Raw genomic sequence first — 61,738 nt, 5'->3', positions numbered from 1 at the left:
GCACTGAAATTCTACCATACTCCATTCATAATATTTATCATTAAAAAAAAACACAAATAACCACAAACTCCAGTGGAGATGTGGGTAAAAGGGAATTCTTAGGCACTGCTGATAAAACTGTAAAACTCGTGCAGCTACTATGGAAATCAGTAAGGATGTTCCTAATAAAATACTAAAAATAAAGCTAACACGTGTTCCAGCTATACCATTCCTGGGTGTGGACTTCAAAGGACTCATAAGTGAACATGCCACAAAAACACCAATGCTTCATGTTCACTGGAGCAGTATTCAAAACAGCTCATTGATGGATAGCCTTGATATCTACTGACGGAATAATACAGGAAATGTAGCATGTATATATACACATACAACTTCATCATACATATATACACACACATTTATACAGCCACGAAGAACAAAATTATGCCATTTTCAGGGAAACAGGTGGAACTGGAAATCATCACATGAAGCAAATAAGCCAGGCTCAGAAAGACAAAATCACACTTCCTTGCATGTGTGGAATCTAGATTTTTTTAAAGGAAGCAGGGAAGGACAGCGGGTGCTACTTAGGGAGTGAGAGGACAGTGGGAAGGGAACAAGAGTGCATGGGAAAGAGTATAATCAAAGTACATTCATGAGAGCAGGCCCCACAAGTCACGGTGACCTTCTCTCGAGTCTGCCTACCTTTTGGGTGCAGTTTTTCCTTCTCCTCCTTTGTCTCTTTCCTTTGGATGCTGCCCAGAACCTGCATTTGCATTTTCCAGAGCTTTGGGCTTCCCTTATTCTCCTCCATGCCATGTGGCCGGCCTCCATGAGGGCTTAACTCAAACAACACGGCTTTGTTTTCTCCTTTGCTCCGTTCTTTGCTAGGCAACAACCAGGATTTATAGGTTGCCTGCCCCGAAGTTTTTCTTTTAAATTCTTAATACAATTTCCCTCGGGTTTCAAAAATCTCTACAGATAGAGTAGCTAGCTTAAGAGATATGCACTCTAAATGCTTTATACAAAATGACAAATTCTGGAAACAGAGTACAAATCCCACAGCATCCTAAACTCAGTGATACTTTTTTTAATGTTTTTATTGAAATGGAATCATATCACTTTCCCCTTATCTTTCCTCCATTCCAGTTATGTTTTGAACTCCTCTTTGTAGCCCAACTCTTGAGTTGACATCTTCTTTTTCTTTGATTATTATTACATCCATACTTGTATGTATTATGTATGTATGTATAGGCACAATTATATGTAAATGCAACCTGCAGAATTCATTTTAGTTCTTTGCATGTTCATAAATTCAATGCTGACCACCCCATATTGGACAACCAATGAGGGACTGATTACTGGCAAAGGTTAATTCTCCTTCTCCCAACAGTCATTAGCTGCTTATATAGTTCCTTCTCGAAGGGTGGGTCCCCTTGAAATTTTGCCCCTTCCATGTTAACATGTCCATTGATGTTGCCTTTGTTCTGATTTTATTTATGCCGCTGTTTTAGGAGAGATTGTTTCATAGCAGAGTTTCTGGTATTCTGGCTCTTTCCATGTCCCCCTCTATCACCTTCCATGATGTTTCCTGAGGCATAGATGAGAAGTAAAGAAGATGTATCCATTGGAGCTGGAGACTGTACAATCAACCGATTTCTTCATTGTGTCCAGTTATGGCTTTCTATTTACAATAAGGACTGTTTTCTTTTATGAGGGGTAGTCGGCACACTTATCTGTGTGTTTAATGCTAAGATTTAGAATGTAGTAAGGAATTATGCTACTCGGCTAAAGTGGAGGTAGCAGGTTATTTTCTAAGGTCCATGTCCTCACTAGGCCCGGGAAGCTGGTTAGGTTTCTGGTCCCAGGAATGAATTCTCTTCTGTTGGGTGGGCCTTAAGTCCAATTAGGCAGCCACCAAGACATGGGAGCCACTTACTGTACTTTTATGCATATCTTGCTGTCTTGGTTAGGTTTTCTATTGCTGTGAAGAGACACCACGACCACAGTAATTTTATAAAGCAAAACATTTCATCGGGGCTGGCTTACACTTTCAGAGGTTTAGACCATTGTCATCACAGCAGAAAGCATGGTAGCATGCATACAGGCAGACATGGTGTTAGAGAAAGAACTGAGAGTTCTACACCTAAAACAACAGGCACCCGGAAGAGAGAACAACACTGGGCCTCATTTGAGCATCTGAAAGCATCTGAAACCTCAAAGCCCAGGCCCAGTGATACACTTCCTCCCACGAAACCGCCCCTCCTACAACAAGGCCACACCTCCAATAACTCCATTCTCTGAGTCTCTGAGGGCCATCTTCATTCAAACCACCACACTTGCCGTGCTATTAATTTAGTTGTTCATAAGTGTCTCAGTGGGGTAGGGTGGTTTAATTGCTTTCCTCCCTTGGCAACCTGCATGGGATTTTCTGGAACCTTGGAAGCAAGACTGCAGGAAAGAAGCTTTCAGATTATTTCCATCTCACCCCAGTCAGAATGGCAGAGATCAGCAAGACAACTAACTGAGGTTATGGAGAAAGGAACCTTCATTCACTGTTGGTGGGGATGCCAATTGATGCAACCACCGTGCAAATCACATGTAGAATCCTCAAGAAAACGAAACACAAATCTACCATATAACCCACTGTGGTCGTGTGAATGAAAATGGCCCCCCATAGGCCCACAGGAAGTAGTACTATTAAGAGGTGTGGCCTTGTTGGAGGAAGTGTGTCACTGGGAGGTGGGCTTTGAGCTTTCAGAGCTCCACCCTCCTGGAGCTCCAGCCTGGCCTGGTGGCTCACTGTCTTTGCCTGCTGCCTGCAGATCCAGATGTAGAATTCTCAACTACCTCTCCAACACCGTGTTTGCCTGCATGCCACCATGCTTCCCACCACGTAGCCCACAATGCAATAATGGACTAAACCTCTGAACTATAAGCCAGCCCAAATTATATGTTCCGTTATAAGAGCTGTGTTGGTCATGGTTTTTCTTCACAGCAATAGAAACCAAGACACTCACCTATACCACTCTTGGGCAAAAATCCCAACGAATTCATCCTATTCCATGGATTCTTGCTCATGAATATTCATTACCTCCCTATTCACAACAACCAGGAAACTAGAAAAATCTTAATGTTCTTCAACAGAAAAATGAATAATGAAAATGTGGTACAATATATTATCCAGTTATAGGGAAAAATGAAATGATGACTTTTTTACATAAATGGAGAGACCTAAATATATATATAATATATATATATATATATATATATATATATTTAGTGAAGTAACCCAAAACCAAAAAGACAAAGGCCACAAGTACATCTGTGGTTCCTAGCTCCAAGTCCTCAGATATAAGTATACAACAAGAAGTAACCACAGAAACCAGTAAATTATAAAGTGGGGACATTTTGAGGGGAATATCAGAGTATATGATATGAATATATATCTACATATATTATTCCAGTCACAAACATATACACATATTCTGTCTCTTGTCATCAAATTCTATCATAAAGTTTTGATTGCTGTCATAAAACACCATGACCAAAAGCACCTTGGGGAGGAAAGGGTTTATTTAAGTTTATAACTCTCAGGTCAAAATCCTTCACTGGAGGAAGTCAGAAAAGGAACTGGAGACAGGAACAGAAGCAGACGCCATGGAAGAGTCATGAAGTAAGACTGGCTTATTCTTTTATACAACTCAGAATTGTTCTTTTATACAACTCAGAACCACCTGCCCAGGATTTGTACTGCCTACAGTGGGCTAGGCCATCACACAATAATCCTTAATCAAGAAAGTCTCTGACCGACTTGCCTATAGGCCAATGTTGTGACGTCCTTTTCTCAACTGACAGTCCCTCTTTCCTAATGACTCTAGCTTGTGTGGTTGATAGACTCAGCCAACAAGAAGCCCACTGACACATGAAGCAAGCCCAGAGACCTTGAACTTCAAGACTCATAAGCCAAAATATGGTACTTCATTAGTATAAAAATCTCATTTATGAATTCCAGGATAGCCAGGGATATGATGAGACACCTTCTCTCAAAAGATAAAATAATATAATGGGATGATTATTAGATAGCTACTAAATTCCCCCATACATTTTATAGGTACTTTATGTTAATACAAGCTCCTCAATCTCAAGTGAAAACATTGTGAATAAAGAAATGAAAACAGGGACTAAAAAGTGACTCAGTAGTTAAGAGCACTGGCTGCTCTTCCAGAGGATGTGGGTTCAGTTCCCAGCACCCACAAAGCAGCTTATAACCATCAGTAACTCCAAATCTAGAGGATTTGAGACCTTCATCTCGCCTCTGTGAGCACAGGTATAAAAATGGTAAACAGACATGTGCAGGCAAAACACATGTACACATAAAATAATTTTTTTATTTTTAAAAAGTTTTTAGGAAACTAAAATAACAAAATCTTAATTATCCATATAAAGTGTAAGAAAAAACCCATTAAATAGATTTTTATCAGTAAATAAAACAGATGTCATAAATTGTTGAGAAACATAACACATACCACAGATCTTTCACAAAAACATTAAATGTCTTTAACAGAAATGTATTCTAATATTTTGTATGTTTAGATTTTTAATAACTATGCTTTTATTCTCATCTTGAGACTCAACGTGTATTAAAAAAAATGGTCTTGTCCGAGTGTGGTGATACATACCTTTAATCCCAGATGATGGAAGAGGGTCTTCTAGCTATCTGTTGTTTCATTGATTAATTAATAAAGAAACTGCTTGGCCTGATAGGTCGGAACATAGATGGGTGGAACAGACAGAACAGAATTGTGGGAGAAAGAAAGCAGAGGCAGGCAGTCCCATGACTCTCCTCTCCGAGACAGACGCAGGTTAGGATCTTTCCTGGTAAGCCACCACCTCGTGGTGCTACACAGATTACTAAATATGGGTTAAAGCAAGATGTGAAAATTAGCCAATAAGAAGCTGAAAATAATGGGCCAGGCAGTGTTTAAAAGAATACAATTTCTGTGTAATTATTTCAGGTAAAGCTAGCCGGGCAGGCAGTGGGAAGTGGCCCACCACTCCTCCTTTTACACCAGAATTAAAGAAAGAGGTAGGAAGGAGGGAGGGAAGGAGGAGGGAGGAAGGGAAGGAGGAAGGGAGGGAGGGAAAGAAGGAGAGACATCTGAAGAAGACTTCCAGTGGATCATAACACAGTAAAGGGTACAATATTAGTAAGAGAAAAAAAAACACTTTGATTTACAGAGTTTTACTATCTTCTTTATGGGGGGGGGGAGATCTCTCTGTGTCCTGTGGCTCCAAGGTAGGATAATGTACCCCTAGAATTAGTGACTACAGTCTTACCGCAGTTGAGGAGAGCCAGGGTTGAGAATAAACTTGGAGGAAAACGAGGCTGAAAGACGAAATATCACTGCCAGTCTCTGCCCACTTGACGTCAGTGGGATCGAGACCATAACTCTGCAGCTTTCATCTGTTACAGAAACAAAAAAGACATTTTTTTGCCTAAGCAAAATTGAGTTGTTCTGTCATAACACTTAAAAAAAATACAAGTAGCCTGAATGACAGAACTCAGAAATAACATTTATTCTACACAAATATTTAGAAAACTAAAACAAATTCGCAGAGTATCGGTAGGAAAGCAAATGATGGCTTCAAAGATATTCCTGAACTAATTCCTAGAACTACAGAATATGGTATGTTACATAAAGAGACCTGGGAGATATCATTATATTAAGGGTTTTGAGGTGGTTTTCCTAGCTTCTCCAGTTTGGTGCAATCTAACCCCAAGGGTCTTTTTCAAAGAAAAGCAAGAATTTACGTCAGAAGTGAAAGTCAGTTGGTAGAACTAAGAGATTATAATACTTTGAACCACATACAACTCGTCATTTGTTACAGCAACAACAGCAAAACTAACACAGTTGTATACATCATGAAAATATTTTTGTTACCCCAAATCCTCTACATGATTAAGAGAAATTATGTCCTTTGTGAAAAGGACAAGGCAGGTTTTCTCAACACCCCGGGTTTCCTCCCAATGATTGAGGACAACAGGGTGACAGTCTGATACACTCTAACAACAGTTTGAGGACAACAGGGTGACAGTCTGATACACTCTAACAACAGTTTGAGAACAACAGGGTGACAGTCTGATACACTCTAACAACAGCTAGAGGACAACAGGGTGACAGTTTGATACACCCTAACAACAGCCTGAGAACAACAGGGTGACAGTCTGATACACTCTAACAACAGCTAGAGGACAACAGGGTGACAGCCTGATACACTAACAACAGCTTGAGGACAACAGGGTGACTGATACATTCTAACAGCTTTGCTATTAGGTTGATGGTATTGATTTGAGCTCAAATTTATTTCCTCTGCCTATAACTAATGATGCTACTGAGGAACACAGATTCTCCAATAAAAAGTAACACATCTAATACAGAAGTCTAAAAGTCACATTTTAAAATGTGAGGCTCATAAGGGAAATGTCTGAAGCTAAAGCAGGAGTATTATGAGTTCAAAGCCAGCCTAGGCTGAACAATAAAATCCAGTATATTTTTTTTCATGTAAATATATCTGATGTGTACAAAATCCTTCAATAAATAAATTAAAAACATACGATATCATCTGAAATAACATTGATAACTTGTTGACATATATATAAATAAATATAATATATATGATATAAATTGTCTAGTATAACTAAGAAGCAAAGAGCTTTTTGTTTGGTTCACTTTTTTCTCTTTAATTAATTTTATTCACAATATGCAAAATATGATGGGATGTGGTTATATAGCCAACTTGTTAATTGCTTTCTAAGCTAACTCTGATTAAGTTGCCGCTATCTAAATAATGAACAATTATGCATGTGGCCTCCACATAAAACAACATACCATTGGCTTTTATGCCTAGAGAACTATCATGTCATTTCAATTGCTTCCAGTCAGATGTGACATGTTTTGCATGTCGACAAATATGCTGTCCATGTGCACAGTCTTGATATGACAAACTATTTCTTTCTCCTTTGATTCACTTAATACAAAGTGAATTATCACATTGTAACAGCTAGTCTCCCAACTGTCAGTTTCATAACCATCTGGACCCTCATTTACCCTAGCGTTTCAGTTTTTAAAAGCAAAGTCCAGAGAATACAAGCATGTTCCAATCTTTGCAAGGCCAAACCCTCCTCATCTAGCAGATGTAACTTCCTACCCTCCCAACATGGAGTTCTATGGCTGTTACTGTTCTCCTTGTTTACATCTGCTAACAGCAGCTTTCCTATGAAGAACATCCACCAGGCATTCTCAATAGCTCCTACGCCAATGAGCAGGAACTCGCAAAGGTTGCACATCTACCGATGATGAGGTTATTGTGTTAGTATTACAAAGTTTTCCAAAAATTTAATCTGGTCATTTGGATGCTAATTCACTTCTGAAGTCTTAGTTAAATTCTAAAGCTCCATGCCTGGAGAGATGGCTCAGAGATTAAGAGCACTAGCTGCTCTTTCAGAAGATCCAGGTTCAATTCCCAGCACCCACATGGCAGCTCACAACTGTTTATAACTCTGGTTCCAGGGGATTTGGCACCCTCACATAGACCTACATGTAAGCAAAACACCAATGCACATAAAACTTAAAAAAAGAATAATTAAAAAATTCTTAAGCTACACTATATCTTCATCTAATTCTATTGACAATAATTCATCCAGTTGATATTTTTAAGCACCTGCTATAACCCACGTAAACCAAGTACACCAAGAATCGCCTTTGCGAGTTAGATGACTATATTTCAGATACAGGAGAAATAACCAGCTATCGTAAACATTTAAAGCATTGTGACAGATGAGTCCAACACTCAATGGCTTTAAAGAAAGAGCATCACTTATTTCATAGTTTCTGTAAGTCAGAGATTTTGGAGCTACCCCTACTGGGTGGTTCTGCCAGGTCTTTTATTAAATTGAGCCATTGTTGTTTATTGCTAAAGTCATCAAAGTTTGCCTGTGACTTTAAGAACTACTTCCAAGGTGGATCGCTTACCTACCTGGCAGGTGAGTGGCGGCTTTAGGCCTTAGCCTCAGTTTCCACGTGAACTTCCTCCCGGGGCTGCCTTGAGACTACTCGGGGTGGCTCTTTTCCAGAATGAGTCAGCCTCTTCAGTGCCCCTTGCAAGCTAGGCTTTGTCCTGAGAAGCCACCACTGCTGCAATTCTCTGCTAGTCCCAGAGGCCAGACCTGCCCTGAGTTGACGTGAAAGGAAACAGACGACGGAGACAGATTCGAGACAAGGATCGTCAGGTGCCATCTGTCACAATGCCATGTGCACCCCGCCACTTGAAATGCCTGTTACTTACGAATGAGCTGACCCCACCACATCTAATACACAGTTTCTGTGATACAGATAATAATAGATGGATTCTGAAAAACCACGAATTAAGGTTTCCATCATGTTTAATAGGGCCTATAATCTCTGAATTGGGCAAGAATAATGTATAGGGGGCAACATCCCAGATATCTCCTGAAGACTTCTGGGTAGATGTGAACAGACACAGACTAGGTATTTCCCCCTCAGCAGCAACTACACTTTCTTGAGACCCAATACCTTCTGCACAAATAGAAGCTCCAATTTTTCATCAATATAGGTAGCAACTATTATTTAGACATTATACTTATAAAAAATAGAAATTACATAACATTGGCTTACATCTAGATCTTACTTTTGCTGCAATTTCTATCTGTAATTAAATTTCACTGTAATTAAATATTCAAAATGTTTAGTGTCAGAGAAAACATAAGTAGTGACAGAACATTGTGTTATAATGGATACAAAAGTTAAGTGTGAGACATAAGGTCATAAAGATGCTTAGAAAACTTTAATAGACTAGGGAGGCAAAGGCAGGCAGATCTCTGAGAGGTCGAGGTCAGTCTGGTCTACAAAGCAAGTTCCAGGCCAGTCAGGGCTATACAAAGAAACCCTGTCTCAAAAAAGGGGGGGTGGAGAATTGGAAAATTAAAAAATAGAAATTTTAAAATAAAACAAATGCCAACAAATCCTGGCAAGCATGCAGAGAAAGAGGAAATCTAGACTGCTGGTGGAAATCTGAGCTAGTACCACCAGCATGGAAATCCATATGAACGTTCCTCAAGACACTGAAAATAAGCCTACTATATAACCTGAATATGTCACACCTATGTATATATCTGTGGGAAAGCAGTGATAATACAACAGAGATGTTTGCACATCCATGAGTCTATCACTTAGCATTTCACCAAGATTGGAATCGGCCTAGCCTATATATCTGACAACAGACAAATGGTTAAAGGAATGTGGCATAGCACATACTGGAGTTTTATTCAGCCATAAAGAATGAAATCATATCATTTTCCAGAAAATTGTAAAATAGGTTATTTTGTTAAGCACAATAAGCCAGGTAAGTACAATTATATGTTTTTCTCCTATGTAGACATGATATATATACAAATATATGTGTGTATATATCTGTGTGTATTGTGAATATATATACATATATGTGTGTATGTATGTGTGACATGTATGTGTGTATATATACACACACACACATACACACTTAGACATGATATGTAAGTAAAGGAAGACTATATGGAGTTTGGGAGGAGCCTAAGGGAAAGGAGTGAAGAACAAGAAAAAGTGTCACAGTGAAACCCCTGATTTCATACATCAAGAAAAGAACATATAAAAGGTAAGGAAGTGAATATAATAAAAACGCATGATACACATATATTAAATTCTCAAAAACCAAAAGTAGAGATAGATGATCTATGCTCTCCCTCCTTTCCTCTGAATCCAGTTTTCCTGCCTAATCCCCACTCTGTTGAAGACCGCCAGCTGTGACCTCCTCTTCCTCCCCACCCAACAGATCACACAAACTGATTCCCTCCTGGCCACCCCATCCCTTTACCTCAACTCCAACCCCTAGAGCCATTCCCTGGGATGTCATTAGCCACAACAGCCAGGGAAGCGAGTTGACGATCTTCACTCTCCCTCCTCTCCTACGAATCCAGACCACAAGACCCATTCCAGCGCTGCAGCAGAACACCTGTTGGGGTTTCTCTTTCATCCATGACCCCATTTCCGGAGGTCTAGGCAAATCCGGGAAGCATACCCAGTTTTCCTCCCCTCTGTGGACTCCCTTACCCTCCCTTTAGCCCATTCCCATGCCTAAGTGTCAGCTCACAATACCCACAAAACATTCTACCCAGAACCCTCAATGGCCACACCTGCCAAGATTTCAGAAGTATTCTCTATGAGGCAACCCAAAACCATCACACCTTTCTAAGAACCAGAAAGAGCAACAGAAATCAACTAACAGAACACGCACCCAAAAAAACAGGACTAGACAATAGAATTGGGAATTACAGTCATCCTAAACCTTGCTGCCTAAATACTAGCATAAAAACAATAACAACCAGGATAATGTTTCTATACTAGAGTCCAGCAACCCTACTAAAGGCCTGAGAAATGCAATATAGCTGAAGCTATACTGGACTTTAAAATATCCTTTGTGGATAGGTTAGAGGCCCTTAAAGATGGTATGAATAAAACCACTAATGAAATCTATGAAAACACAAACAGTGGAATGAAATGAAGAAAACAGTTTGATACGTAAAAGGGGAACTAGAATCAATAAAGAGAAGTAGGAGAAATTGAAAAAGAAAAATTTAGAAGCTTGAACAAGAACCTCAGAGTCAAGCCTCACCAACAGAATTCAAGAGATGAAAGAGAGAACCTCAGGTATTGAAGACAGGATAGAAGAAATTGATACATCGGTCAAAGAAATCTAGGTACAACATCCAGAAAATCAGGGACACTATGAAAAGACCAAATCTAAGAAGAACAGGAATAGAGGGAGGATAAAAAAAAACCAGGTCAAAGGCACAGAATACATTTTCAACAAAATCATAGGAGAAAATTTCCCGAAGAAAGGAGGCGCCTGTCAAGTTACAAGAATCACATAGAACACCAAATAGACTAGACCAGAAAAGAAATTCTTCATGGCACAGAATAATCAAAATATTAAGCATACAGAACAAAGAAAGGATGTCAAAAACTACAAGGGAAAAAGACTAGTTAACCTAGAAAGACACACCGATTAGAAAACCATCTGACTTTTCACTGGAACTCCTAAAAGCCAGAAGGGGCTGAACAGATGTTCTAAAAAAAAAAAAAAAAAAAAAAAAACAAAAAAAAAAAAACTCTAGGAAACCACAGATGCCTGCCCAGACTACTATACCCAACAAAATTTCCAACCACAGCAGTTGAAGAAAGACATTTCTTGATAAAACAAAGTTCAAGCAGTATCCATCTATAAATCTAGCCCTACAGAAGGTGCTAAAAGGAAAATTTCATTCTAAAGAGGTTAACCACACCTAAGAAAGCACAAAGAATAAATAACAGATCAATTAAACAAGAGAAGTCGGAAAACTCCACAACAAAATAACAAGAATAAACAAACACTGATCATTGGCAACTTTCAATATCAATGGTTTAAATTCCTCAATAAAAAGAAACAGAGTAACAGACTGGATTCAAAAACAGAATCCATACTTTTATTATATCTAAGAAACACACCTTAGTATCAAGAATAGACATCCAAGAATAAAAAGACAGGGGCTGGAGAGATGGCTCAGAGGTTAAGAGCATTGCCTGCTCTTCCAAAGGTCCTGAGTTCAATTCCCAGCAACCACATGGTGGCTCACAATCATCTGTAATGGGGGTCTCCTCTTCTGGCCTGCAGGCATGCACACAGACAGAATATTGTATACATAATAAATAAATAAATATTTAAAAAAAAAGAATAAAAAGACATTCCAAGCAATCAGAACTAAGAAGGAAGTCAGTGTGGCCATTTTAATGTCGCATGCAATAGACTTCAAACCAAAACTATTCAGAAGACACAGAGAAGAATACTTCTCTATACATAAACCCACTGAGAGGATACTGCAAATTTTTTTACATATATGCACCAAGTACATGGGTATCCAATTCATAAAAGAAACAATGCTACAGTTTAAATCACATATTGGCCTTCACACAGTGATGGTGGGTGACTCAAAACCCCACTCTTTTTTTTTAAAGTAATTTTATTAAATTATAAAAGTTTCCATTTCCGCCCCTCCTCCCAACACCCTCCCACTCTCCCCACTCCCTCTCCTCCTCCCTCTCCATCCCTAAGAGCAGTCAGGGTTTCCTGCCCTGTGGGAAGTTCAAGTTCCTCCCCCCTCCCTCCAGGTCCAGGAAGGTGAGTGTCCAGACAGACTGGATCCGCAAAATCCAGTATATGCAGAGGAAACAAGTCCCAGTGTCATTGTCAATGGCTTTTCAGAAAGACTCCGGGCCAGCCACGTTCAGAGAATCCGGCCACATTCAGAGAATCTGGTTGGATTGCGTCCTTGTTCAGTCCCAGTCCAACTGGCCTTGGTAAACTCTCATTAGATCCGTCCCCTTGTATCAGTGGGTGATCGCATCCCTCGCAGTCCTTATTTCCTTTTTCATTCTCTTCGTCCTTCTGCTCCTCATCTGGACCTTGGGGGACTCCGTCCGGTGCTCCAATGTGGGTCTCCGTCTGTATCGTCATCCATCGTCGGACGAAGGTTCCCTCTGGTCTTGCCTTCTTTGCTCACGTTCTCTTTCCTTCTGCTTCTCGTTTGGACCTAGGGAGTTAAGTCCAGTGTTCCGATGTGGGTCTCTGTCTCTATTTCCATCCATCGCCAGATGAAGATTCTATGGTAATAAGCAAAATATTCATCAGTATGGTTATGGGACAAGGCCGTTTCAGGCACCCTCTCCTCTGTCCAGAGAACAATCTGGGGATCTCTCCTTGGACCTGGGATCCCATTTATAATCAAGTCTCCTGTAAACCCTAAAATGACTCCCTTAGTTGAAATATATTCTTCCCTGATCCCATATCCATCCTTCCTCCCTCCCCCCCATCCCAGTCCACCTAGCTTTCCCCATTCCTTCCCTACTCCCTTCTCTCTAACCCTCTCCCCTTCCAACAACCCTCCCACCCCCCCCCATGCACCCGAGGTTACCTGGGACTCTTGTCTATTTCCAATCTCCAGGCAGATAGCTACATGATTTTCATCAGGTTCACCTTCTTATTTAGCTTCTCTAGGATCACGAATAATAGGCTCAAAGACCTTTAATTATGGTTAGAATCCACTTATGAGTAAATACATACCATATTCCTCTTTTTGGGTCTGGCTTACCTCACTCAGTAAAGCTCAAAACCCCACTCTTGCTATAGACAGGTCACCCAGACAAAAGATAAACAAAGAAATGCTGAAGCTGTCTGATGCTATAAACCAAATGGACTGTGATGGTTTGAATAGGAATGACCACAATAGGAACATATATTTGAATGATTAATCATTCGGGTGTGGTGCTACTTGGCAGGGATTAGGAGGTACGGCAGTGTTGGAGTTTATGTGGCCTTGTTGGAGAAAGTGTGTCACTGAGGGGTGGACTTTGGGGTTTCAAATGTTCAAGTCAATCCTAGTGTTTCTCTCCTCCTGCTCCCTGAGGAGCAGTTTGTAGAACTCTCAAACTACTTTTCAGACACCATGTCTGCCTGCGTGCTGCCATGCTTCCTGCCATGAAGACAATAGATTAAACTTTTAAGCTGTAAGCAAACCCCAATTAAATGCTTTCCTTTTTAAGAGCTGTTGTGGTCATGGTGTCTCTTCACAGCAACAGAACAATGACTAAGACAGAAGTTGGTAACAGGAACCGGGGTACTGCAGTGATAGGTCTGACCATGCTTCTTGAATGTAGACTTTGGGGTTTAGGATTAGGAAAGCAGTTGAATGCTTTAAGTTGGGATTAATAGACCATACTAGTAGGAACATGGAAGACAGTGATGCTGAGAGCAATATAGACTATGACGGCCTGGATCAAGAGTTTCAGAGGAGAAGAGTTAGTAAGTGACCTAGAGATTGCTCTTGTAATATTTTGGCAAAGAATTTGGTTGCCCTTAACCAAAAACTCTGCCTGAGGCTAAATTGAAGAGTTTTGGATTAATAGCATTGGCAGAGATTTCAAGGCAGCCTGGTATTGACTCCACCCTGTGGCTATTAGTAGCTCGTCTTCTGAAGATCTATAATGAAAAGGAGCCAACTACGCAAGGAAAAATATAAAATGCAGTTTGAGGAGAAAGGGGGTACCAGGAAGTATGATAGAGCTAAGTCCTGTGTTCAAGGAGATAAACAAATTAAACCAGTTGGGTGCTAACTGTAACAAAGGCAGTGGTGACCTCTGGGCAAGATGCCACCAAGCTAAGCTTCCAATTCGTGAAGGCAAATTAAAGAAAAGCTTAGGGCCAGGTGTGATGGTGCACATCTTTAATCTCAGCACTCAGAAGGCACAGGCAGGGGGATCACGGAGTTCAAGGCCACTCTGGTATACATAGTGAGTTCTGGGATAGACAGACTTAGGCAGTGGGGGAAACGATCCAAAGCAGAAAATGGGTGAAAATGTGTCTGAATGAGGGGGCCGTGTTCCAGTTCCATCAAGGAGCAGAACTTGGCAGTTCCAGCCACGAGGTTCGGGTTTTAGAGGATTTTTAAGGCCAGGCATGTGGCAGGGGTGTCCCTACATGGAGGCCCAGAGAGGCAACTGTATGAAGCTATAAAAGTAAAGCCTGGATTTCACTGGAGACCCCAAGATGCTGGAGACACCAGAGCAAAAACTACCACATTGGAATTGGACAAAACAAACTGGCTGGAAGAACAGAATCCCAAGGGAAGGTGCAAGAAACAGAGACTCACTTGTCCACATACTCAGGAGTCCCATAAAAAATACCAAACTGAAAGCTATAAGAGCATATATATATATATATATATATATATATATATATATATATATATATATATATATATATAAACCTGGTGCAGCCCCATCTCAGCCCTGTGCTTGCTGTTTCAGTCTGTGAGATCATATGAGCATTTGCTCAACTGATGTAGAAGGCCTGGCTCTCCTGGGGTCCTCCATCCCCTCTGGCTCTCAAGCTCTTTTTACTTCCTCTTCCAAGGGGTTCCCTGAGCTCTGAGGGGAGACAATTGATGGAGACATCTCATTTAAAGCTGTGTGTTCCAAGGCCTCTCACTCTGTATGTAATGTCTGACTGTGGGTCTCTATATTTGCTGCCATCTGCTGTGGGAGGAAGCTTCTCTGACTATGGCTGAATAAGGCACTGATCTATTGAGTATAGCAGAATATCATTATCTGTCATTTTATCAGTACTTAAGACAAGCAGTATTTGGTTTTACCCTAGGTCTCTGGGCTATCTAGCCTCTGGTTCTCAGTGCCCCAAAAAGTTTCAGTTAAGTTGAATCAGATATTGGCTGGTCACCCCCACAAGCTTTGTGCCACCATTGCCCTAGTATATTTTGCAGGCAGGACACTTGTCACTCGATCCGCATCCTGCTGGCATCTCTCCTTCACCTAGATTCATCCCTCGGACTTCATTCCTCTGCCCAGAAGTCCCACCTATTCGCTCATGCCTAACTATTAGCCATTCAGCTTTTTATTACACTAATCACAGCCACACATCTTCACGAGTGTACAAATATCCCACAACTGTGGGAAGACATGACTGAGTAGAGCACTTTACATCATGACAACTAGGAAACAAGAAAGGGCATACACGGAGGCACCAGGGCTTGTGACCGCCCCAAGGAACACGAGGGCCCGTTGAGCTTGCCATCCACTTTCACCTCCTCCCTGTAGTGACCTGGTGACTTTATTACCTCCCCACCAGCCTTGACAGACACACCCAGGAGTAGTTGACAAATCCCCTAGGTGTCTCTCAGTCCAACCAAGTTGCCGACATTGAACACTAAACACCAATCCCTATTCTCACCATCCCATCCCATCGGCTGCTGCTCTTAGTTAACCGCATCCCATTGCCACATTGCTTCAGAGATTTTTAGCTGCTGAGAACAGACGAACAAAGAGGAAAAATTCCTTCACTGATGTAGGCCTTAGATGTTCAATATAAAGCCACTGCCGCTTTGTAATGCCAAGGTTAACATCTTGTCACTTACCTCTGGTCCATTACTATTGTAAAGAATACATATCTTGGGTCGGTAAGATGTCACAGTGGGTATAGGTGATTGCTGCCAACCCTAACAACCTGAGTTCTGTCTCTAGAACATACGTGGTGAAAATAGGTGCTGTGGAATAATCCTTTTGTACACTGTGAATATGTATTGCTCTCATTGGTTTAATAAAGAGCCAACTGGTCAAAAGCTAGGCAGGAAGAGGTTAGGCAGGAGAGCCAGACTAGGAGAATGTTGGGAAGAAAGAGGGTGGAGTCACCAGCCAGACACAGAAAGAAAGCTGAAGATGAAAATGTCATGCTAGAAAAGAAAGAAAGAAAGAAAAAAGGTACTGCCACATGGTAGAGTGTAAAGTAAGAAATATGGGTTAATTTAAGTTGTAAGAGGTAGTTAGTAACAAGCCTAAGCTATTGGCTGATCATTTATAGTTAATAATAAGTCTCTGTGTGGTTATTAGAAAACCTCACCTACAAATAGAGCAGCAATTACTGTAACAGGCTTTTTCTTTTGGGGCCACCAGCCAGCTCCCAAATCACAACACAGAGACTTATTATTAGTTATAAGTGCTCAGCCTTATGTTTGTCCCCCTAGCTCTTATAACTTAATCTATTTCTCTTCATCTATGTTTGCTTTGGGGTTTTTTACCTTTCCTTCATTCTGTATATACTACTCTGTGTCTGGCTAGCTGTTGACTGGCTGACTGACTAGATCTGATTGTCTCCCTCACTCTCTCCTTGTTCTCCCCTGAGCCTAGATTTCTCCTACTACTTATTTGCTTAGTTGGGCTTTTTTTTTTCTTAAAAAAAAAAAGGCATTTTTACCAGGCAGAGGTGAAACATGTCTTTTTATCCCAACACTCAAGAGGCTGAGGCAGGTGGATCTCTGTGAGTTCAAGGCCAGCCTGGTTTACAGAGTAAGTTCTAGGACAGACTCCAATGTTACACAAAGAAAACTCTGTCCCAAAAAAAAAAAAAAAGTATCTTTAACATTATGTGTATTGGGATTTTGCCTGCATGTATGTCCCTGTACCATGGGCATTTAATACCAACAGAAGCCAGAAAGTATTAAATTCCTGAACCTGGAATTATAGACAGTTGTGAGCTGTCATGTAGGCACTGGGAATTAAACCCGCATCCTCTGTCAGAAAAGTGACTGTCACTTTTCTCCCAGTCCTCCATTGCAAATTGCCCAGTCTCTCGGACTCCACCCTTCTTCTGTATCTCTGCATGGCTCTATCCTGCCTTGCCAGAGGCCAAAGCAGCTTTATTTATCAACCAATGAGAGCAACACATATTCATAACATACAAAAAGACATCCCACATCATAGAACAAAGAAAGACAAGCCTTATTGTGGTGAGCCTTCTACCTCAGCTCTGGAAACTTTGAGACAAAAGGATCCGTGTGAGTTAGAAGCCAGTTTGGGGCTGGGATACATAGGGAGACCCTGCCATAAAACATCAAATAATACGTGTAGTCGGACTTTCTTTGGACTGCCAACTCTCAAATAATGACAAAGATATTCTTTGTTAATTATGAAAGCTTAGCCTTAGTTTAGGATTGTTCCCAATTAGCTCTTATAACTTGAATTAACTCGTCTATATTAACCTATGTTCTGCCACATAGTTACCTCTCCTCCATAATGTACATCTAACTTCCTCCATGTCTTGCTGGCAAATCCCCAGCCTATCAGATTCCTCCCAGAGTTTCTTTCTCTGACGGATGTCCTGCCTATCCTCTCCTGCCTAGCTATTGGCCAATCAGTTCGTTATTAAACCAAACAGACAGTGTCTTAGGCAGGCAAGGGAAGACAGGGACACATTTTCCCACAGTATGGTTAAATATCCTGCAACAAATACGTAAATTAAACGTGACAAGACAAGGTGTCTGCAGGTTGTCAGGAGCGGATGCTCTGTCACTCCTATGGAAGCAACCTGCGGTAGAGGGAGTGTCTTATGGCTACTACTGCTATGATGAAACACCATAACCAAAAGTCAACTGGGGAGAAAACGATTTATTTGGCTTACACTTTCACATCGTAGTCCGTGAAGTCAGAGCAGGAGCTAATGCAGAGGCCACAGAGAGAGGTGTTGTTTATTGGCTTGTTCCTCATGGTTTGCCTAGCCTGCTTTCTTATGACCTTGATTTGACCCTGACCCTGCCATATTTGCAGCGGTCAAGCCCTGACTCTGACCCTGCAGATGTAGCAGCGTGCAGCGGTCACCTGCAGCTGGTTCACAAGTCATCCGCACAACAATTCACCTTCAGCGATAGCATCTAGCATTCCTATAGCCCAGCTCACCACCTCTGCCTCAGCCTCCAGAATTAGCCCCGCCCTAGCTTTAAGCCCGCCCACCTTGTCATCCCGCCCCCAAGCCATCAGCACCGCCTCTCCTCCAATTCAGAGGGCCCCTGCCCGTGCTCCTGACGTCATCACGTCGTTCAGCCGCTGCCCCCCACACGTTGATTCCATTCCTTCAGTCCTCCAAAACCTCACCACCGGCCGCTCGGCGGCTCCCGACCACACGTCGGCTCTTTCCGGCAGTCCTCCGGAGCCCTCGGAGTCCCCCCAAGGACACTCGGCTCGGAAGTCTTCGTCAACGCTCGGCGCTGTCAGCCAATCTCGGTCCTTTCCGCCGCCTCTCGTCGTCCCCGTCCAAACTCGGTCGTTCCCGAGAGCAGTCGGCTGTAAACGCGCCATGGTCGGGCACTGACGGCTCCAATCGTCCATTGACAGAGCCTTAAGAGCTCTCGGGAGCCTCGGTGATGACGACTGTGGAGAAATAGTGGACCACAAAATCCAAAAGTCTTCTCTACAGATGCCAATTCCAGAAGTTTGTACCACAATACCCAGAATGATTAGGGTCCACACAAGTGGTGCCTTCTGGAGACCTTGAACTACAATACCCAGAAGGCTTAGGGCCCTCACCGCCACCTTAAGGTGACTTTGGACTACAATACCCAGAAAACTCAGTCCTCTGGAGAGTTTGACTAATACCAGGAGCCTGTGAGAACCCTCTGCTGCTTGGGGTCGCAGGGAAGCTAGCTACTTAAAAACAAACTCAAAAGTGCATCGAACACTAACAGGTTCCGTCGCCGCCTGAACTTGTTCTCGATCCCACGACGCTGGCCGAGGTGTAATTTAGGGCTGGAGACCGCACAGTCCACGCTGAGTCCCTGCGGAGTCCTGAGTCCGGCCGGGGACCACACTGCCCAGCCCTGGCAGTGACTACACAGAAGCCTCCGTGAAGATGTGAGCACCAAAACAGCGCGAAACCCAGAATGTACCAGGGCTCACAGCCTCCTTAATGAGAGTTGTGCAGGCCGAATAAGCTACGTTACCCAGAGTGCATGCGCGCACCAGGCCAGATGCAAGCCAGAGTATTCAAGCCTTGACCGCCACCCCACCCCTAACCATTCAGCTCCTCTGGGTGGCACTTTTTTGAACAGACACCCCCGCTAGCCCTCACAGAAATCCTCCTGCATCAAACTCTAGTTTTCTGGGGTTACAACTGCATTCTTCAGGACAAGCTGCGCCAGTGGACACAGTTTACGTTTTACACAGCAGCTGAGTCCCTGGACACAGAGGTCTTGCCTTTACCTGTGCACGGGTGTCCGCGCTTTTTGTTTACTGAGGTCCTGAGCACAGGAGTCTGTAGTCCACCTGATTAGCTATTCCCTGAGAGGAGGTTTCCGCACCGTCCCAGAATGTAAACACACACCTCCCCCGAAACAAGTTTCCGCACCTTTCCTGCTTAGTTTTACCCCTAAACATAGGTTTATGCGCTATTCTATATAAGCCTCAAAAAATGTATAAACCAAACTCTACCCCCAACACGAACCCAAGACCTATCCCCTGACCAAACCCTACCTGACACTGACATGAGCCCTAACCTAACCCTCTAATACTAACTAACCTAAACCTATCTAACCCTAACAGAAACAAACCCTCTAAGGCCAACCTAACCCTCTGAGATTCGCCCGTTGTTCTAAGTTCTGCCACTAGGTGGCAGCCTCTGCACGCCATTATTCCCTCTATTTGATTTGTCTTTTTTGTCTTGGTGTTTCTGCCGATTTCTCCAGTTTCGGCCACTGGGTGGCACCATCTGGATGCTGGTTCTCCTTCGTTTTACCCTTTGGTCTTCAAAAAAATAAAATAAAAAATAAAAAAATAAGTCTCCTTTTCTTTTCTGGACCGGAAATTTCCAGTCATTCCAGTTGGCTCCGGGAGTCACGCCACCCCCAAGCCTCTCACTCGCACAACAGGTGAGCTGTGGCAGGTCTTAGGTGGGGTCATCTTTTCATTGCCGGGGCTGGTCATAGTAATCTTCCACCTCAAGTCACCTAAATCTTCTTCTAACGTGGGGGCCACATACTAGGAACTTTCACCCCTTCAATGGGTGCTCTAAATGTATCCCAAGAGTTTGGGGAGGAACACGGGGACGTGTTCTCAAAGAGAAGGCTGCGGAAGCTGCAGAAGCTGCTTCTAAGACAACTCCTTGGAGGACCGGCATCATCCTTTCCTATCTATGGCCCTTTCTCTAGTTCAGTTCTATATTTCCATAAGCTCCGAGCCCTAACTGCCTTCCTGGAGTCCTCCCTCCACTCCCACCCCTCACGTCGGATGATTCCCAGAAACTCCTTCTGATTCTGTTTACTTCGGAGCAAAGGGGGACGGACTGCGGCAGAGCCAAGGAGAGCTCTTTCGGTCTCAGCAACAGGTACAGGTGCGAAAAGCTACTTTTGAGGCGGCTTTCCCATCCACGTGCTCTGATTAGAACCCCCAATAGTACGCAGGTTCCCAGGACCTGAACACTTTTCACTAAAACCTTATGACAGGAATTTAGGGTGCAACTCAAAACCCCGCTAATTGTCTCAGACTACTCAGGTTCTTCAGGGCCAAGAAAAGTCTCCCAGGGAATTTCTGGAACCGTAGCACGTTTTCAGAATTTACACCCTTGCTGAGAGGAGTCGCGGGCGGTCGGGCCGCGTGGGCTCTCACGAGGTAGCTCGCGGCTTCCGGCCGCGCAGGCCCGCTCAAGATGTCGTACATGCTCCCGCATCTGCACAATGGCTGGCAGGTAGACCAGGGCATCCTGTCGGAGGAGGACCGCGTGGTCGTCATTCGTTTCGGACACGACTGGGACCCCACTTGCATGAAGATGGACGAGGTTCTGTACAGCATCGCCGAAAAGAAATGGAAGATAGTGGGAGATCTTTCTCATCTTGTGTGAGTCCTGTTTGGATATCCCAGCTGTTTTAAAGCAAACGGTGTTGGTGTCGCTTGTGCTCCGTGGCATCCTCTGTGGTTCTCGAGCCTGACAGGCCTATCTGCTGCCAATATGAACATCCGCCGTGCTCGGCCCGATGATCTGATGAACATGCAGCACTGCAACCTGCTGTGCCTGCCCGAGAACTACCAGATGAAGTACTACTTCTACCACGGCCTCTCTTGGCCCCAGCTCTCCTACATTGCTGAGGATGAGGATGGCAAGATCGTGGGCTATGTCCTGGCCAAGATGGAGGAGGACCCTGATGATGTCCCTCATGGACACATCATCTCACTGGCTGTGAAACGCTCCCACCGGCGCCTCAGCCTGGCCCAGAAGCTGATGGACCAGGCCTCACGGGCAATGATCGAGAACTTCAGCGCCAAGTATGTATCCCTGCACGTGAGGAAGAGCAACAGGGTGGCCCTGCACCTTTATTCCAACACCCTGAACTTCCAGGTTAGTGAGGTGGAGCCCAAGTACTATGCAGATGGAGAAGATGCATACGCCATGAAACGAGATCTCTCCCAGATGGCAGAGGAGCTGAGACGGCAGCTGGTGCTGAAGAAGGGCAGATACGTGGTTCTGGGTTCCAAGGAGAATCAGGGCAGCACACTTCCTGGTTCTGAAGAGGCCAGTCAGCAGAACCTGGCTGGAGATGACAGTGGCAGTGACAGCAAAGACAGCGCTGATGTCCAAGACAGCGTGCAAGACTTGGATTCCACCTCCTAGAGCCCGCTCGAGCATTGTAGGTTCTTGCATTTTAGCCACAGTTTCCTTGGGAACCCTGGCTGTGCTCTGCAGTAACTCTGGAGTCACCCACAGTGACCCCCATGGCTTCTCATTGTCAGCGCTTAGCAGCCTTCCACATGGCCTAATCATGAAGGCTCTCCAGGACACAGAAGCTGCTGTGCAGAAACCAAGGAACTTTGAGGACTGCCATGGCAGCACCGTCCTTGGCTTCTCCCACGCTGCCGGCCGCTGTATTCGGTCTGCAGTTGTCCTGTACTGATTGTGTGTATGCTATAGGGTTTTACCTAGAATGCCAAACAGGAAGTGGCGATAGCTCAGGAAACTCCCCAGCTTTCAGCGTTTGCCATTATTTGGGTTTTCATTTTTGAGGAAGCAGGACCATCATTAGTCCTTATGCCCTCTGCCTCTGTCTGGTGGAAGTTAGCTACTCTTGCCTTCTATGGAAACTACCCGTGCCCTGCCCTCCCTCTTTGAAGAAAACTTCCCTTGTGGTGGGAGAAGGAGATAGGTGTTGGACTTCTGCACAGGCAGAATTTGTAGATCTTAAGGCAAGGACAAGCAGAAATCATATTGTAATCTCTGACCCCCCCCCCCCAAAATAAAAATAAAAATATTAAAAAGGGAAAAAAAAGAATTTACACCCTTTTATCCGCTAGCTCTGGAAAATAACAGGGCATCAAATTTGGCTTTTGTCACTCATTCAGCTCTGGGGAGCCCGAACTCCAAACGCTACAGGGCTTTAGAGGGATGAATACCTCCCAGCTCATCAGAGTGGCCCAATTACAATAACCAAGACACTAAAAGGCAAAGGCAAAGCCAAGCTATCTTGACTGACTGCTGACCGAACCGCTTGCAGGCAAAGATTGTGCTGGCCACTTTCCAATCAACCCACTCCACTCGTGTGAGGAATCTGTGGTGTCTGGTCACTTGAGGCTGAAAAATCAGCTGTGATTGAGAAGAGAACAGCATCACTGAGGTGAAGTCTTTGGGGAAGTATTTCTGCGGGGTCAGCACACAGAAGCTGCGGTCCAGAGGTGGCCAAGCTTGCATCTTGTGTGGGCAGCTGAACTTGGTAGTATGAGTCACCCAGCTGATGCTGGTTTTGAAGGTGTGAAGGGGTCATGGAGAGTCACTGTGGCTTGGCACTGTGTGGCAGGGCTGGAGTCCCTGAAGAAGGCCCAGGAGAGGCGATTGATGAAGATGCAGCCCATTTGCAGCAGAAGACCCCAGCATTCTGGAGATGCCAGTGCCGTGGGATGACCCCCATGAACAGCAGCAGCTTTCGGGGGAACCAGCCAGAGCCTGGAAGACAAACTGTGTGTGCTGCAGAGGGCAGAACTGGAGAAATGCCCCAAGCCTTTTATTTTTTGTTGTTTGGTTTGAGTTTTTTGTTTTGTTTTGTTTTGTTTTGTTTTGTTTTGTTGGTTGTTGGGTCCATGGGAGTCACGTAAAGATGGGGGACAGATCACCAAAATCTGTTACACCAGAAGCAAACTTTATTCCAGGAAAAAAAATTGAAAGTTTAAAAAAAATAAATCTCTAATGGGCATAAAAAGCTTATGAGCTAACTGAGACCACAGCCAGAGATGGACTTGTAAGGCTGTGACAATGGTTGTTTCTGGGCCCCTCTTTATATAGCAAGAAGCAACAAGCACCAGGCATGAACAAAGGAATTTTCATAGTTTCAAGGTAAAACTCAGATACAAATCGCCCTTCTCTGCACTTTCCATTAACAGGGTTTTCTAGTTTCCACAGTGTTTGTACTTAAGTCACTGTTCTTCCCGGGTGCTCCCTGGTAGTGTCTGCTGCAGCCACACACTTCCCCTGACACTGCCAGCTTTGCATAGCAGGGACAGTGCTGTCGGGGTCCAGCCCCGACATAAATTATTTCTCATACCAGAGTGGAGGTGTGGGAATAACTGAGGCACAGGTCACAAGGCGATAGCAGGAGGGAGCCTCGGGGTTCATTCAAATCCTGCAGATCACCCGCGTTTATTATCCAAACAGCTTTTATATCAAAAGGAAAACTGAGGGGGAAGTGGATTAGCCTTCTGTTTCCTGGGTAGCGGAAGAGAATGGGTCACGTCCACAACTATCTATGCCCATTTTGTCATGTCTTTCCCTCTATGCCTGCTCTGTCACTTAGACTGAAAAAACATCTCTTCCCCAGGGGATCTCCTAAATTAGATAGAAGGAGAAGAACGATATTAGCACATCCTGACCCTTTGTTTAGGATGGCATCAGGTTGTCTCAAATGGCTAGGTGACCACCTTCCGTGTGGCAGGTGCAAACTGAGCCCTGAAGATCACTCAGAATTCTGGCCGCCATACAATGTAGAAATATGGGCCTGTATAATAAGGCCCCTAAACTCTCTCTTATTAATTTTAATAAAACCTGTGCTTGTGCAACAGGTCACAACTGCCTTAGGCAAAGACTTCTTCATTTACCCAAACAATGCATAACTGAAAATACACACACACACACACCATCCTTTAAAGGTTAACTCATCTCACATCAGTGGCTGGTCATGAGTGGCCGGGGTTATCTAAAAGCCGACCCTCAGTTTACAGAGAGTTGCTTCAGCCTTGCAGACAGCGCTATGGGTTGTAAAGCAAAGTAACAACCCACTGTTAACAGTTAACCCTTAAACTGCTGAGAAAACTGCTGACAGCCTGCTCTCATTCTCCTAGGCTTACAACTTTATATTTCTTTCTTACTGCATTCTTATTTCTGGAATCTATGTTTCTATATTTTTATTCTTGGACTCGTCATTGTTGTTTTCAGAACAGGGTTTCTCTGTGTATCCCCAGCTGTCCTGGAACTCATTCTGTAGACCATGCAGGCCTCCTGAGTGCTGGGATTAAAGGAGTGCACCACCACCACCCTACTGACCCAAGCCCTCTGAAGGATCTCAGAAGATGGTAAGTGAATCTCAGATGTTGGACATTGAGTTATTTATACTGTTGGACTTTTGTTTGTTTTGTTCACATTGTGACTGTGCCCTGGTTCTTCCATCTCCAAGTAAGAAAGTATTTTCCTGGAGCCCATGGTCAGAGACTCTGAATTTTTAAAGACTTAGGATTTTAAAAGAGACTGGCTGTTTGAAAGAGACTGAATTTTTAAGTGTTCAAGTTCTTAAAGACCACAGTACTTTTAAAGTTTGGAGTGTTTTATTGTAATGTTGGAATTAAGGCATGATCTTGGGGAAGAACAAGAAAGGAAAGGTTATGGCTTAACAGTGATGTATTTGTGTGTCAAGTTGACAAGAGGTCAATTGTGTGAGCTAATTTCAACTCAACACAAGTCATCCGAAAGGAGGGAATCCAATTGAGAAAATACTTCCATAAGATCTAGCTGTAGGGCATTTTCTTAATTACTGATTGATGGGGAGGGCCCAGCCCATAGTGAGTGGTGCCATCTCTGAGCTGGTGGTCCTGGGTTGTATCAGAAAGAAGACTGAGCAAACCATGAGGACCAAGCCAGTAAACAGTAGCCCTCCATGGCCTCTGCATCAACTCCTGTCTCCAGGTCCCTGCCCTGTTTGAGTTCCTGTCCTGAGTTCTTTCAATGGTGGACTACCACGAGGAAGTGGAAGCCAAATCAACCCTTCCTTTCCGGCCCCACCTTGCTTTTGGTCATGGTATTTCATCACAGCAATAAAACCACTAACTAGGACAGGCTTCTAAGAGCCCTTGGTCACTGCATCAATAGGAAACCACCCAGTTAAGTTTTCGGTAGGCACTGTGGCAGACGATGCTGGTTACCCATAAAAAGATGCTGGCACAGGAAACCACATGCACAATTAAGGACAATCACCTCACACCTAAGAGAACTGTTAGGCTGGGCTCCAGGTAGGTGACTCCCTCCTTCATGGTAGCTCCAGGCTGCCCTTTTCCCCATTCTGGGCAGAGATCTTTGAAAATTAGGCACCACCATCGCCGTTACTCCTCAGGAAGCAAACATTTCCTCTGCACCACCTTAGCTTGACTGCTCTTCTACAAAATATCGTCCAGCTCTTCCAGACTCCACAAATCCACACCCCCAGGACCCTGCTCCAGGACTTGCCCCATCATCAGTTGCCTAAAGTTGGTGCTGAGACAAATTCTCCAGGCGTGGCAACGCACCACCCACCCATCATGATCAGTCTCTTGACTGCAGTCACACGCATAGGCTCTGGCCATATCCCACGAACCAAAGTCTAGACTGGGAACTGTTCCCCCTAGTCGGAGGCTGTAGGCAACTAACACCGTGCCAGTCGGCTTGGAAAGTGCTTTGCCTGCCAGTCCATAAACCAGGAACCCCAGGTTATTGGCCAGTTCAGAATTTCCATGCGGTAAATGGACTAAAATCACTCATCCTATGGTTCCAAATTCATACACTTTGCTCAGTCTCCTCCTCCAGCCTACCAGGTCTATATGGTCCTGAGCCTTCAGGATGCTTTCTTTGTCATTCCTCTGGTGCCAATAAGCCACCTCTTGGGGGCGGGAGAGGAGACACTTTTCTGCCTGTATGGGGTGGGGGGGGGGGGCTATGGTGATTGTTCTAACCATACAACTAGTAATCCTGTGAGTTTACAAGTTAAAAAAAAAAAAAAAAAAAAAACAACACTGTATTTTGCTTGGGTTGCTGGATCTACCTGAGCGATAAGATTCTATCTGACTGGGCACAATAATTGGTGACTTCACCATGCAGAACAAACCGTATCAGATGCCCCTCCGGCCCTTCCACCAGATAGCCCAGTTAGATAAACATCTGGTTGCCTTCCCTCCTCCTCCATAAACAATGGAAGAAATGGAAAAATAGAAATGACTAAGGTAATGAAGGGGGCCCCCACACAGCGGGGCTCCCTCCCAAAGGACCCAGGATTAGGCACAACCCATAAACAACCTGCTTTCACAGAGAGATCCTTTGTTAAGCAGAGAAGAAAAGTTAAAGTGGGGGCTTTCTGATTCTGGCAGAAAAACGGCAGCAAATGACCTTGCAGGTGTCGTTTTTAAGAGGAGAAGAAGGGGAGGCCTGTGTTAGACTGGATTAGGATACAGAGGTAAAGGAGATGGGGGAGGGAGAAGGGAAGTGGACAAGGGAGGGACACAGGACTGCCTCTGGATAGAGGAGACAGAATGGCCCGTAGGCAAATGGAGGTTTAAAAGGGTAAAGGGGGAAACCCCTTGTTGGAATGAGGTGTTTAATTTCATTTGGGTATGTTAATTAGGTGAACTGAATGGGACTTCTGAGTGCTGGACTTCAGGACTTCAGTGGTTGGACCTTACTAGTCAGCATCAGGAGAAGGAAGTGGTCAAATAAGGGAATAGACTTTGGTGGCTAGCTTTAGGGATGTAATCTAACGGTTTTTAGCAAGAAAGGTAGATTGGGGTATGGGAGTCCATGTGTGACTCAGTTTCCATCTGGAGTCCATTCTTCTAAGTCATCTGAGTTCAAGCTTGCCTACTCTGCTTTTTCCAATAACCCTGAGGGTTGTAAGAGACTTCTGATTTGGTCCATAAGAAAAGAACACACTATCTAGAAGACAGTACACCGCTGATGACAATCCTCAGGAACATCAAGAGAGAGAGTGAGGCTGCTCCCGAGCAGCAAGCGCATATTGGTTAGGAGGCTGCTCACTCAAGGACAGGAATGGTCTTGTGATTAGATACTGACTGACCGTCTGTGCTGTGCTTTGTTCTGCTTTTGAAAGAAACTCTGGGCTGTTTGGCTGCTTTGGCATGACCAGACCAGACAGACCTCCCAATTCTATCCTGTATTTTCTGTCTCTTTTCCTTTTATCTGACATTTCCTCAGCCTTGACGATCCCCAATCCAGGAACCCTGGCTGACTTTATAGGAGGCGGCTCCTACAGACGGAACCCAGCCGTGTGGCCCCTGGGAAGGGGAACTTTCATAAGGCCATCTCACATTAAAAGAGCGCTTGGAAAAGCGGAGGCGTGGTTTAAAAAAAAAAAAAAGTCAATTTCGGGAGTATTAAGAGCAGTCATGCAGTGTAAATAAAAATAAATAGCAGTCCTGTGGTGTAAATGAAAGGCTAGCTGCCCAGTGGGAAAAACACAAGTAAAAGGTAACTCAAGTACTAGCATAAGTAAGGAGTAGCTTGAGTTTATGTGTAAGACGTAATTATGGGCCAGGGAAGCAGCAAACAGCTGTCTGTACATTTACTTATAGATATTTTAAAGGTTCGGGGTACTAAGGAAGGACAAGAGCAATTGCTTCAGTTTTTGAAATGTGTAAAGGATGTATGGCCCTGGTTCCCTGCAGAAGGGACCGTGAGTCTAGAGATTTAAAAGGGTGTGAGTCAATGAGCACTCTGTCTTGGTCTCTGTTTTGACTATTACTGTGTTGCTGTTTTGGTTTATATGTTCATGCCTTTGAAAAGTTTAAGTGGTCCCAGTACCTGTTTGTCTGTCATTACTGTCTACTGACCTCCTTTGTTGTCCTGGTGGTGAGGCAGGCAGCCTCTGCCTCTGTGTGTTTTTATTGGATCAGTACCAGGTCGTGAAAGAAAAGCTCAAAGGAGAGGCATGGCAAGGGCCACCTCCGTCCGTTGTCTTCCAGCCCACAGCCAGCCCGCAGCTCCTGCAGAGGGGGCAGGAAGTGGGCACACTCAGGTGGGCAGAGAGGCTACTACAGAGAGACACGCTCACGTGAACGGGGCAGCAGATACAGAGAGACACGCTCACGTGAACGGGGCAGCAGATACAGAGAGACACGCTCACGTGAACGGGGCAGCAGATACAGAGAGACACGCTCACGTGAACGGGGCAGCAGATACAGAAACTGCTTGAAGCTGAAAGACTGCACGGACGTGGAACAGCGAATCTGAGATTGTGGCCGCAGAGTTAACAATTTTTTTCTCAGGAACATTAGCAGCCAAGGGCACACTCTGTGCCCACCAATGCAGCTCCCCCTCTTTTCGTTCCTAAGCCAAGGTCTTCTTCACTGTGATAACACTCAAGGTCTCTTCTGCTGGCCAGCAGTTCCCCTGCTTAACCCTTCTCTGTCCTGAAAAAAATGTTAAATTATACCACCCTGTGTACTTTGGGAAGCAACGATTTTAAAGTAAAAGTTAAAGATGTATTATATTTGAGGAAAATTATGTTTCTGTTTCCACAGGAAAAGAAAAGTATATGGGCCTTATTCATTTATATGCAATGGGTTACAAATACTTATCATCTTTTAAGGAAACTGAGTGCAAATTGTTATTAAGATACAGAAAACTGCTGCTAGTCTCAAATGTTTCGTGTTGTTACAGGGTTTTTATATTAATGCAAATTTAAGTTATTCTTATTGTGATACGTGTGTGTGTGTGTGTGTGTGTGTGTGTGTGTGTAGGCTTTTGCTTGAAATGTATCTATGCAATGTTCTAGACTGTTGGAAGGACTCACAAGAGGAGACACTGATGGAGATTTGCATGTTGTCTGAAGGACAAGGGCACAAACAAGAAACTGTAATGATATAGGAAAAGGAATGTGAATTCCCTATCCGTCTTAATACTACTGAGTTCTAAGGGAAACTATAAAAAATGTTGACGATTTAACCATGTTATGTTAATTCTGGTTGACTTTCTTCATTAGTAAGGCTGGCGATTCTTCACTGCAGAATGGTTATGTTAAGGGTGGGATCATGTCCTTTAGAGGTGAAAGGAGGACTGAGGTCCTAAATACAAGTCAGTTGTTAATCTTCATACGGCAGCCCTCTGGGTCACAGGGGTCTATACATCGGCCTCCTTTGAGACGGCAAAGCTAAAGCTCTTAGCTATGCAGGTTTCGTAGAGAAGTCCACACACGTTTATTAAAAACCTCAATACCACACCTGTGGTCTGCAAATGACAACTGCAGTCTAACTGGCCCTTTAATAGTTAAGAATAGGACAAAGTGCTTATGTTATGAGTCCATATAAATTCTGAGGGTCTAAAAAATATAAAGGCCTGAGAACATCAGCACAGGTTATAAGGATCAGTACAGGTTATAAGAATCTAAAGGCACAAAAGCTTGGATTATATGGGTCTGAGAGGATATTCTGAAAAATATAAATACAATTTATAAGAAGCAGTGGCTTAAGATGTATATAGAAGTTATTACAAGATATTTTTCCCCTTCCGTAATATTATTATACCAGGATTTCAAAAGTTCAGAGTTTAACATTAATGGAGTTCTGACAAGCTAGCAAAGTAATGACTGCTTACTGCTTGGGTCACAGGCTCAAGAGTTTACATTTCTTTGGGTTGTCTTCTGAACACAGGCTTATGTGCTGCTTAACCCAAATCTGTAGTTTTTGCTAGGACTCAAGGATGCAAGCCTGCTCCTACTGTTTACAGATACCTCTCACCTGCTTTTTCTGCAGTTCGGATTTCAGCGCAGACTGATGATGCTAATATATCCAAGACTTTTATGTATTTTTGTGAAATGGAGATTCATACAAACCTCATATAACTTGGATCCACTTCTCACAAGTTAAAAGGATTATGGTATTTTTTTTCTCTCTCCTGGTCTTGGCACTCTACCCCTTCCTTAATTATTGAGACTGTGGGTCTACAATTTTCAGATGAGCTCATAAATTTCAACTCCTGTTCCCAGTTCATATCTGTCTCATCAGGTTCCCACTTGGCTGACAAACACATCCAAGCATCAGTTGCTGATAACAACCTGCTCCAAATGACTCTGAGTCCTGAAATTGCTGAAACCTGATGTGAATCAATTCAGCCGATGTGATTGCGGTCTTTTCGCTTCTCAATGAATCAGATGCTTCTAAGTTCCCTCACTGCCTTTACCTAACATTCTAGCCTTCCAGGGCCCTGAGAACAACCTTCTAAGGTCAGCAGTAGGTAATTACAGAAGCGAATACATCGTCCCTGTTCCCCCCTGGAATGTTAGATCAAAAGGGAACTTCTCTGTTAGCAATCACAGGGATCTCGGTCATGGAAGCCTTGTGTAAATGATCATTCCTGTCTTGGTTTCATTAAACTAATGATGCTAAAATCCCAGTATCAGCCTCTGGAACAAACTCATCTCTAGGATTTGAGATGATGTCCCATGGGCAAGGAATTTTGAAAGGGCACAAGGGAGTCTTAAGACTCAATTAAAAATACAATTAAAAGGGGGGAGTTGGGGTTATACCCACAGTCTCCATATATATATATGTGTGTGTGTGTGTGTGTGTGTGTGTGTGTGTGTGTGTGTGTGTGTGTTTATCTTAAAATTTAAAATTTTTAAATGTGGATGTCTGTGAGCAATCTTCCATGAGTAGATTTTGGCATGAAAACACCACCTCATGATTTCCTCAAGTCTAATGGAAAGATCCATCTACTTGTTTACGAAAGGGTCCCAACAGTGTTTTGGTAAGGGGAGAGGGCATGCTTGTGTTTATTCTCAGGATGAAATTGAAGCTCAGTTGATACAGTGTGTGGAGCAGAGATATGCCGATCCTGATGCTGCTCATAATCCAGAAAAGCCAGAGGGAGACCGATTGGGCCTATGTTTCTGATCCAGCGGTTCTACATCCTGCTGTTTGGGACAGAAAGGAGATTGTAGTCACAATCAGTGTCATACATCTCTTATATCGATCTGCCACACAAGGCTTCCTGGTTTCTTGAAAATTTTCTCATGTTGTGTACAGTAAAGGAATTCCTGTATGTTTTGCTTTGGAGGGATGTCTTGGAGTGTTTCCAAAACTAATTATGGGACATGATAAACAAGGTACTTATTTTACAAAGTTATGGCTTCCTCAAGGTAATTGGGTAAATGATTTCCCTAAATGATTTCCCTTCACTCCCTAAATGATTTCCTTCATGCACTAAGGAACTAAGAGTCTAACAGAACTTTGCTGTGGAGATGATGTGCAGTATTATCCATTAAAGTACAACATCAGAGGGACATCGCAGTACGTTCTCAACTGGCCTGGGAATCAAGAAGATTATAGTGACTCTTATCCTTTGTCTACAGCAGAATCTTGGGACCCAGAACTGTGAGCTGGAATTTGGTACTCCGCTACAAAATTTTCACAGACTTGAAAACTTTGGAAACTTGCTGTATGAGAAATGTGGCAGGACAATCCAGTTCTTCGAAACCTGTTTGCCCTCTGATAGGAACTGTCTTGTGTGTGTGAAAATGTCTTTTGGTGGGAGAGATAAAAAATGTCCATGAATGGTGTTGTGTTTAATGTATCATGCCCTGATTGTATTTTGACTGATTGTATTTCTCAAGTGAATGATCATACCCGTGTACTGGTGCTAAAACAACCTTCTTCTGTAATGTTGCCAGTCCGTGTAAATGATTCATGGTTTGATCGCAAAGGGTTAGAGGCGATTGAACAAATTAAGAGAGCTTTAAGCAGACAGAGACATGTTGTTGGATTAGTTATGGAGGGAATGTCAGCTCTTGTTGCTGTGTTTGCTGTCACTGAAGCTGCCTCAGTGACTTTGTCTCAGTCTATTCAAAATGCGGAGTTTGTCAATTATCTAAGAACGTTTCTATAACATTAGAGACACAAGAAGACATAGATGTGAAAATGGAACATAAATTGAATGCCTTGTATGATGTGGTACAGTCATTGGGAGATGAGCGCCGAAGTCTAAAAACCAGAATCCAATGAATGGATTTGTGTTACATCTTCTATATATCATGAAAGTACTGTCAGATGGGAAAGAGTCAAAGCACATCTATAAGGAATCTGACGTGATTCTAATGAATCCTTAGGTTTGGCTAAATTACGTGAAGAGATCATAGAAATGAAAAGGCTAAATTAGATTTTGATACAGCAAAAACTGGAGCCATTTGAAAAGACTGTTCCATCGTGGTCAGCATTTGCTTCACTTCTCAGCAGCATTGCAGTTATCAGAGCTTGTGTTCCACTGGGCATAACTTGTCTACCTATAGAGTTCAAACTGATATTGAACTTGCTGTGGAAAGTGGGCTCATAACTTCTCGGAGTAAACTCCGCACACACTTCCCTAAACTTATGATACCAGAGGCTGCCAGCCAAAGACTGGTAAGTTTTCTTTGCCTCCTTTTGAGGTAAGCCAGGAACATGAATGAGGCAATTCTTGTTCCCATGATGGGTAAGATTGGAGTGTAATAAGGAACGCCTAAACAAATGTGGCCCTCTGAGGAACTCTGAGGGGGGTCCTTAAAACAAAAAAGATGGAATGTATGGGAGCCCATGTGTGACTCAGTTTCCATCTGGAGTTCATTCTGACTTATATGTCATTTGAGTACAAGCTTGCTTGCTCTGCTTTTTCCAGTAACCTTGAGGGCTATGGGAGACTTCCAATTTAGCCCATAAGAAAAGAGCACTCTATTTAATAGAAAGTATACTGCTGACGACAAATCTCAGGAACATCAAGAGAGAAGTAAGGCTGCTCCCAAGTCAGTCAGGAGGCTGCTCACTCAAGGACAGGAATGGTCTTGAGGTTAGATACTGACTGACCATCTGTGCCATGCTTTGTTCTGCTTTTGTATATAAGTGAGTTCAGAAATAAACTCTGGGCTGTTTGACTGTTTTAGCATGACCGAACAGACCTCCCTATTCTATCCTGTATTTTCTGTCTCTGTTCCTTTCATCTGACATTTCCTCAGCCTCAGTGACCCCCCACACACACAAATCCAGGAGCCCTAGCTGACTTTGTAGGAGCAAGCTTGTTATGAGTCTGTAAGGACAAATAAGTCCAGGAGTTTTAGGAGACAATATTAAATGAAATGATATGAGTTTATAAAATAAGCCCAGAAATGTTAGACGCAGTATTAGGTGTCACACACAAAATGAAACTAAAAAGCATGAAGCAATGTGTGCAGTGGTGATAAGAGTTTGAGCTGGTGAACAAGTGTGACGTAACGATATGATAAGCAGACATGTGTGCTAATCTAAAAAGAAAAAAAGTACCATAGCCACAAAATAGTATAAAAACTTGAGGCTTACGACCAGGAGGCATTCTCAAAATGACTTGCTAGACATGCTGTCAGAGCGGTCATAGAGAATCCAACGAACCAGCAACTCCACAGCTGAGACCGTCCAAGAGCCAGAGAACTAGCTCTTGCCTGCGGATCAAGACTTACTGATCCAGAGGCCTACGTCGAGAGCCACGGACCATTATCAGGTCGTATATACAAATGCTTCAGTAAGATAGAATAGAAGACCTTGCCTAGGACACATAGGAACCTTTTGCTGAATGTGTGATGTGATTGAAGGTGTGATGTGATTGATTGACTAGGATTGTTATAGGTTTGATGTTTACTTATATTTGATATAAGACTTATATTTGATATAAGAATAATTAGGGATTTAAATGATTGTTATAGTTTGATGTTTGCCCATACCTGCTAACAATTGGAGATTTGACTATTGGCATAATAAACTTGTTCCTAGAACAAACACTGTGGTCATCCTGAGTATTTACTTGCAGACCTCTAAGTAAGGGCAGAATGCCCGTTCAGGAATAAGGCTCGCGACAGAGCTCCTACATTGGGAGAGAAGGGTAAGGCCTGCCAGAGCCACATGCTTGAGTGGACTAGTGTCCCTTCAGGTAACACCATCCTGTCCCAACTTTATTTTATGACTGCCTGGTTACTTCTTAGACTTCCACCACCACCATCACCACCACCACCAACAACAACAGTGACCTCTACCTTGCCAATGCTTTGGGGACTCTCCATGACCCTAACCATGGGCCAAACATATTATCTAGTATCTGGAAAATGCCACTGAGCCTTGCAAAGAAAGCAGACATTACTAGACAACTCTAAATCCCTCACCTGTGCCAGCATTGATGTAAGTACGTGTTTGCCTTTAAAACACTGTACCCCTGAGCCTGGGCACCAAGAGACGTCAGAGGCATGATCCCACTCTTTCTTAATCTGATCATCAATAAAAATGAACTCAAATACTTTAAATGGCTTAATTGGCATGGTTGTCAATAACCACTTCACATGAAATATTTCACTATCAATATTTTCCCTTGGACCTCAGCTCAATACAAGTCTAGCCACATTTGCTTGCAGGTGACTTGGACGGGGCCCTGCTGACTGTTTACGCTTCTCCGCACCTCCTCCCAGGTGCTCCGGCATGTCATGAACTCAATTCACATGACGGTCTAGGTCACTCAGGCCTGCCAAAGCCTCTCACCTCATAAAAATCCTATCCCCCACAGGGTGCTCAACAAAGCCACTAAGCCTCCATACCCATCTCCAGGACCCCATTGAATCAACTTTCTCCTTAATTCCCCTGTGATCACACTCCTGTCAGGCCCAGCAAGCAGGCACAGGGTCACGCACAGCTTCACATGTTCCTCATTCCCTCACTAGCAACTGTCGCTACATTGTTTTCAAGTCCCAAACACTTGTGGGGACTTCGGACAGAGATAACCAAGTATTCCTAATGGCTTTGGTAGTTCAGTCCATTGGGGACTGGCTTCCCTCCTTCTGTCTCAGGTTGCACAGCCTTTGCCTTAAGGAGGGATGGGAAGTTACATTGCTCAGGTTTTCTGTTTCCACGCCTGCAGACTGGTCCCATCTGCTCCCAGGTCTCACAGCCTCACAAGCCAAGCTTCGACCGGCTCTTTCATTGCTTGTTTAAAAGTTACCCCGATTCCAGAAGCCCGGGCATTGAACATTCCCCGATAACACTGGTTTTTTATGCACGACCCTTATTGAAGCCCACATCTGCATGCTGGATGGTAGGTTTCCCCTTTGTTTTCTGCCTAATGTCAGACCCTCAGGGTATCTTCTAACTACTTTTACCACGTTCTCCTCCTCACTCTCTGAATCTTCCCATGACTTCCAAGTTCTTAGACGCCAGGAAAGGCTTTTGAGCATAGATCTAACCTGTGCTAGATTTTTCCCATGGGCTCTCAAGCCCTAAGAAGCAACAAACCAATACCACCTCTGCCTCATCCTCTTATTCCTCTAATGCATGTGCCAAATTAGAGGCTAATGCGGAAGATGCTGTCACATCTCCCTTTCTTGTTACAATTGCTCATTTACATAAACAAGGTCCTGCTTAGCCACCATCTCGGCCTCAGGTAAATTTCTAACTGCACACAACAGAGGCCAGGCAAACTCTGCTGTGGCTGCCAACAGTCTCAAGCCCTGGATGCGATCTCAAAGGCTGCAAACTTTCCTCTTACCTTAAACTGTCTTCGGGGCATCTCCATATTCATGCAGTAGACCCCACACCACACCACACAGACAAAGACTGTTATCCTGAGATCCCTCCCACAGACGCTCCCAATCCTGATGGCTCAGTCTTAGCTGCTTGTCTCACTACCCATAGCAAGAACCATGCAACTGTTCTCATAGCACAGAGACATATTACACACCACGCTGAAAGGACCACTCCAGGAATTTCGTCTATAGATGCTCTCCGCTCTGGCTACTCAACCTCAGTTGCATGCCTTGCTACCCATAGCCACACCATGCACTCACTCCTCCCCAGCTCATCACTGGTCCTTTTGTGTCCCTGTTCAGATGCCAATCATGTTGTGTGACAAAAAATTTCCTGGACAGATGCTACACACATGTCTACTCACCCCAGATAGGGAGCCCACAATAGACCAAAGTACAGGTACCGCCACAGTGTAATTTGGAAAACCAATGAGTTTTATTGGGGTTGCTCACAGGAGTGAGGGGTTACTACAGGAACAGAGAGGACTCAAAGACAGCTACATCACCAAAGCCCACCCCAGCACAGGTGACAGCTCCAAAACCTGGAGCACCCTGCACAGCCTGCTGGCGGCTCAACAGGCCGAAGAGTTTCCTTTCTTAGTAACTCAGTTACTTAGTTACTCAGTTACTTCCAGGCAGCTGGTCTGGTCTCAGAGTCTTTGCAGCTTGGCTTGTTTACCCTGTCAGAGGGGCCTAGTGAATGTGGCCAGTTCCAGAAACTTCTTAAAGCTACATTGAGTTGTTTGCCTTCCTGCTTAAGGAGCTTCCCTGAAGGATGGGATGTTTCAATTTGGAGGAAACGGTAACACAGCAGACCCTATTCCTCTACCACTAATCCTGACCCTAACCTTAATCCTGATCCAAACCTAACCTTAACTCTTAACCTGTTCCTAATCCTAAAGCAAACCCTAACTCCTAACCTTGACAGGCATCCTTACCCTAACCTGGCAGGGACCTTATTCTTAGGGCTTAGCTAGCCAGCTTCATGGCTCATTTCCTAGGGGCTCAGTGAGCCCCTTGGGAGAAGGGGGGCAGGCGTTGATTAAGATTAGACTCTTGGCCAAGTTGTGAGTGGGAACTGATTGGCAGGGACAGGAAGTGTAGGCGAACTTTTCTGTCCCACCAGTCAGTTTCCAAATAACGACAGAGACTTATTAATAATTATAAATGCTTGGCCGATAGCTTAGGCTTGTCTCCAGCCAGCTCTTACAACTTAAATTAACCCATTTCTCTTCATCTATGTGCTGTCTTGTTTACTTCATCTACGAACTTCCCATGTTGTTTTTTCCACATCTGGCTCACTACTCCTTAGACTCCTCCCTTCTTGTCAGCATTCCCTCTGCCCCGAAAGTCCTGCCTAGCGATTGGCCAATGAGCTTTTTCTTAACAATGAGAGCAACCCATTTTCATGGTGTACAAAAGAATTATTCTGCAGCAGAATTGAGATGAGCTGGAGGATTATATTGGGGGGGAAGGGGCTTTGTACAATTCTCCACTCCATCTTACAAAACTATCTAATCAATTTAGATATTAATGTCAGCAGTTTCCGATTTGGGCCAGCAGTGGTCATTGTCCCCTGTATATTGAGGTCAGATTTGTATCTAGAGGTAAGTAACTGTGGTTGTTTTGAGGTCTTCCAAATGGAGCTCTTTAAAATTAACCCCCAGACAGGCTTAGGATGTGTCCTTTGATACTGATAGTTTGGAATCCATAGCAGATGTGGGACCAAGCTGAAAACAGGGGTCAGATCCAGCTGCTATGGCATCTCCCAAGATTCAGATTGACCAAATGTACCTAGAAAGTTCGGAGAGCATCCTCAGACTCGTACCTTCCAGCAGTAAAGCGATCATGAGGCCTGTGGAGAGCTCTTGGAACTCTCAACTGAACGAATCTCAAGACAGACTGTGAGGGCCTCCCATGAGCTCCTAAGACCTAACTGGGCACCTCCAAGTTAGGTCCCATGAGTTACCTGGTCCCAGCATTTGGCTGTGTTGGATGTGTGGTCTGGTCAAATGGAGAGCAGCCTTTTAGCTAGAAATAAGACCCAACAGAGCAAAACAGAAGTGAGAGAAGCAAAGGGCAGAGACAAAAGATAAAAGAAATAGCTCCCTTGGGGAGATGGATGGCCCTTCCAGGCCTACTCAAGGCCAAGTTCCAGAGAGCAGATTAGAAAAACGAAGGTCCAACAGAGGATTCAAAGCTGCCCAAGGACTCCAAATGTCTGCCTGGGTTTCAGCACCAAATGTTAGATTTCTGAGGCAGCCTAGAAGTTGATGCAACTGTGGGGGCTACATGCAGGTCTGTGTTCTCTCCTTCTGGGAGGTGTTTACTTCAGGCAAGACCAATTATCTTGAGAATCAGGCTACAAATGCTCCTCTCCCTGCTAAGCAAGGTTGAGCAAGGTCGTCTGTAAATGCATGGGGATCCTGTTTTCATAACTGAGGTCCTATATCACAGTGTCTGAGGAGTGACAAGTCAAACTTGATTAAATTGGGTTCACCATCACTCAAGCACTAATGTGGGCTGGTAAGATGGCTCAGTGGTTAGGAGCACCGACTGACTGCTCTTCCAGAGGACCCAGGTTCAATTCCCAGCACTGTCTGGTGGCTCGCAACTGTCTGTATCTCCAGTTCTAGGGGATCTGTCATCCTCACACAAACATGCATGCAGGCAAAACACCAATGCACATTAAAATAAATAAATTATTTTTAAAAAGAAGAAAACGAAGCACTGGCATTCTGGTTGAGGTCTTAGATTGTTGCTCCTGCTTGAGCTGTGTCTTAAGTTTGTGCCCTATCTCTGCTTGCCCACTAAACCAGCTCCTTGCTGTGGCTCAAGGAATGAGAATGTGCTTCAAGATGCTTCATGGGCCTTGCAGGTGCTTAGTACGTCTCCTGAACCTGAACACCAACTCCAACTCAACTGGCCCCAGGGTTTCAGATCCTGAGAGTCGCAGCATCCACATCAAAGGGCAGATTACTCCTCCCCTGCCCCCCCAGCCCTCCCCCAGCTGCTGCCCAGTGTCCCTTCATACTGACAAACTGACTAGCCCTCTGTCTTTCTGCCCTGTAGGACACTTGGCTTGCTGTATGCCTGTTCCATTTCCTCTCTCTGAAGAACAAGAGCTGCCTCTGGGTGGAAAAGTCAGAGGAATAGGGCCGTGTGTCTCCTTGATCATTAATGGTAGCTATCATCATGATAATCGTTATCCCCAGCCACCCCAAGCGCTGCTCCAGCCCTCTAACTCCATCTAACAGCCTGGAGCGGTTCTCCCATTCCTTAGGCCGAGCATCCTGCTGCAATGAACTCTTCAGCTTCCACTGGAGGCAAGGCTATGCCTCTCAGGCCATCTACAACGAGGAGTGCCTCTACTTTCCTCCTCATTGGCACTGGCACCTGCGATGCCAGGCAGCACTGTGGATGTGGAGATGATCCATCTACCCAAGGGCAACAATCAAGTGGGCCAAATAAGTAAATAAATAAAATAAGAGACACCACAATCGTCCCACCCAGGCAGCCCTTGGAAATCTCAATTTCTCAGTAAGGATGGTTTGTCCCTAGCCACACCCACATGTTTGAGACAAAACTAACCAAGCCCCAATTCCCACCCCAGCAGCATCCACTCCCTACCACAAGGAGCATGGCCTTGAGGACCAAGTCAACCAAGGCCAACAGCAAGGCACTTTCTGTCCCTTCCTCTCCCAGAACCCCAGAGGAAGTCTCCCAGCCCTCTCCACACCGTGAAAGCATCTTGAGATGGTACTGGAGAAAGGCACTGTCCAGGTGCTCCACAGCCAGGCTTTCCTGGGGAAACCAGAACCCAGATGACATGGGGCTCCCGCTCCCTGTCAGCTGAACAAAGCCCATACATCTGACTCCGGCCTGTCCATGTTGCTCTTGGGCTCTGCAGTGCGGCACACACTCAGGTACCAAACAAGCATCCCATTATTAAGTGCCAGCCAATTGGCTGTTTTCATAACAACGTGGCCTCCATGGCAACCAATATGCCTCAGAGAAGCAGAGAAGAAGATTGTATTGCTATCCCACGGGAGATCACCAGCCAGCAGCACCACACATGTGTATGATATCCAGCATCATCCCACACCTCTGAATTCTTTATTGATTTAAAAAAAAAAAGAGGAAACTAGGCATTTACTTTAAAACACCTAAATCATAAAGGCCCAGTTTCTGGAGCTGGGGAAATGGATGAATGCTTAAGAGAACTTGCTGCTTTCATAGATTCACCCAGATTCCATTCCCAAGCTCATAACTATCCATAACTCCAGTTCCAATAAACCCAACACTCTCTTCTGGCCCCCTACCGGCCCCGACTCCACCCAGGGGAATGAGGTCTCCAATGACAAATTGTCAAGCAGGAGGACTAGGGAGGGGGACGGAAGGCAAAAGTGATAGCTGGGGTGGGGTCAGGAGATCTCGCATAAGCTGGTGACATGCCAAGCAAGTTTATTGAAAAGTACAACATTTTCGCAGGGAGAAAATGGACCAAGATCACCTCAGAGCTAAATCTCACAATGTTAGCAAAGAGAACACAGGACACTTTAGACACAGTTGCCATCGGGCCAATAACCACAGGCCTGCAGGGGAGAAAGCTGGGGTTCCAGGAACAGAGGCCCCAACTCCTTTAGAGGCCCAGGCTCCAACCTCAGACTGGACCTTGCCAAGCCTGTTTCTGGACACGGACACAGAATGAACGTTCCCTTTGGCCTTTCAGTGGGGCTCCCAACACTCCCCAACAACCACGTCTGCCTTGGCAGCACATTTGGGATTTTTCATGACCTTGACTACGTTTCAAATGTATTTTTAAAAAATTAGTGTTTTTACAAACTAAAATGACTGATAAAGGTATAAATCAAAATAAGTTCTTACGCCATGGCTGGAATAACTACCATGTTCTGCCAACACAAATATTGCTGGGCTATTCTGACCCACCTCTAACACTGATGTCACTGTGATTTTTTTTTATCCTTAAAAACATCGTACCCCCTGAACTTCAGTACAACAGTATTCCTGAGGTGCTATGCCACTCTTGGTCACCAGACAAAATAAAGGACTCTTTCCTATCTTCTTAATTAGCTTAATAAGTGTGATAATATGTAGCTTTCTCACAAGCATCATTTCACAAGCAGATCAATCAGCCCTATGTACACTCTTCATCTAAAATAGAAAAAAAAAAATCCCAGTGATGAGGGTAACTCTCAAGCCTGGATCCAGCTGTGCTGACGGACACCCATCAGGATGGGTGTGAGGAGCTATCCTCAGCCGACTGCATGGATGCTGGCCTCGGAGGACAAGGTTTAGGAGCAGGTTATTTATTAAGATCTGAGAAGCCTCCCCGGAAGTAGCTTTCAAGGGCTGGAGGAGAGACAAGGAAGAGTGCAGGGAAGAAACCCTTGGGAAAGCAAGGTCAACTTCAGCGCTATTTATTAGTCACCTAGCAAGATGCCTAAGTCCTCCCCTGCCCTTGCTCCTGGCCCTGTCCACCCTCGCCTTGTGGCTCAGCTTCTAAGCTCAACTGTGACAAGGGCTAGGGCAGCTGGCAGCATGGCGACCTGACTGCAAACTCAAGACACCTAAGAGTGGACCAGGGTCTTAGCCAGGCTTTCTATTGTTTTATTTTATTATTATTATCATTATTATTATTAAAAATTTCCACCTCCTCCCACTGCCCTCCCCTCCCCCTCCCTCTCATACTTCCCCCTCCTTTTCCAGTCCAGAGAGCAGTCAGGGTTCCCTGCCCTGTGGGAAGTCCAAGGTCCTCCCCCCTCCATCCAGGTCTAGGAAGGTGAGCATCCAAACAGACTAGGCTCCCACAAAGCCAGTCCGTGCAGTAGAATCAAAACCCAGTGTCATTGTCCTTGGCTTCTCAGTCAGCCCTCATTGTCAGCCACGTTCAGAGAGTCTGGTTTGATCACATGCTTCATCAGTCCCAGTCCAGCTGGCCTTGGTGACAGGCTTTCTATCCTTATGATGAGACACCTGAGACACCGTGACCAAAAGAAACCCAGGGAGAAAAAGGTCTATTTGGCTTACACTTACACTTCGTAGTCCATCACTATAGGAAGTCCCGACAGGAACTCAAACAGGGCAGGAGCCTGGAGGCGGGAGTTGATGCAGAGGCCATGGAGGGGGCGCTGCTTACCAGCTTGTTCCCCATGGCTTGCTCAGCCTGCTTTCTTATAGAAAGCCCAGGGACAACACAACTCACAATGGACTGGACCCTCCCCACCAATCACTAATTAAGGAAATGCCCTGCAGCCAGATGTCTGGAAGCATTTCCTCAGTAGAGGCTCTCTCCTTTCAGAAGACTCTAGCTTGTGTCAAGTTGACAGAAAACTAGCCAGCACACCCACTCAGCAGGTGACTAGTCTCCTCAGTCCTCTGCAGCTCGGCAGTCTTTGGCTTTACAGTCTTTCCCAGAGGTCACTGTGCATGCGTGGCTAACTGGGTGCCCATCTCAGCCCAGCCTGGCTTCAGGGCTTTAGTGAGGCTATACTGCAGCCATCTGGGTATGCAAGAAGACCCAAATGAAGACGCCCTCTGTGCTAGTGTGGCACACAGTACAGGCACACCGGGAGCACACGGACACTGCATACACACAGAAGTGCACAATAGGAATTCACATGCAAATGCACATTTAAACCACGAACTACACTCTAGAAAGTTCAGAGGAAAGGGAAGCTGGAAATCATATGTTCTAAGGAACAAGTACGTGATTAGGTGTGAAGTGTGGTGTGTGTGTGTGTTAAATTGGGCAGATAAATTAGCGGCTCTTCCTTTAGCTTCTGGGAAATGTTTCAAAACAGGGCAGAACAGAGAGTTTTTATTTGCAAACACTATTAACCATTTCCTGTTCCAACCTCAGAAGTACCTTTGAATCAGCCTGTCACCTGGGCCGCTGGGCCCTGTGCCCCAGTGAGACCTCACAGTGAGCCACAGTGGGTTTGGGGTCTGGATTCTGGTCTGCCCCTCTACCTCCTGTTTCCCTTACACTTCTTTCAAAATGATCCTTCTGTTTTCTGAACTTTCTGTCCCTGTCCCCACCTAGATGGAAACTTCCCATTACCTCCAGAGTGTGGGGATCCCCTCTCCCTAACTTTCCACCTGGGCTGCTTTTGTGTGATAATCTTGAGGTCAGCACCCTGGAAACTCACGCTTCTCTGCCCTGTCTAGAAGGAGGAGAGCCCCCAACGGGGCGGGGAGACTTCTGAGGGCTTGGCATAGGGAAGCTCCGCTGGTGACCACCGAGCCCAGCCTTGGGTTGATTCTTCCTACCTGGCTTACTGAGTATTTCCCCAGGGAGTCCAGTAAGAAACACATGTGGATGCAGGCTCTCCAATTCATGCTACCATGACAACCTCACATCCAACGATCACACTCACGGAATGATAATTGTTGGCCATACCCAGATCCACACAAGAATGTCCCTGGCAACTCTGCCCATGATCCCCACCAACTGGGATCTTCCTACACCTGCCTCAGTTGGAAACAGATTGTGCCACCAACCCTTGCTCAGCACCCAAAGGGATCAAAGAGCTGACCTACAACTAGAGGGAATGAAGCTCCATTAAAAACTGAAGCAACAGACACCCGCTGTACCACACTGCACAGGTAACAGCTTGTGTGTTGGGGATTATGTGTGTATTGGGAAGTTGTATGTGTGTTGGAAATGAAGTGTATATTGGGACATAGCATGTGTATCAGAGGAGAAAGTGAGTCGAGGATTGTGTGTGTATTGTGAGATAGTATATGTATTTGAGACTGTGTGGATTATATCATGTGTGTTGGGGATTGCATGTATATTAAGATATAGAATTATGCTGGGGATCGCTTTCCTGGGGAAGAGAGTGTGACAGGGATTTTATATGTATTGGAAGATAGCATGATCCAGGCAGTGGTGGCTCATGCCTTAATCCCAGCACTCAGGAGGTAAAAGGCAGGTAGATCTCTATGAGTTCGAGCCAGCCTAGTCTACAGAGCTAGTGCCAGAACAGCCAGGACTACACAAAGAATTGGAATTGAGTGTGTATTGCAGGATAGTATTGTGTTAGAGATTGTATGTCATGGAATATAATGTGTGTGTGTTTGGAATTGGAAGTATTGGAGGACAACATATGTCTTAGGGATTACACGTGTATTTGCAGACCACTGAGAACAGGGAGATCATATGTACTTTATAGAATATGTGTGCTTGGGGCTAGCATGTGTATTTTAGACTGTGGCTCTGGGGAATAATATGTATGCTGAAGATTGTGAGGTTTGTGGAGATGGTATGATAAGGCGTAAATAGTGTGAGTTGGGGTATGACCCAGCGATCCCTCTCTAGGCCTGGTCATAGGACCCTGCTGTTCCACACCCAACACTTCCCTTTCCCTCCTGCCCTTTCTCTCCTACTGCCTGCCTCCTTGCAAAAGATTCAGACCCCAGACCCTCTCAGGGAAACATTCCTCGCGAAGTGGGTTGCAGTGGCTATTGCCACAGGAAAACCAAGTAGGGCTACCCCAGGCCCAGCCTTGTCCCTTACCCCACTGCTAGGGAGGAGAAAGGAAAGAAGAGAGAAATAAGGCCTAGAGATGAAGGGGAGGAAGAAAGTACAGCAGAATGGGAAGGGAGAGAGACAGACAGGGGTTTCCTCCTTTTCTATAATAAGATGTCCCTTTACTTGCTGGCCTAGGATGTTGAGTCAACCTCCGGGAATGGGATGAGAGCTTGCTGCTCAGACTCCTTCCTGCTCCTCTCTGTTCCTCATGAGCTACTCTACACTGTCGAGCCCGAAGTCTCAGAGTCCAGGAGGAGTCTAGCTAGAACATCAGAAGAAGACTGCATGGGCTCTGTCCAGAATCCACCCTAGGCCTGTGGTCTTCTCCTAATTGCCCAGCCCGCTTGGGGGACTTGCTAGCCTGAGCATGCCTGGGAGCCACAAGGGTGTCAGGAGGCTCTCTAACAGCCAGACCTGGGGAGGGGATCCCCCCTCACTTCTGCCCACAAGCCCCGTACTGAGACTGGGGGCGGCCAGTCTGTGCCTCACACTCTTTTTCCATCTCGGCGGCGCTGTACAAAGTAACATTTCCTTTCCTTCCCCACTAAGCCCGGTGCCTCTGAACTAGGGTGACTGCCACAGCTGCCAGATGGTTTCCAGCCGGGCTGGTTATTTTAGGGTTGTGAGACCCGCACATCTAATATCAGCAGTTTCGTTTTTCCTATTTCGCATTCACAGAGACAAAACACTTGAGAGCTTAACTGTTAAGTAATCAGAGATTCCCCACAAATGGCCAACCAACCTGGGGCTATATGCACAGGTCTGCCTACCCCTTCCCTCCCCAGGGAGACAGGGACAGGACAGGTGGGGTGGGCGGGGTTGGGGGGTCCTCCATCACCTAGGGACTTAGAAAGGTTGACTGGGAAGGACCTAAAAACTGACCACCAGGTCAGGTGAAGAGGAAGACTGAGGGCAGCAAGACCAGCAAAGCTAGGACCACTGTGGAAGCAGAGAAGACAGTGACCCGAACAGGTGGGCCCAGTGTCTTGAAGGGAAAAAAAAAAAAAAAAAAACAAGAGAGAAAGGCAGACCAGACCCAGGGGTTTTCTGGGTCTGAGAATGTAGCTGGGGAGAGAGGCATCTTCTCGGGGTACTAGGAGAGGCTCGCTATAACCCTTTCAGGCCTCCTCTGACCCATCAGGCAGAGCAGGTGGGGGTGGCTTGGCTCTTGCTTCCCAAAAGTAAAGGTCCAAGCCATAGCTCAAAGGACTCAAGGACACACATGCCAGACAAGGTAGGAGAAGGTCCAGCTCACCCTCCCTGCAGCCAGGGAGGACACCCATCCTCTAAAGGGACAAGAGTAAGGCCCTCGTCTCAGGCTCCCTAAACCTCAGGAGCTAACGATCAGGATATAGGGAATGGAAAGGGCCAAAACTGCCCGCAGTATGGGGCCTAAAGTGGAGAAGACCCATAGTGGGGCAGGAGGCAAAGGTGTCCGGTCTTCTCTTCCCTCTCTCTGTTCCCCAACTCCCTCACCTCTCACTAGCCGCCCCCACCTGCTCCTCCCAGGCATCTTTCCTTCCCCCTCCTCCCTCCCATGCCCCTCCCCCACCCCTCTTTGCCTGTTCTCCCACCTCTGTGGAGGTGGAGGAAGAGGGGGCGGGGAGCCAAGAACAGGTCTCCTCCCTCCAGCATAACCCAGGACCGTTTCCCTTCCGCTATAGACAACTCTGCCTGAGCAGCCGAGGAGGAGGAGATAGCAGGCCCGGCGTTTGAAGGAGGCACAGTCAGGGGCTCTGGGCATGTGGGTGCGGCAGGTGCCCTGGCCTCTCACTTGGGCTGTGCTGCAGCTGAGCTGGCAAGCAGGGTGGCTTCTAGGTATGTGGCTCCTAGGGACGTGGGATCGGGGTTGGTGGCTGGGGCAGGGCTTGACGAAACGGACACCCTAAGTCCCTGTCACTGGAGGAGAGGAACACCTGTGTCCCCTGGTTACCCAGATTGGCTCCTTTTTCGCCCTCGGTGGGTTTTACAGGTGGAGGGCCTCCCAGGGCTCAGCATCTGCCTCCCACTTTCTTCCAGGCAGACTGAACATTTGTCCATCTCAGCTGATCCTTTATGTCCCTCCCTGTGGGGAGCAATGGTGGGTCTGGCCAGAGCTCTGCCCTTGGCCACTACGGCCCTGCTTCTGGATTCTGCCAGGCCCTGGTGTCCTTGGCCCTCCCCTGTGTTTTCTTATAGTTGGGGACATCGCTCCATGAGGCTTGCCCTACACACTGGATAGATGACTGGCAATTTCTCTCCAAGGGTCTATCAGCTGCATACTCCTCGTGGGCACAGTTTCCTGTGTTTCCATCTCTGGAGGACTCTAGACCGCACATTCCTGGCCTCATAGCATCCATGGTGGACTCGGGGGAGGGTGAGATCGAGGGGCACAGCCATCCTGGTCAAATTCCCCACAGCGAAAACTCAACCTCATTCCCCTGTACCCTTTGACCGTTGCCCTCTACTCTCAGGACTGAGCCCACCTTCACTGGGAACCCAGGGCTAGGGAGAAAGTCACCCAGCTGCTGGGCCAGGGCTACTCCTACAGAGCGCTGGACAGTGACCCAGACAAGCCTCTACCCTGTGCTGCCCTGGGACATGTTTTACCTGTAATGATGTCACCTTGCTCGTATAAGGCCTCAGTCACCTCCACCCTGGCCTCTTCAGTATCTTGAGAGCTGGGTGGGACTGGGAACTGAGTGTGCTCATCGCTTTAGATTGCAGGCCAAGGCCGGTTGGGAGGCTGGGAATGCTTCGCCTCCATGCTGGCTTCTGGTAGGAGAACCCTTGGGTTGCTGTCAGGACTGCTGAGCAAACAGCCCTGAACATGGGAGATGGTCCAAGGCCATAGGGATAAAAGATGCCCCTCGGGGGAACCTTGTCAGGAAACCCAGAGAACAAAAGGAGAAGGCTCATGGGTCATCGGAGAGAAGGACCCGAGACCTAAAGGGGGCTATGACTCACTCTGGTGACCTGGCACACTGGGCATATCCCCAGCTGCAACTTCATGACAAAGTATGGAAAGAGGGGTGTATTATGCTCTAGATTGTGTCTGGCAAATGTCTTGAAGCCGGCGTGCCTCTTTTGCCATCTGAACAGCTTTGCGCCGAGCACGTCACACAGCCAGTGCCCTGCACTTGGCAGCAGTGGACCTTGTGTCCAGGACATCTCTCCCTTCCGGATTGCCTTGCCCTCTTTGTTTCAGTTGGTCCCGTAGACAGCCCCTCTCATGCTTACGAGTTTTACATGTCTCCCAACCTCAACCATGACTGCCTGGTGACTAAGGTGAGGAAATTCAGGCTTGGAAATGGACCATCCTGTATCCAGACTAAAGACAAGCATAGCCGAGCATGCCTGTCAAAAGTTGAAAGCCAGCCTGGGTTGCCTTGCTGGCAGACCCTTTCAGAAAGAGCCCTAAGTTAGGAGTCCATAAAGCCGTTGGTGAGCATGGTGACCTTTGGTGAGCCTCTCGGTCTCTTTACCGTTTTCTCACCTACATTTTTTTCTTTTGTTCTTTCGTTTTTCCATTTTATTATTTTATCTTATGTGTATGGGTGTTTTGCCTGAATGTCTGCATCACATGTGTGCCTCGTGTCTGGGGAGGCACTGGAGTTCCATGTGGTTGTGAGCTGCCATGTGGATGCTGGGAATTGAATCTGGTTCCTCTGGGAGAACAGCCAGAGCTTTTAACCTCTGAGGCATTTCTCCAGCCTCCCACCTACAGTCTGGGGAAAACAGTTATGGCCTCGTGAGATTTGCTCAGGCCACTTACGAAAACTGCCAAGCGCATCCTAAGACACGTTTCTTAAAGTCAGACTTGCTTTCTATAATCCATAATTTTGAAAAATGCGCATATACATATATGTACATACACATCTGCATATATAACCTATTAAGTCCATTCCGGTTTGCTCCTATGTGTACATGTTCAGGGTTGACCTCTTGGGATTGGACAACCTGCGTGGGAATTTGTCTTTGGAGCAATTGATTCCCCCTCTCTCGTTAGTCATTAACCTCCTATAGCTTTTCATATGGGGATAGGACGATGTGGCATTTCCTCTGCTCACATCTGTCTGGCAAGTGGTGTTATAATCGTGCTAGGCTTGTTGAGAGCTCATGGATGTACTGCCCCTGTAGTGTCCAGGGAACGCTCTGTCAACAGGTGGCCTGGGCCTCCAGCTCCTACAAGTTTTCCACACTGTCTTCTGTGATTCCCCTGAGCCTTAGCGACAGGGTTTGTGCTCCAAATCTATCAGTCGGAGCTGTGCCGTCCACAGTCACTGTTCTCCAACTCCAGGGACTGTGTTGGGTGTCTCCGTAATCACCACCGTATGTTGCAAAAAGAATCTTCTTTGGGGAGGGAGGGGAAGTGGATTTGGCATGCAAAATGAGAAAGGACAGTTTTTAAAAAATTAAATTGAAAAATTGAAAAAAATTATAAAAAAGAAAATCTTCTTTGATGAGGGGTGAGAGTTGCACTTATTTGTGTATATAAAGATAGATATTTATAAAAGAATGATAGATAGATAGATAGATAGATAGATAGATAGATAGATAGATAGATATAACTCTGTGTATGTGTTGTATTAGTTTAGAATACGATAGATATTTAGAAAACAGTGATAGATAGATAGATAGATAGATGGATAGACAGATAGATAGATAGAAAGAAAGAAAGAATGAACTCTGTGTGTGTGTGTGTGTTGTATTAGTTTAGAATACTGACCTTTCTTGGGGCAATGTCTCATCAGATTGCCCAGGCTAGCATAAAACTCAAAATTGTCCAGCACCAATTACCTAAGTGCTGAGATTACCAGCACACACAATCTCACCTGGCTTATTGATACTTCTTGCCTTTGTTGGCTTGACTGGACCACTGTCACCAAACCACAGCTAGTGGAGAGGGGGTTTAGGAAGCATCGTCTTAAGCTTGGGGTCTTAAATTGGAACTCAAGATAGGGGGATCCTCAGTCCCTGTGAGCCAGTAAGTCCCAAGTCCCCCTCCTGCCTCTGAATTTTCCAACAACCTTTGGGTTCTTGGTACCTAGACACATCCCCCTCCTCTGCCTTTACCCTCATGCGTCAGTGTGCATAATCCGCTTTCTACATAGACATCAGTCCCACTAGCTGAGACCTACCCTACTCCAAAGTGACCTTATCTAATTAATCCTATAGCTAGCCCCTACTGCTAGTGAATTTCTATCCCTAGGTGCTGGAGTAAAGGTTCCAGTTAGTGTTTAGGAACAGTTCAGCCCCCATCTCCCATCTCCTTACATCTCTTTGGGGTTCTGCATCACTAAGCATCAACGGCAGATGTTAGCAAACCCCTTACTCCGTATCCCTGTCAGTCCCATGGAGACACAGCCCCACCTAGATGCAGCTAGGGCTCTGATATCTAACTGGTTCTCTTCTCCCTGGCTGGAACCCTTGTGGGTGACATGGTTTTGGTTCTTTGCCTACCCTTTGGCTTGGTTAGCCTGTGTCCTTAGCCGCTTAGGCAAGAAATGTGGAGTGTCATCTGGGGCATCTCACATCTACTTGAAACTACAATCCTGATCGTCTTTGGAGGTGCCCTTCTGGGAGCCTCACACTGGGGACATTTCTCCAGGTGGACACAGGGGATACAATCCATTTGTAATGAATAAGGAGACCCCTATCACCCCCTGACCATGCTTTCGTCATCTCAGATGGGTTTTGCCTAAATAAGGTACTGAATGCGTCTATGCAGTTATGAGTTGGCCTCAGCACACAGGAGCCTGTGGTCTGCAGTGAGCTTGTCGTGTGGCCCTCCAGGTTCAGGCTGACTGAAAGGGCTCACCCTTTCAACCTCCCAGAGCTAACCAGGACATGCCACTCACCCATCAACTCACCTCTGTCCATGAACCCAAGAAAAAGCTCAGGGAAACCAAGAAGACCCCTGACATCTCCGAATTACACCTTCTATGCAGAACCGCACAGGTTAAGGAGGCCAGGAAGACTCTTGGGGGCAGATAGCATAGCTTGGTCCCTGTTCTGCTCTTCTATTTATGAAGAACAAGGTTTAATCATCTCGGGTTTCTAGCTGGGAGTCTGAGATCAGGGGGTGGTCTCCACTCAGTCCTTTGCAGGGTCCCAAAGTGGTTCTGAGGATCCTACGAAGGACGGAGCAAGTGCTCGGTCTTTCAGCCCAGCCTCTTCTTCCACAGCATATGATCCAACCGCCTGTGGGTGGGCACCCAGTTCCCTCCCGAGCTCTCCCTTCCCAGAATTTCTCACATATGACTTTGGGGTTAGTGTTCTGGGGACAGGCACTCACTGATGGCATGATTGTGGGATGAAAACTCCCAAGTAAATTGGACAGGGGTGGGGTTGAAGAGCAGATGGCTAAGTTACCAGCACTGGCACCCCCACACTGGGCCTCCAGCAGCAAGAGACCCGGGACAGGCTGGACAGGGGAAAGAGGCCCTTTACATTACATTCTTGGCCCCACACCCCACTAGGTTGGAAGACAATGGGGTGAGTTCAACTAGGCTGGCTCTGGGTTCATCTCCAAAAGGGGTCCCTGTCAGTTCTAGGTTCCCAGATCCTGGTTAGAGACCCACAAGATGAGAAATAAAGTGACCTAAACATGAAAAGGAGCCAGATCGCCTCACTGGCATGCACACTGCCAAGTGAAGGACAGGCTCATCTGTTAATTTTTACAAATAAAAGAAGTGTGTGGGTGTGAACATCATTGTACACACACATGTATGTGCATGCGTATGAGCATGTATGTGGAGACCAGATGTCAATATTAGGTATCTTCCTCTATTTCTCTCCACCTTAATTTTTGAAATAGGATCTCTCTCTGAACCTGAAGCTTACTCGCTCAGCCAGATTAGCTCTCCAACATGCCACAGGTGTCCTCCTGTCCCCACCTTCTCAGTCCCAGGATTCCAGGCAGGCACCGCCACACCGGAATTAGATAGATACTAGAAATCAATTTCCTCACATTCGGTTGGCAGACGCTTTAGCAACTGAACCAACACCACAGCCCTGGGAAGCTTCTGCTGTGTGGATGTGGGTGTCCGTGGGTGCGCGCACCTATGTGTGCATGTGTGCCAGCCAGAGGAAGGTACCCTGCCTTGTTGCTCCTACCTCTGTGCAGATTACACCCATTAGTGATTAACTCCGAGTCCCCAGTAATGTATCGGTGTCACATTAAGGAAAGAAACGGAAGCCCTTCCCCTTGGAGTCACTTAACCAAGAGACAGTCCAGATTGGAACTCTCTACTTCATGTTCCACCTGTCTCTCTGATGTATGTGAGTCTGAATCCGTGCCTGCGTAATAGCTGTCTTGTGTACCTGCCCATATGTCTGTGTCTTCTGTTCAGTGTGTTTGTGTCGTAGCTGTCCATGTCTGTGGTGGTGTCTGTCTGCTGTATGAGCTGTATGTGTCTGTCTGTCTGTCCATTGTGGACGTCTGTATCTGTGTGTACTGTCTGTCTGTTGTATGAGGTACTTGTGTGCTTGTATATGTGTGTGGCTGTCATGGCTGTCCATGTCTGTGTGTGGTGTCTGTCTGTCAATCATAGCTGTCTGTATCTGTGAAGGTGTCTCTCTGTTGTATGAGTTCTGCATGCATGTATCTGTCTGTCTGTCCCTAAGAAGGGACTTTGCTCTGTCATTACTGAACAGCGTAAAAAGCACCATATCGGGGAGAGAATGGGATACTTGACAGAAATCTTTAAGAGTGTAACAAGGGATTAAGTCGCTGGCTCCCACTGATCACAGCTGACCCAGATGACAAGCACCCTTACCACCCAGTACCCATACACGGATGCTTTCCACCTTTCTGACAGATTTTAGAAGGCAGATTTTAGAACAGTCCACATGCATTATCTGGGTCAGGGGCATGGAAGAGTGTGTAACTTAAGATTGCAGCTATGCATTGCTCGGGTTGTAAAAGCTGATTACATGGGAGATCCAAGGCGTGTAAGGTTCATTGTTATATTGTTCTCTTAAAGGCAGGTTATAGTGGGACTCGGTGGCACAAAGCTTGGGAGGCAAACGGATCTCTTGAATTCAAGGCCAGCCTGTTCTAAAGGCAGAGTGAGTTCCAGGACAGTCAGGGTTACACAGAGAAACCCTGTCATAAAAACCAAAAGAAAAAAATTAAAGGAGGGTTAAACAAACAGGCTGAGTATACAGTAATTTAACAGTCATTTTTTACTGATTTTATTGAGCTCTACATTTTTCTCTGCTCCCCTCCCTGCCTCTCCCATCCCCTTCAACCCTCTCCCAAGGTCCCCATGTTCCAAATTTACTCGGCAGATCTTGTCTTTTTCTACTTCCCATGTAGATTAGATCTATATATGTCTCTCTTAGGGTCCTCATTGTCTAGGTTCTCTGGGATTGTGATTTGTAGGCTGGTTTTCTTTGCTTTATGTTTAAAAATCACTTATGAATGAGTACATGTGATAATTGTCTTTCTGGGTCTGGGTTACCTCACTCAAAATGATGTTTTCTAGCTCCATCCATTTGCCTGCAAAATTCAAGATGTCATTTTTTTTCTGCTATGTAGTACTCCATTGTGTAAATGTACCACATTTTTCTCATCCGTTCTTCGGTCAAGGGGCATTTAGGTTGTTCCCAGGTTCTGACTGTAACAAACAATGCTGCTATGAACATAGTTGAGCACATGTCCTTATGGTATGATTGAGCATCCTTTGGGTATATACCCAAAAGTGGTACTCCTGGGTCTTGAGGAAGGTTGTTTCCTAATTTTCTGAGAACTCGCCACACTGACATAGGATAGCAGTCTTAAGTCTTCAGTGACAACAATCTGTTATTAACTTTGGCTGTGAGTCCCAACAAAAATTCCAGTCTCTTAAAATGTAAGTGATACTTTCAAACTATTGCATCGCCACACACTATATCCCTTGAGACAGTATCTTCCACTAAACCTGGAGCTTGTGTTCTTCAGGCAAGCTAACTAGTTGTAAATCTCCACAGATCCTCCTGTCTCTACCTCCCATGATGCTGACATTACAAGCACATACTGCTACACCTGACTTTTCCTTTCCAAACTCCCTCTCCCAGCTCTCCTTTCTCCCTCCTGTGAAATTTCTGACTGTGCAAACGGCATCAGAACAGTTTCCTGGAACTTACAGTGCAAGGGACACAGGGAAATCCTCCCTCACTGTACCCAGAAGTCAGTCTTCTCACAGCTCCTCACCGCTCACACTCACTTTTGGATTAACTGGAAGTGCCTGTCTTTCTCACAGCAGGACAGCTCCTGCCTGTGATCTCGGCACCTCGGGAGCAGAAGGAGAATTGTGAGTTCAAGGCCAGCCTCGGCTCTTTAACCAGTTCCTGTCTTTAAACGAGAAGCCACCATTATGCGTTCTAACCACAGCGACACTTCACTTTCATCTACCTGTGCGCTCCCACAGGCAGCCACAGCATGAAAGGGAGACTCAGAGGTGTTGCCTAGGGCCTCAGACACAGCAGCATCTATGTCGCTTTCTCAGGACTGCAGGAGATGCTTCATGCTGAACCCACCTAGCCGCCATCACGCGATGAGGTGCTCCCAGTCCAGTTCCTAATAGCTCTCTCAGGGGCGTAATTTCTGAGTGACACTGTACTACTATGGATAACCTGAGTCCCAGGGGGTATCCTCCATATAGTATTATCACCTTGTGGCCTTCAGAGGCAGATGCTCTCTTGCCAAAGCCCAGTCTCTCCTTACATCCCCACTGTGAGGAAATCCCCACCCCTGTCATCTCTAGGCCCACCACAGGCACATGGAGGGAAGGCACATGCCAGTTCAAGAAAAGAATTCCCATGCGAGATGACTAAAGGGAGCGAAGAGGCTGTGGGGTACAGAGGGAGCAGGGACTGCTCTGAGGAGGGAGGAAGGGACATGGTGGGGGCCACCTGGACAGGGACAGAGCAAGACAGAGCCCTGGGATGGGCACAGACAGAGACCCACAAGAGGGCAGAGACCTGGGAAGTTATCGACCCTGCCACCAGAGGAATAGATAGCAGAGTCAGTGAGAAGACAAGTGACCCAAAATGTCGTAATTTAGACACGGGAGCAGGAGAGACGAGGCAAGGCTCTGAGACCCGTGATCAAATGTCTACCAAGAACTCATCTCGGGCAACCTAGGGGCCAGTGTTGAGAGGGTGGGTGGCAGGTGGCTCCCTGAGGACACATTATGGTCCCAAAGCCTAGTGGATGGATCCCATCCGAGGACAGGAGGTGACATCTGGGCCTGGTGCATTCACAGGTCACAGCTACCCAGAACAAAGAAGAGTGCTATGCCTTTTGGCTCTCTGGGGGCTTTTCTGGTCCTCATGACCCTGGGAACTCTTGAGAATCTGTTTGGAGATGGGTGGTTAAGTACGGCTGTGGAGGTGGGTCTATGGTGTCAGGGTAGAGCTGGACAGATTACCTAGAGTGCTAAAAGGACCCCAGGTTTTTAGTTCCAAGGAGGAAGACAATAGCCCAGACCACACTGATAGAGTCTAGAAGGGTGAAGGTAGGGAAGGTACGTTTGCTTCGCCAAATCCGAATCTAACCTTACTATAGCTGCTGGAGGCTTTCTTGAAAAAAGACTTCTGTATTTCTTGAGTGAATGTTCAAAGAAGAGGTTTATTGACACTGCTGGGCTGTGACATGCTAGCTGCGTGTGGTTTAGACAGACCAAAGAAAGAGTATACTGTAGCCCCATGGTGTTTGTGTTGCCTCTGAGGAGGAACAGAACCTTTGCTAGGATGGAAAGATCTCACCCTGGCCACCCCCAGCCTGGGTGTGGCTCCTCTGAGGATCCCTGACACCGTTGGTCCTCCTGGCCCACACAGACCTACATGGACCACTAACCCAGAACCATATGACTCAGGCTTCACCAACTGCATGGGATCTAGGGACCCTAGCCCTTGAAGCACTCCAGGCCTGGCTCATAGACTACGCCCACCCTCAATCCAAGTGGCACTAGATCATCAGCAGGACCTGGCATTGTGCATCCATCACCCACGTATAGCTGAGAACCTCAAAGAGGGGAAATGTCAGTTCTGCTTCTTCCTGCCTGGTGATGGAGATCATTTCTGAGCAAGGCCACAGGATGGGAATGTCTTAGGGCCTTCCTCTGCTAACATCTCCTCGCTCACTCCAGATAACTCTGCAGTATCTCCAGCTCCCTTTCAGACCTGGAGGAGGCTGATTTCAGATACCTTGTTTGCCAGGTGTTTGGACCCTCAGTTCCACCTCCATCCGTCCTCTGCCTCTCCAGCCCCTCTTCTTTGCCTCTGACTCCCGCTCTCTCTGTATCTTCTGAGGCTGAAACCTTAGCCGCGGCAACACAGCCTCACTCTTTGTCACCCTGGGAGGGAACCATGCCCAGTAAGTATAGTAAAATGCCCCACACTGGAGGTGGGTGCAATGTTTACAGTACAGTGCCCTGGGTCATGTAATTGGGTAGAATTCCCTCGCTATATGTCTAGGTACAGCTGAGGACACAGCTCTGTTTTGCACTGGCCCTTTCTCTACAAGTTCCAGGTACCCAGTGACTACCTAGGCCAAGGGCAAAGAGAGCTGGCAGCACAGTCAGAGTCGAGGCCAGAGCATCTTTAAGGATGTCTCTGTGGCTGTTTCCTGTGTGCATAGCAGTCTTCCCAGCAAGTGTGTGTTCGGCAGGTTTGTCTTCCCTTGCCCCTGGAGCTTCTGACTGTACCCACATACTTGACTGTGGGTTCAACGGCTGGCATCATATGGGTCCCCGTAGGGCATGTTTTACAGTACCAGTGGGAGGCTATATGAAAGTGTGCACGTATGTGACAAGAAGCCTGTCAGTGAGATAGACACTTGCCGTGAAGAGCCACAAGGCCCTGCATGATGTGTGAGACATTCCTGACCACGCTCTGGCAGTCATACCATCCCATTCATCTTTGTTTCGGGGAGTCCTGCACCATGGGACCTCTCCTTCTGTCCACTTCAGGGACAATGATCTTTGGAGGCTCCTGGCTGTGACCTCTGGTAAGGCTGGAAGACACGGCTGTCCCATACCTTCTGCTACCCAGGGCAGCTCTGTCATGCTGGACAGCGTCTCTGGTCCAGGACACAGCCTGGACCCCAAGTTTACTAAAGAATACACTACCTCCAAAGTCTGGGGTTTTCGTGGAAGTCTTCACTTCCCATTGCAGCATCCCACTGACCCTCCTAACAAAACTAGGCCAACCTGAAGGCTAGGGATGGAACATGCAAGTCAGGCCCGGGACAATTTGTACTGGAGTGGGAAGGTAAAGATATCTCGGGGGGAGGGGAGATCCCAAATTCTCAAAGGACAGAAATAAGCATGTCAGATAGAAGCCTCCAGTCTCTAAGTTTAGTTACGCTAAAGGAAGAACCCTGCTTGTTGGGGGTAGGAAATCACATAGCCACGAGAAGCTACAGGCTCCTGGGCAGGGGTACTGCTTAGGAGATTCTGACCTGGGGTCGATCTGAGAGAACCGTTCCTCTCCCCCAGAGATTTCAGAAAATAATCAAAAAAGGGTACCCACACCCCTTCCTCACAGAGCTTTATTCTCCTCCATCTCAGAGGTCTCCAGCGGGCCCTGGAGGCCCCTCACCTTCTCCCCAGCCTGGCTCCCGGTGTCCGAGGGAGCAAATGCCACCTTCACCTGCAGTTTCTCCAACTGGTCCGAGGACCTTATGCTGAACTGGTACCGCCTGAGCCCCAGCAACCAGACTGAAAAGCAGGCCGCCTTCTACAACGGTATCAGCCAGCCCGTCCGGGACAGCCGTTTCCAGATCACACAGCTGCCCAACGGGCATGACTTCCACATGAACATCCTCGCCGCACGGCGCAACGACAGTGGCATCTACCTCTGTGGGGCCATCTCCCTGCCCCCCAAGACACAAATCAAGGAGAGCCCTGGCGCAGAGCTTGTGGTAACAGGTGCGGCTAGAAACGCCTGAATCAGAGACTCCTTATGGTGGAATACATGGAAGTAGGGTGGGTGGCCAGTCACTACCCATCCAAAGGGGGCTTGAAGTAGGCAGGATGGTTGCCCCTAAAGCGAATACACGACTGGTGTCCTAGAACTCTATCCTTTATGGTCCTGTAGAGCGAATCCTGGAGACCTCAACAAGATACCCCAGCCCCTCACCCATGCCAGCAGGCCAGTTTCAAGGCTTGGTCATCGGTATCATGAGCGTCCTAGTGGGTGTCCCTGTGCTGTTTCTGCTGGCCTGGGTCCTAGCGGCTTTCTGCTCAACAGGTGTGTCAGGTAAGGCTCGTCATAACCCTGCCCCTACCCCTACTCCAGCCCCACCAAAATCAAAGCCTCAGGCCTTGCAAAATAGCCCTGCTGGCCATTGCCCACCCACAATGCCTCCTTCCAACACTTCTACCTCCTTCCTTCCCCAGGGCTCCTGACTGTCCTGAAACCTTGCAGTCCCAGTACTTCACACCCACTTGGAACATCACACACATCCTAGCCACTACAAGAGCCTGTATCCACCCCACGCATAGCTAGCTCCAGGCTGCGGGTTTTAACTAAACAGCTGGTGAGAGTTGCCGCTTTCTGTGGCTGGCAGAAAGGTCTACCTCAGCCTACAGGCCGCCGTCAGAAAGAAACCAACTCCTACACTGCTCTCTCCAGGAGCCTCCTAGCTAACTCTGGTCATCAACCAGCTAAGAAGCCACACATAGTATCTGCGGCATGTGCTGTGGTGCACTAGGAAACGGGGCACAGATGGGCATCCGTCCCTGTGGCAGGCCCATAGTCCACAACTCATGGTCCGAGTGGGAACTCCCAGTTACTAAATGGGAAGAACATGAGTGGGAATAGAAAACCTGATGCCTGCCCATGGTCTATCTCTTCAGGGCCTGAAACCCCTACTCCAAACACACACACACACACACACACACACTACCACACCACACCATACCACACTGCCAAGGCATTCCCTTCCACCGGGAAAGATGGTTCAGCAGCTGCCCCACTAATTCAGAATATGTTTCTCAACAGAGGCCAGAAGAACTGGAAGAAAGGAACAGCCTCTGGTGAGTCTGGGTCCCCTTTCTTGAGGGATTCATCACAGTCTACCCCAGGGCTTGGTACAGGCAGAGAGACCACGGGGCCTAGGGGCTGCAGCCTAGAGAATTAAGCTCTCAGTTCCCACCAGGATCCTTCAGCCATACTCTGATGTTCTACCCATCCACTGACCCCAGAGTGCATAGCCCTGACATTCCCATGGTCATTCTGTTCTGGGTAGAGACAAAGTAAAAATGTCACATTTTGGAATACTAAACCTGCAAGGAGGCCAGGGACCATTTAGAGGTAGAAACCGAGCCCGAAACAAAGGGGTTACATCCTAAATCTCAGAGAGGGAAGAAGGGAGAAGGGACAGCTGTTAGGTCCCAGCTTCATGGCTGAGGTCTCTTAAGAAGAACCCCAAATCCAGTGACAGACTGGAAACTCAGCATAGGGAATGGCCGAGATTATGGGATGCACACACCACCCCCAACTGACTACACAGACAACTCTTTCCTCTTCCTCCCTTGAAGAAGGAGGACGCCTCGACTGCGCCTGTCTTCAGTGTGGCCTACGAGGAGCTGGACTTTCAAGGAAGACAGAAGACTCCAGAGCTCCCCACCCCCTGCGTACACACAGAGTATGCCACCATTGTCTTCACTGAAGGGCTGGGTGTCTCAGCCTTAGGACGCAGGGGCTCGGCTGATGGCCCTCAGGGTCCCCGGCCTCCCAGGCACGAGGACGGACACTGCTCTTGGCCCCTTTGACCAGATGCTTCCGCCGTTAGCGTCCTGCAGACTCTCAACGGAGAGCACCGGTTCATACCTCCATCAAGAGGAACGTGCGGGCTACCGTGCCGCAAAGGCTCCCAGGGTCCGAGCTACCTGGAGTGACAGCCCACCACTGGGACCCATTCCAACACATGCGTCGTTGAGTGACAGTTCTCTTAATGTCTGCCACGAGCTGGGAGCAGCAGGCCTCCCTGTTCCCTTGGGTCACAAAAGCAGAACTGGCCTGAGCCTAGGTCTCCTGAATCCTGCTGCTGGGAACTGCTAAAGGCTTGTGTCACTGTAGCCTATGGCCTCTGGGAGTCCTGTGTCTGGAAACGGGGAACCTGATTAGAGACTGCCTGTGAGGCACCCCCATAACAAGGAGCTCCAGGTATACAGTAGACACAACACTTAGAGCTATCTTTGAGAGACACTCAACTGGGAGACCATAGGCTGGGGGGACCAAGGGACCCTGAACTAGTCCCAAGACCTGGAGAGGTTCTGATGAAGACTAGGAAAGTGGCCGGCATCAGGGATCTGGGGAAGCATGCACACCCATCAGGTAGAGGCTCTATGAGGGTCCCTGCTGTCCTTCTGCATGCACAGGTACCTCAGCTCTTTCTACACCTGGGACAGGACCCAAGAGAGCTAGAGACCCACCCACACCTCCAGTGAAGTACTTGTCTCTCGCCTAATCTCCCCTAGGGACCAAAAGCACAGGTCCCATGTCAGCATCAGGGAAGGGAAAAGGGAGACACAGTTTTGACTTATACCAACTGTGGCCATCGTAGGCAGTGACTTGGGTGGTGGGGTCTCTCCATTCATCCTCTTCTGGAGTTCAGTTCTGGCTCCCACTCACACTGTGCTGTGAGCTGGACAAAGGATTTCAAGGGTCCCCTTGACATTTCAGACAGTCAAGGCAGCAAGAGTCTAGCTGTCTGGTAGGCACCCATACGGCCAGGGCTCCGAGTCCCTTTCCTTTGGTTCTCGCCTATTATAATTAAATGGTAACAAAAGCTTTAAGAAATTCTGTTCTACTTCTGGCAGTGTCGGGGCTGGGGCAGTAAAGGAAGCGCTGCAGGGCCATGCCGAGGCTTCAGGTGAAGTAAGGCAGGTCACCACCCTCTTGAGGCCCAGTCTGAGCCTATCCTTGCCGTTCCTGACATGCACAGTCACTCCCTAGCCTCCTCTCCATTCGTCTTTCTCATGTTTACATGTCACAATCCAGGGACGAAAGACCTCAAGTGCAGAGGTTGAGGAAGAGGCATGCTCCCCACACCAGGCCTTCCGAGGCTCAGCCCAGCAGGAAGAACCCCTGGGGATGCTTTGCCTGTATCCCCTGTGTCCGCTTCTGTGAATCCTTCCAGGCAGGGTTGGTGCCATGTGCTGGGAGCCATCTCAGTAGGGTGGGTGAAGTGTATCCGGGTATAAGAAAGGTACTGTGGGTCCCTCCCCAGGACACAGCAAAGAACATTTCAGAAGGGATAAACTTGTTCCCAGCCCAGTCCGAGATCCTGACTTTTGACAACAGAGGAAGGCGGGCAGCCTTCCAGCCTCTGCTGGAGACCAGAGAGTCACCTTTGGGTGCCGCAGCTACCCACACATCACCTACCCCTTGAGTCCCTCCTGAGCTTACTGCCATCACTCCATATTGAGCAAGGGAGAAGGAGATGCCATGTCCTGGACAGGCAGAGTCAAAGGAGAGAGGTCAAGAATAAGCTAGGGTTCTAGGAAAACTCACCAGTGTAACAAAAGAAACCTGGTCACCCAGCTGATAGGAAGAAGGTGAACATTAAGAGATGGGTAGCTCTCCACCGTTGAGTGCTGGCCTGCTCCCTCTGGCACAGCTACAGGTGAGGCATTACCTAGAGCAGTGACCTCAACCTCCCTGATGCTGCTGCGACTCTTTAGTACAATCCCTCCTGTCGTGGTGACCCCCAACCATAAAATTATTGCATAAAAGCTACTTCATAACTGTAATTTTGCTATGGTTATGAATCCTAATATAAAGATGTGATATGAGGACCCCCCCCCCCCCGTGAGAGTCGCGACCCACAGGTTGAGAACTTCTGATTCAGCATTCCCTGAGATGGCTGCAGGAGAAGCAGAGCACACACATGCCTTCCCAAGGACACAATGCTCTGCTCACAATGGCACCATACTGCGGACTTGGAA

The 61,738-nt window shown here is 46.4% G+C and overlaps 2 protein-coding genes, 1 long non-coding RNA gene and 1 pseudogene across 3 annotated transcripts; all 4 read left to right on the top strand.

Moving 5' to 3' along the window:
• The first annotated feature begins 21,012 nt into the window (after nt 1–21,012).
• LOC148123299 (thioredoxin-like protein 4A pseudogene) lies at nt 21,013–21,444 on the top strand (annotated as a pseudogene).
• LOC148123298 (N-alpha-acetyltransferase 11-like) lies at nt 21,412–22,683 on the top strand. The gene has a single exon (XM_087905877.1). It carries the CDS (start codon nt 21,412–21,414, stop codon nt 22,069–22,071), a length of 660 nt encoding a protein of 219 aa, XP_087762003.1. The 3' UTR covers nt 22,072–22,683.
• A 14,226-nt stretch (nt 22,684–36,909) lies between these two features.
• On the top strand, nt 36,910–39,756 carry LOC148123297 (uncharacterized). Its single transcript, XR_015737765.1, has 2 exons — nt 36,910–37,058; nt 39,329–39,756. It is a non-coding gene; the product is annotated as an uncharacterized LOC148123297 (long non-coding RNA).
• A 3,410-nt stretch (nt 39,757–43,166) lies between these two features.
• On the top strand, nt 43,167–60,590 carry Pdcd1 (programmed cell death 1). The gene is made up of 6 exons (XM_048441982.3): nt 43,167–43,885; nt 46,478–46,631; nt 57,353–57,712; nt 57,882–58,043; nt 58,788–58,822; nt 59,327–60,590. Exons 2-6 carry the CDS (start codon nt 46,556–46,558, stop codon nt 59,558–59,560), a joined length of 867 nt encoding a protein of 288 aa, XP_048297939.1. The 5' UTR covers nt 43,167–43,885; nt 46,478–46,555; the 3' UTR covers nt 59,561–60,590.
• Nucleotides 60,591–61,738: the final 1,148 nt, after the last annotated feature.

This window comes from Myodes glareolus, chromosome 1 (genome assembly GCF_982192425.1).
Source record: "Myodes glareolus chromosome 1, mMyoGla1.1, whole genome shotgun sequence".
Taxonomy (NCBI): Eukaryota; Metazoa; Chordata; class Mammalia; order Rodentia; family Cricetidae; genus Myodes; species Myodes glareolus.
Note: the sequence above shows the minus strand (reverse complement) of the source record. Positions and strands in the feature narration are given on the sequence as shown.

Coding starts and splice junctions, on each gene's coding strand:
- LOC148123298 (XM_087905877.1), top strand. CDS start 21,412: ATGAACATCCGCCGTGCTCGGCCCGATGATCTGATGAACATGCAGCAC.
- Pdcd1 (XM_048441982.3), top strand. CDS start 46,556: ATGTGGGTGCGGCAGGTGCCCTGGCCTCTCACTTGGGCTGTGCTGCAG. Junction 57,713..57,881: donor CGCAGAGCTTGTGGTAACAG/GTGCGGCTAGAA, acceptor ATGGTCCTGTAG/AGCGAATCCTGGAGACCTCA. Junction 58,823..59,326: donor GAAGAAAGGAACAGCCTCTG/GTGAGTCTGGGT, acceptor CCTCCCTTGAAG/AAGGAGGACGCCTCGACTGC.